General features: G+C 45.3%; 1 protein-coding gene across 8 annotated transcripts; it reads left to right on the top strand.

Annotated features, from left to right (window-relative positions):
• The first annotated feature begins 14,641 nt into the window (after positions 1 to 14,641).
• Positions 14,642 to 50,929, top strand: PDGFA (platelet derived growth factor subunit A). Of its 8 annotated transcripts, none has more exons than XR_005703178.1 (7): positions 14,642 to 15,123; positions 16,279 to 16,375; positions 23,648 to 23,752; positions 25,850 to 26,037; positions 32,973 to 33,099; positions 35,804 to 35,917; positions 36,030 to 39,259. XR_005703178.1 is itself a non-coding variant. In XM_040078724.1 (7 exons), the coding sequence occupies exons 1-6, from the start codon at positions 15,061 to 15,063 to the stop codon at positions 41,063 to 41,065; spliced, it is 714 nt and encodes a 237-aa protein (XP_039934658.1). In that variant the 5' UTR covers positions 14,642 to 15,060; the 3' UTR covers positions 41,066 to 41,105; positions 49,691 to 50,929. The 8 variants fall into 8 exon arrangements, 7 of the variants coding, with proteins under 7 accessions (XP_039934658.1, XP_039934656.1, XP_039934655.1 ...); XM_040078724.1 differs by lacking the exons at positions 35,804 to 35,917; positions 36,030 to 39,259 and adding exons at positions 40,932 to 41,105; positions 49,691 to 50,929; XM_040078722.1 differs by lacking the exons at positions 35,804 to 35,917; positions 36,030 to 39,259 and adding exons at positions 40,932 to 41,105; positions 49,653 to 50,929.
• The last annotated feature ends 20,305 nt before the right edge of the window (positions 50,930 to 71,234 follow it).

Genomic DNA, 71,234 nt, shown 5'->3' with positions numbered 1-71,234 from the left:
CATCAGACGGTTGTTTTCAAGATCTCACATAGCTCCAAGTCCTCCTCTCTGATGCTGCATGTGCTGATAACGAGCTGTGTTAGCTAATCCCCCATCAGGATTCATAATGTCAGGAGAAAAACCCGGTAGAAAAAAATGTTCATCACAGTTTGTTCTGCAGCACAAAAGGTCGTTCTGGCTGAATAGCTTGTCAGAAAATTTCCATTTGGTGTGAAAGTTTTTCAGGGGAAATTGAGAGCTTCTCCTCTGTGATAATCAGAATATTTCAGTTTTCAATAGCTACCAACTGTCCCCTGCACCAAAGTGTAAGGTGAGATGCCAACACAAAAGATCACTTCCTCCAAAAGTGCTCATGAAAAGTGTTTCCAGCAGCTCTTCTTGTGACCCTGAGCTATCTATTACCTGCTGAAACCCCTAGACCGCCTCTAGACCAGCATAGCACCCTTATGTCTCCAGCTCCCACAGGCAGCACACAGATTTCCATAGGGCACGGCCAGAGTGGTGTTAACTGAGGGAGGATTATCTGTATCTGGACTCCATACAGCGATGTACAAAATTAGATTGTTAAGGAGAAGAAAAGCAGAAATATAAACTGATGAGAGCTTGCCTTATGTTGCTGCCAAATATGATCCTTTTGCATTAGGAGATTAACCTAAAAAAGTTCTGGCCTCTGCTTTTTAATCCATTTTACATCTCATCCATCATTATAGGCGAGGCTGTTGGCAGACCGGGAGGTGTGTCTGAAGCAATGGGACCAGTGAATGTCCCCAGAAGGGGATGTGTGTCATGTGGGGTCCTGGAAAAACTCCATCACCTTTCCTCTGAGCAGGGTGTGATGGAGACAGGGTGCTGGGATGAGAGCGGATGGATCTGAGCTCTGATTTCAACCCAGGCAGCAGGTGTGGAAGGAAAAATAGTTGTTACAAGGCAGGAGGCTGCTGCACCACCAGGCCCAGAAAGAAATGTTTGATGTGCTTCAGCCTGAGTAAAGCCACAGGCTGCCCATCAGCCAGGATGTGTAGGAGCATCCCAGTGGAGTCCCAGGAGAGACCTGTCTGTCCACCGTGCAACACACCCCCCTGAACACAGCCTTGAAACAGCCTCTGGCAGCCAATATGCTTCCTTTTACCAACAGAAAAACACTCGCAACCTCAGTTCCCAGGAGGGCATGATTAAAGGAATGTCTTTTGGCCAAAGGGTGGATATGGATAAAACCTGCACATTTGCCAGGTCTGCTGGGTGCTGGGCAGGTGAGGGGAGGGAGGGCTCTTTGCAAAACAGGGTTTGCCTGGAGCTGCTGCTAAACTCATTTTTTAACAGACCATTTTCGATTATTTCCTATCCCCTTGATACACCACCAAAATAGATCCAGTTCTCCCCTGTTTTAGCCTCTGCTAAAACCCTCAGACCACATCTTCTCCTATAACAAAAAGTATGTGGAATTGGCTAAAAGAGAAACATTCCTGTTCTCACAAAACTTAAAAAAAAAAAAAAAAAGAATCCACTCCTTTCTTAAAGAAAAAAATAACACTTATAAGACTTTATAAAACTGCTTCTGTCCAGAAGGCTCCTGCGTCAGCTCAGCTTCGCCCCTTTAACCATTGCTGTTCCAAGCCTCCCTGTGAATTATTAATCACCCCAAAATAGCTGCTGAGGAAAGAGGCAAAAAGGGAAGGCTCGATAACAGCAGTACGTATGGCAAAATTTATTTTGATCTTACTGAAAGTCTTTAAGGAAATCTTTAAGAGGTCGGGGCAGGATGAGGCAATGATGAAGCTGGAGGGATGCCGGCAGGCAGGAGCCCGTGGCCTGGTGGGGGGGGATGTGGGATGCCTTTGCAGACTCGGGGGAGTAACCCTGAAAGGGAGAAGGAGAGAGAGAGGGGAATCCGAGCAGCGAGCTGAACTTGCAAATGTTTCTGGCATGAAATCATGAGGGCAAATGCAGAGCTACCCGCCCACCAGCACATGTGTGGAGCTGCCACTATATGGGGACAGTCCTATATATACATTCATAAGGAAGGGAGAGAATGGAGAGGGGCTGTCATGAGCTCCTTGCCCAGGGGAGGAGACTCCAGGCCCCACAATCCCAGAGCTCTGCAGTGGCAGAGGCTAAAGGGCATCAAGGCTCTTGGGATGAAAGCTGGGTAAAAGCACTGTTTTACAGCAATGCAGTGACTCTGGGAAGGTGCCCAGCCCCTGTGGATGGGAACTGTGTGTTGGTGTTTGTGCCCAGCCTGGGGTGTCCCTGTCCCTGCATTGTGGGTGTTTGTGCCCAGCTGTGGGGTGACCCTGTCCCTGCAGTGTGGGTGTTTGTGCCCAGCCTGGGGTGTCCCTGTCCCTGCAGTGTGGGTGTTTGTGCCCAGCTGTGGGGTGACCCTGTCCCTGCAGTGTGGGTGTTTGTGCCCAGCCTGGGGTGACCCTGTCCCTGAAGTGTGGGTGTTTGTGCCCAGCCTGGGGTGTCCCTGTCCCTGAAGTGTGGGTGTTTGTGCCCAGCCTGGGGTGTCCCTGTCCCTGCATTGTGGGTGTTTGTGCCCAGCTGTGGAGTGACCCTGTCCCTGCATTGTGGGTGTTTGTGCCCAGCTGTGGAGTGACCCTGTCCCTGCAGTGCCAGCGGGAGCAGAGCTGAACAGATTCCACGCCTCGGTTGAGGGGGAGTGTTGGGAAAACTGCACCCAAGCGGAGCTGCCGGAGAGAAAAGGACATTTTGTTGTGAAGGGTTTTTTCTTCTTCTCAGATTTATTTTTTTCCAAGCTGCATTACTTTGCGAGGCTTTGTGGACAGTGTGGGCAGAGCCATGTGGAAGGAATTTAAAGGGAGAAGCCAGTTCAGGGTCACGGCCCGATATGCGAATATAAACCAAACAGTTGTGGATGGTACGAAACAGTTCCCCGGGGCTGACACAGCTCTGTGGACATGTGGGATGGGACCAGCTCTCAGGGGTGCAGAAAGCAGCACTGGCAGGCTGCGGGCATCCCACAGCCAGGAACACTGGCAGATGCCTGCATAGCCAAAACAAGGACAACAGAATGAGAATGAGCTGCACAGGGTGTCAAGGCAGGAACAAGGAGTCCCTTTGGAGTACAGGTGTGAGGACAAGCATCTGAGGGAGCTGGAGAAAAAGAGGCTCAGTGGGGACCTTCTCACTCTATACAACTGCTAGAAAGGAGGTTGTAGCCAGGAGGGTCAGTTTTTTTCTCCAGCAAATAGTAGGACAAGAGGAAATGGCCTCAAGCTCAGCCAGGGGAGGTTTAGATTGGATATTAGGATACATTTCTTCACCAAAAGGGTTGTTAAGCATTAGAACAAGCTGTCCAGTGCAGTGGTGGAGTCATTGCCCCTGGGGAGATTTAAAAGACCTGTAGGTGTGGCCCCTGGGGACACCATCTAGCAGTGCTGCTAATAGTTAGACTTGACGATCTTAGAGGTATTTTCCAAACTTAATGACTATGATTCTAACAAGCCTGACTGAGCTGATTTGGTCTTGGCTCTTAAGCTGTGGAGGGAGTTCCTGGGCAGCCTTCCAGCGGGGGCAAGGGGAATCTGGGAGAGAGCAGCTGAGTGAACAGGGGCTGAGGACAAATGACATCCACACCAAGAAGCCTTGCAAGGAAAAGCAGTGGTTTGCTCTATTGCCTTCACATATACTTGAAGACTACCACTAAGGGGTGTGTTGCCCTACCAGATTATCATGGCTTTAGTACATGAAACCTGGGAGGCTGGATTGCTCTTCTGCTCTGTGTGTAATGACCTTAGTGTCATTTCAGAGTCACCTCTTCTCTGGCACCTGCTTCTTTCCAATTCCTGCACAGTGAGGTTAGAAAATAACCATCAGCAGGAAGGAAGGCTGTGCTGCAAGAAATTGTAGCTTAGTTTAGTAAGGCTTTTGGCTCCTGTGTGCATGGCCAGATTTTGTCCTCACACTGTTTTAATCTTAGGGATGCTCCAGACACAAATTCTTACTTGTTTCTTATTCTTTTATTGACACTTTGGCAATGTTCTTTCACCTCTGAGGAACCTTCTCACCACGTACATGTGGGATCAGTCAAACCACTGGGACTGCAGAGTTACAGTTTTCATGAGACTAAGGCACAGGACAATTTAAAAACTGGCTTGAAAGGTAATTTGGAAGAGAGGGAAATATCTCCCCTGTGGAAGCTGGTCAGGTGGGCAGTGCTGCAATTTGAATTTCCCTTGCAAGGGAAGCACAAGAACTGCTGGGGACTGCATCATCCATGTGTAGCAGGTGACATTTCCTCTGTTTTGAGGGACCCTCGCACACCTCTTCAGGCCTCCTAGCCAAAGCGGGGGTGTTTATAAGGGAGGTTTTTTCTGGCATGACCATACATACACTAGAAATTGGACTGAGCCCATGAAGTTCACTGTGGATCAGAGCTGCATTTCAGAGCAGTGATGTCGAGGTTACAGACTCCATTGGTGGTTCTCAATCTCTCGAGCCATCTGGCTCCTTATCAGTATTTTATTTTTCTCAACTGCTTCAAATGCAGAGACCCTGCTCTGGTGTGATGGCACTTTGAATTAAATTGACAGCCAATTTGGATTGCACAACCATGAAACGAAACAGAAGTCCCTCCCAGGAAAAGGTGTCTGATGACACTTATGGAGTAGGTGGCTCAGAGCCTTCAGGGGAAATTCCAGATGGATAGGAAAGTAGCAGCGATACAGCAAACCTTTAAAAAGGGTGGGATGGGGGCAGTGGTGAACCACCAGAGGAGCTGCGGTTATGAGATCAGATGGATGGCCTGGGGAAAGTCAGAGATGTGTGGAAAACCAGTGGGCAGCTCAAAGTGTGATAGGGAGATAAGCATGAGATGGGAGGGGTGTGGTGAGACAAACTCCAAAGGACTAAAGGCTTGCCAGGAAAAGAAGCAGGTCCATCCTAATGACGCTGAGAGAATACTCCATGCCCTGGGTTAGTCATGTTCCTAAGTGGTGAATCTGGGCTGTGTTTGACCCTCCTGCTCCATCCCTCAGGAAGCCAGGATTGAGCAAGACCACACATCACACTGCACACCTCCGGAGGGAAGTGATTAAGCCATGAATAAGAGATCCACCAGCTGTTGTGCTTTGTGTGTGTGCACACACCATGGAACTACTGCAAAAAGCTAAACGTAGGGCCAAGAGAGCCTGGGACCAAAGGTGAGACCTCCATGAAGGACCATGACAACAACTGCACGACTAAAAGCATGAGCAATGGAAACAGACACCATGCTGGCATGGATGTTTGAATTTGGCATCTTAATTTTAAACAAAGGAGGATAGAAGAGTATTTTTCAAATCTTTCTCATTAATTAATGCCCCAAACTCCCATTTCAGTGGAAGTTAAACACACACACATCTTTGGAGCCCTTGGAAATTTCAACCTAAGTTTTGTGTCAGCTCTACAAAGACAGGTTGGGGTTTCTGTAGAAGTCTATGATAGTTGGCTTCAGATTCAGCCCTGCCATGTTTCTGAACACCTTTTATGTCTGGCCACAACATGGTTTAAAATAATTGATAATTACAACAGAAGACTAATCCCCAAAGACTCCTACCACTGGCTTCTGTAAAAAGAGGCTTTTACACTAAGGGCACACACTTTCCCCAGTGGCTTTGGACTTGAACTTGCTGTCTACACTGAGAGTAGAAGTTGAGCAGGCCTGAGCTGGCCTTTTTCACTTCTACAGCAGCCACTACAAGCACCCAGGGTTGAAATGGTGGCATCCCCACCCAGCAGCCCCCATGGCGCAGCCCCCATGGCGCTGCCCTCAGATTCCAGACATATACTGGCTGGAGGAGTATCCGACCACTTTGGATCTGTTGGAGTGGGGTTGGCTGGCTGCAGCTCTCATCCTCTTTGGCATCCACAGAAACTGAAATGAGACAGGAAAGACACAGCAAAATATGGAGAAAATAAAGACACGGAGGGAATCTGAAAACCACAAACAGGGGAAAGGACAGGCAGGAACAAGGGAAAAATGCAGTCAGAGGAAGAAAGAAAGAAAGAAAGAAAGAAAGTAACAGAAGAAGAAAGAAAAGAAAGAAAGAAAGAAAGAGAGAAAGAAAGACAAGGAAAGAAAGAAGAAAGAAAGAAAGAGAAAAGGAAAAAAGTGGGACACTGGGGTTCCAAGAAGAGAGGTATCGGAGAGAGGTAGGAAGTAAGAAAAGAAAGAAAAAGTCACCATGAAAGAAGCACAGCAGAAACCCCTGTGATAGAAACAGAAGCAGTTTGAGGTTTGTATGCATTGTGGCTGGGCTCTTGCCCATGGTATTTAACTTCACAAACTAACCCAGCCATTATGCACCGAGGGATCGCTAATGCAGCAGATGCAGCCAGACATACGTAGGAGTGTGTTAATATAAGGCCTGATGTAAAAAACACCTGCTAGTTTGGCAGGGTGTCTCAGGAAAGATACTTGTGGCTCGTGTGAGGGTGCAGTATTTACAAGGGTATCTGCTGCTTTCCTGTCACATCATGTGCAATTCCTATTTGCCTTACTGGGAGCTTTGCACAGTGACAGTGTAAGAGACTCCAGGCTGAAGCTGGATGGAGCTGGTCCCATTTAAAATAGAAGGGAATCTGATGCCTTAATGTTCTTCTTATTTTTCTTTTTTCTTTTTTTTTCATCCAAAATATTTAGGACATGGAGAGGAATTCTCTCTCTACAATACCTAGGCTCCAGGGCTGCCTTGTTTACAAAGGCTTAAGCTTTTATAAGTCTGCAGGAATTGCACTGATGCCATGCAAGGGGAAGAGGCACTTTTGGAAGATTATAACAATGTGGCTGCATTATCTTCACCCCTGATGCTGCTGAAGTGGATGTGTGCCATTATTGAACTGTTAGAAGGGCTGGCACACTATCCTAGGATCAGATTCTCTTACAATCCAAAGATGGGGCTGGTACCAGGCAATTAGGCAGCAGTACAGGGCCTGGCTGCTTCCAGGAGCATCCCAGGGATGGAGGGCTCTGGCTCACATGCAGAGAGCAGACAGCTGCAGTGGTTTAAGATGTTCCCCACAGCTGTCTGTCCCGGCTCTCGGTGGGAGGCTGCCTGTGAGCAGGGCTGACGGAATGGGAGGGATGCCTGTGCCTCAGCTGTCCCAGCTCAGGGCCCAGGGGATGCACAGAGAGCACAGATGGAGAACTGGAGAGGCTGCAGCGTGGGCACCTCCAGCACAAACTGGGGAGGCACCTCTGGCATGGATGCAAAGTGTGATGAAGGCAATACACCATAACTGTCCCACGGAAAATAATTATTGCTCATTTGCTAGGACCCTCAGGAAACAGGCTTATTCTCTGCTTCCTCATTGTTCCATGAGATTTCTTTCCCGGGGTTTGCTCACTTTTGCCCCTCTCCTTGCCCAGCTATCCTTACTGGAGCTCTGTCATTTCCCACTTCCCACCTCTCCACAAGGTTCACACACAGGGAAGGCTCTGGCACAAGTAGGCACGCTGCAGGAGCTGGTGCTGGACAGACAGAACCACAGCCAGCCCCAGCAGTGAGCCCAGACGCAAAGCAAGGATGCAGGGAAAGCTGCTCTTTTATGTCTTGTCTCTTGCCTTACTTCTTGGCATTTTAAACCTTTTCTGCTCACCTTTCTCTTTCCAGATTTTCTTCCAGCCCCAAATAACTGCAGCAGCACAACCCACTGCCTCATGTTTCATCCTCAGTCTTGCAGTCGCCACTTTATTTTGCCTTTTCCCAGTTTCATGAAAGAACGCAGTCGCATGAATAACAGGATTATTTATCATCCTCTCCCTCCCCTTCCAGGATGACTTGCTGTTTATGGAAAGGCACTGGAGTGCAGGAGAGATCGTGCTACAGTTAAACAGACAATGCTTAAAGGGCCATTGCCTGCTCTCTGCTTTAATACTGTACTCCTCACCGACTTCCAAGAAAGAAGGAGCTCTGTATCCCAATCGATGGGAATGGCATCAAAAACCACCACTGAAAGGTAAACAAATGCTGCATTCAGTAGGATGGAGAGGATGGTTGGATTCAGTGATCTTAGAGGTTTTTTCCAAGTTAAATGTTTCTACAATTCTACGGTTCTGCACTTCACTTCTTGCAAGAACCAGGAAATTCCATTCTGGTGTAAATATGGGTGCGTGATCCCTTCCTAGCCCAGCAGTGTATCAGGAACACGCTCCCAGGGACTATGTAATGGTGGCTAGCACGTGACAGACCAAGTTAAGACATCTCCATGTGACACAGTGAAATGTTGTGACCAGAGGAGCTTCTCAGAGGTCTGCTGGACCTGGAATTTAGCAGGGCAATGATAAAACTTGTCCAGAGGTGGTGAGGAAAGGGCTTTGGAAACGGTTGCTCCCAGCTTCTCACCTGCAGTTTGGCTAGGGCCCCATGACAGGTTCTCTACATCCTCCCATCATCCTTTCTGATTACTGGTGTGCCTCGTGGCTAAGGAAGATCTTTATCAGCTCTCAGGAAGGAATCACCTAAGTACAAAGTGTTGAGAATAAACAGCTGGAAAGCACTGAATTCCCTGGGAATTTCTGCTGAGGAGCAGATGCCACCACATGGGTTGCCTGCTCTGGTTTGACACCACCATCAGTGGGTCTGTGGATACCAGTGTACCTTGAAAGGATGGAAGTGCTCGGGGAGGGTGAGTTTGGAGACTCAGCATGGGCTCCATGAAGCCTCCTGTAGAGATACTGCTCTGGGCTGGGGACTTCAGGCATGAACCTTGAACAATGTGCAGCCACTGGGACCATGTGAGGATCAGGCTGCTGTAGGTGTAAGAAAATTAAAAGAAAAATGCAAAAATCGCTACACTGGAGTTTCTGTAAAAAAAAAAAAAAAAAAAAAAAAAAAAAAAAGGCAGCAAACCAATCACCAATCCTTTACTTGCTCTTCTCTTTCCCTTATATTAACTAGGTTTCTGTGACAAAAAGGTCAGAAATTCAATTAGGAATGGCTTCACAGCCATTACAAACATGTGCAGTTCAAAGTTAGCAATTCAACTACAGCAGCCTCCCTATCTCCCGTGTCCTTTAGGTACTGCTGGATCCCGCAGTCTCTGGTGTGCTCGCAGTTGAAAATGTGTGTATCATTCTCGTGAGTTTTTATTGTAAGGGAGGGAATCTCACAGGACAAATGTGTAATGTTGTAAGAGCAACAAGGTTGCATGGATACAAGAACACAAACGGGGCGGCTCACACTTTGAGAATACAAATTCTTCAGGAAGAAGAACTATCTCACTGTGTTTGGATGGAGCTTAATAAAACTGACTGCTCCAAGCTAGGCCTCTACAGGCCTCCTAGCTACAAACAATGAGGAATAATATCACAATTTTATGGTACTTAGGAAGGCTGAGTTACACCCTGGATGGTCTCCACAGAATCACTGCAACTGGTGTTGATTTGAGTCAGAGGAGAAGAGCTTTACACCCCCATTGCTGAGGAGACATGAGCACACCACGCACAGGACCCCAGGGGCTGAGCCCTGTGTGCAGTGCTCTCATTTACAGCCTGTATCAGCATACCTTAGGCTGGGCTGGTACTTTTACAGTCATTCAGCTGGATGAACTACGTATTCCTGACTAAACACGGCCCATTTTTCATAGCTTTATCCACCAGGCAGAGGATATCCCGCACTCACAGCAGCTCCCTTGTCCCACAGGGGTGGGGAGCAGGGATCAGCTTCAATACCCACTAAAATAGCGGCCAGTGCTGGTATGCAAGTGCCCTAGTTTAATGCCTAAACATGGTATCTTGCTACCCAGGCTGGCAGGGCTGCCAGTTCGTGCTCCAGCCCTGAAGGTGAACTGTGTGTCACTCAGCAGTGGCTCTGGCAGCAGGGAAGGTCAAACAGTCCCTCACTTTCAGCCGTGCTGCTGAAGCTCCTGAGTAAGGAGTGGCTGGGCACTGAGGGAGAGAGGAGCACATCAACAAGAGCGTTACTTTCTCCCTCGGCTATTAAACCAAGTAATGTCTCCAGAGGCAATGGGGCATAACACCCACTGTAGTCAAAAGGGCAATTTTGGGTGGAGGATCAGCTCTACAGGGACCCTGTCTCATTCATAGGAGGGCAAAACATCTCCAGAAATATTGTAGCTTTAATATTGTAGCTTTTATGTCAACCCACATAAGTGGATGCTGGCCACGGCCACCCTCTGTGTTTTGGGCAGAGACATCATAAAACTTTTCCACGCCACTTCTGATCACTCCTCTTAGCTGAAACCTTGTAGCAGATTTGTACCTTATGACTATTTAAGAAAATTATCAACTCTGAAAGCATCTGGAAAACTGCACCAACAAAAGTTACAAAGACAAAAAAGCTTCGCCAGAAGGATGGAGCCAGTGCAAAGATCCAAAAGGAAGAGCTGGAAAAGAAAAAAATCATGTTTGTAGGTGCACCAACTGGAATAATAACAGCCTTGCTTGTTCTCCTTGCAGCTTTCCTTGCTGCTCTTTATGGGCTGAGATTCAGGGAAGGGAACAGTGTGTCTGCCATCAGTGCCTTCTGCATTTGCAATCCTGGCCTGCACTGCACCTGCATCTGTGCCAGCCTCGTGCCTTTCCACAGGCAGGCAGCAGCCAAGCTGCAGAGCAGGAAAATGACCTCTCCACACCATGGCCACACGCCTCTTTGAAGCTACAGGCCAAAAAATGTTCAAAACCAGAGAGGAGCCACCCAAAGTTGGTGATCTTCCTGTTCAGCTTTCTGGATTTTATGTTCTGCACTTTTATCCTTTGTTATACAGTGTGGGGCACTGACAGAATGGTGCAGGTCCAAACTGCTGAGAGTATTTCCTATGGTCCCTTCCCAGAGCCAGGACAGATGTGGTGGCAGGATGTATCCTGCAGAACACACTGAACAGCTTTGGCCAACCCCAAACACGCACTGCAATAAAAGCAGGCCACCCTTCCAACAAAAACCCTTACCCAAACCCATTGTTTTGTTAACTTTAACCGGATTATCTGTGAGGCAAAATCCCCACTAAAATCAAATCTAAAAAAACTCACTCCCTTAGCAGTAATATCATTGCAATGAAAAAAAAAATGATTCCTCTTGCAAACCTCGAGACTTGTCAGGAGGGTCAAACAAGCATTGTTCTAGCCTGAGCTCTGAAATAGATGCCCTGGGCTTCAGGTACCATTGCAGAGCCAGCCCTGGGACCCCCGTGGCTTCAGCCCCCTGTGAGCACCACAGTGCCCACCTTGCTGGCCATCCCTGACCACACCTCTCCCAGTGACCTTCCCCCAGCGCAGCACGCCTCCGTGCAACGTGAGTTGGTGCTGTTACATTGCCTGGCCTGTGTTTCTAGAGCTCAGCCAGCAGAGATTTAAACGAGCTCTGTCTGTAGTGGGTGCTGGAAGACTGATTTGGGGCACCCTGGCTTCAGGTGACTCCACCCGCAGAAAGCAGCACTGCTGACGCTGAAGTGGTCTCATTTCCTCTCAAAGAGCTTCAGCATCCCTTCCCCCATGCCAAGCGCTGTGCAAACCCTGGGAATCCTCCCTCTCAACACTCTTGTCATGGTGTAATTCTATTATAATTCCTGACATTTGAGAGACTTCTAACAGTGAGTGCTTTAAATTAGACAAGCAATATCTTGCTCGCTGCTCTCAGATAAATAAAAAAAGTGCAAAACCTAATTTTCTGACGCTCTGTTCTTGGTACTGATTTCCTTTTAAACCTGTAACTACCATCCTGTCACTCCTTCCTCATGTGTGGCTTGTGGATATTACATAAAAGGTGATATTTCATGTCTGGTGCACACATGTGCAATAAATGTGCAGACCACAGGAAGGTGCCATGCTGAAGCAAACATGCACTGGTGTTTTGTTTTTCACACAGCTGCATGTAGGGACTAAGAGGCAACAAATGCAATTTTAGATCAAACAATAGACAAGGATAAAATGTGTTTTGTAAGCAGACAGACAACCTAAGTATAAAGTTGTTTGCAGAATCCGTGTGAATTTTATTTATGTTTCCTGGTCTTTGCTCTCCTTTGGGATCTTACATATTTTTCATTATTATCAAATATTTGTAATGATCCCTATAAACAGTCTAATGTTAAAAGCTACTCCAAGTGTAACTTGACCCAGAGGAAAGATGCTTATCTAAGCTCCACAATGACAGATTAAAAAAAGATGCTGATGCAGTATGTCTCTTGTAAAATGAGGGAAATATAAGAAAAATCAAAATTGCATAATTTTTTTTTTTTTTTAACCATAAGATAAAGCAGGAGTTATCTCTGTTGGCTTTTGCAGTGAAATACCAATAGCAAGAGCTACAAATACACAGCACTTCTGATCCCAAATGCACTAGCCAACCAAGGAAGGAAGGAAGGAGAGGAGTAAATGCTCAGCCAGCCGGTACTGTCAGAATATATTTCACTGTTTAGTAATTATTTTTTTTATTACTATGACAACATGGACCATAAGAATTGCTTCTTAACCCCAGCAAATGATAAGTGCAGATGCTTTTTTTTTTTTTTTTTTTTTTTAAACTGAAGTAATCGCTTTTTACTTCTGCCATGTAAGAAAGTGATGGCACTACCAGAGTGTCCTGCCCTGCTTTGCCTCCTCCTGCCCTGCATGGATGGCTCTGCTGCAGTGTGGCACTCGGGTCATTTTTTTTTTATATCAGGAGGCATTTGAGAATGGCTCCACAATGGCTCAGCATAAAAAAAAAAAAAAAAAAAAAAAAAAAAAAAAAAAAAAAAAAAAAAGAAAAAAAAAAAGGCAGAAGAAGCATTCTCCTTTTTAAAGTGCTTCCAAATCTTTTACATTGCTTTTCCTTTTCTTTTTCTTTCTTTACAACCCCAACCTTTTTTTTTTTTTTTTTTTTTTTTTTTTCCCTTGTGGTCCTGGAGACCACCCTGTAAGCCTACATGACATCATGAGAGAGAATTAAACGTACTTGAAAGGCCACTTCTGTTTTGGTGGGAACTTCTATGCAATTGCAAAGTGCCCATTAAAGCACAGGTTGTTTCCTAGAAGCATGTCCAAGCCAGTAGCGTGCAAACCCCTTCAGGGCTTCTAGAAAGCATTCGCTTTTGAAATGCTGAAGGAAATTCAGAGATGAAAGGATAAGTCTCCCTGGCTGTGCATTTACAGTCTATTGTCTTCCATGAAGGATAGTATCACTCCTCAGTTGTGTTATTGCAGTTAATCCACTTAAATGCTATTGGATTTTCAGATGAGCTGAATTCTTTGCATCTGCTATTAAGAACCTTTGTTTAGATGAGAAAGGGCTGTTATTTAAATCACAATGAGTTCAGGGAGATGTCAGAGTGCAGCAGGCACCTTGTGCCAATCCGCGCCGGGGGAACGGGGGCAATTTCTCTCCGGGGCGGCGAGCAGGGAGGATGCGAAGGGAACGCGAGCTGCGCCCGCGGAGAGGAGCGGAGCGGCGGGGCCGGCTCGGGGCCGGCTGCGGGGTTCGGGACCGGCTGCGGGGGGCCCGGGCCGGCTGCGGAGTTCGGGTGCGGTTGCGGAGGGTCGGTGCGGGGTGCGGGGCCGGGGCAGTTGCGAAGGCTGGGTCCGGCCGCGGCGGAGCCCCGGGGCGCGGCGTCCCCGCGGCCGCGCATGCCGCAGCCGGGTGCCGCAGGGCGGAGGGCTCCGCTGCCCCCCGCTGCCTCTCGTGTAGTTTGGGGGTGCGTTTGTATTCCTTAAGGCTGTGCGCGCGTGTTGTCCTTCGCAATGAAGGCTGCGCTGCAACAGCAACCTTAAAACCCGCACACCACAACCCTCCGCCGCTCTGCCCCTCCCCTTCTGAAAAAGGCAAGGGGTTCCCCCCCCCCCCCCCCCCCCCCCCGCTAAAACAGAATAACAAGGATAAGAAAGCGCACACACACGCACACACGATCGCGCCGTGGCCATGGCGATCCGCTCTGCCTTATGTAAAGGCAGAGCACACGGCCGAGCCCGCCAGGTTACACGGCGGCTGCTGCGCAGCAGCGCCCGCCCCTCCGCCCGGTGCCGCAGAGGGCCGGCGGCGGGGGCTGCCCCGCTCCCCCCGGCCCCTGCCCGCCGCCGGCTCCTTGTTTTCCCCTCTCAGTGGGCAGAGCCCCTGGCCCCGGAGCAGGCGCCGCAACTGCCGGCACCCCCACGACTTGTTGTTGGTGGGTCTGGTGCCGGGAGTACCCGGGAGGAGGGGCGGGGGCGGCGCACGGCGGGGCGGGAGCGGTATATGCTGCTCCTCGCCGGGGCCACGCTCCAGACCGGCCACCGCTCCGGAGCGAGCCCCGAGCCTCCCTCTGCCTGGAGTTGCAGTTCGTCTCCGATCCCCTTGGGATTTAAACCTTCTTGCATATATATATATAGATATATATATTTTTCCCCCCCTTCCTCCTCCTCCTCCTGTCTTTTTCTCCCGTGCAAAGTGGAGCAGGAACTGCACCAAGGCAGCCCGCGAGATCCTGCAATACTGCTCCGATTTGTCCCTGCTATTATTCCTAATTAATTATTATTTTTGACCTCGCCCCAGCCGGGGAGGGAAGCGGGACCGTTCTCGGCAAGAGAAACGTTTCGCTCCGTACCAATAAAGATTTTTGATTTTTTCCCCTCTCCGAGGAGGGGCCGGGTGGAGGGCAGGCACGGCGGGGGGGGCCGGCCCTCGGCGGAGAGCGCAGCCCCGCGGTCCCGGCGCGGCGCGGAGCGGCGGCCGCGGCGGGGGGAGGCGGCCCCAGCGCCGCCCGCGCGAGGGGGGCAGCCGCCCCAGACAGGTGATGGGCGTTTCGGCTGCGCTCCGGATCGACTCCTTGGGTTTCACTTTGGTCTGATCTAAGCAAATATGCAGAAGTACCGGCTGGTCTAGTCCTAAGAGCCAAGAGGAGCGAGCGAGAGCGGCAGAAGGGAGAGCAGCCACGCTCCCGTAGCGAGGGGAACGTACAAACAGCGGCCGCGCCGTCATTAAGCCACCGCCGCCCCGGGCAGCCCCGACCCACCCTGGATGCGGAGGACCCCCGAGCCACCCCGCTGCCTTTCCCCTGAGGGATGGTACTGAATTCCTGCGCGGCAGGAGCCGGCCTGCAGCCCCTCTCCATCAGCGTTGCCTTCCCTCCGTGTCTAAAGTGCACTAGACCGCGATGAGGACCTGGGCTTGCGTTTTGCTGATAGGTTTTGGCTACCTGTCCTTTACCTTCTCCGAGGTAGGTGCGAGCGGCTTCCTGCGCTGCCGGTCCCCGGGGCACGCCGCGGCCGGGGGTCGGGGCGAGCCGCGGCGGAGGGCACCGGGGAGGGAGCGGGCTGCCCACCTGGGCTCCGCGGGCATCCCCGCGCCCCGGCCCCGCCAGGAGCGCTGCCCTGCCCCGGGCCCTGCGCGGCCGAGCCTGGGAGCAAGTTGCCATTTCATGCATGGCAGAAGCGGAGGGGAATGACCGTGCATTCCGCGCTCGGGCTGCTGGCTGCCCTTAAGAATTAATATGTATATAATATATATTATATATCTAATAAAAATACGATAAAATATCCACGCCCCGCGGGTGCCAGCGGGCTGCGGCTGTGCGGAAGCCGAGGGTGCGCGGAGAGCCGGGCCGCCCCCGCGGCGCCCAGTGCTGCACACGGCGGCCGCGGGCACCGCTAGTGCCTCGGGCAGAACTTGGGCGAATCCCCCTCGCCCCCAAACGCCCTTCCCCGGGTTGTGAAGCTCCCCCGGAGCAGTCGGGAGCTCTCCCGCCCGCCTGCCCGCAGGGGACGGAGGGGACGCGGAGCCGCGTCCCGGGGTTGCTACAGGTGGCCCCGGTCGGGGCGAGCGCGGTGCTCGGCGCTGCACAGCGGCTGTAACTTTTCCCGGGACCCGGTCTGCTTGGCACTGGGAGCCGCGACGTGGGCGCTGGTAGGATGGCGGCGCCCCGTGGGACGCGGTTCTCCTCCTCCTCCTGCTTCTGCTGCCCGGGTCGGGGGAGCCCGCGCCCGCGGGGGACTTGGCACCCTCCCCGGCGAACTTCGGCAGCCGCTGCCCGGGGTGGGCTCCAGCCGCTCCGGGGGCTCGGCGCTGCCGGGCTCACGCTGCCAGGCGGGGCCGTGCGGAGCTGCCGCCCCGCTGAGCCGTGGCGCAGTCGGGCGGGCGGCGCGCAGCCCCCGCGGGCGCGCAGGCGGGGGCGGCGGGAGCGCTCCGGCGCCCCGCGGAGCGCTCTGGGGGGTGTGTACCCGCGGATTTCTCCCCCCGCTTCATCCCCACATGTCCCGCAAACACCCGGCACCCTCCCCGGCAAGCCCGGAGGCGCGGCGCGCAGCACGCCCGGCGCTGCGGGCGCGCCCGGCGGGACTGCGCGGTGACCCGCGGTGTGTGTGTGTCTTTGAAGGAGGCCGAGATCCCGCAGGAGCTCATCGAGCGGCTGGCGCACAGCGAGATCCACAGCATCCGCGACTTGCAGCGCCTCCTGGAGATTGACTCCGTAGGTAAATTAGTCCCGTCCTCCTTCCTTCCGCGCCGTCGGCCGCCGCCGCCCCGGGGGGAGGCCCCGCACGCCCCGCGCTGCGCGCACGCCGCTCCGCACCTCGCCCGGGACACCCTTGCGGGGACCGGCCCCGAGAGCCAGGCGACCCTGGGGTGCGTGTCACAGGGAGGCGGCGGCCAAGGGGCCGATCGGGATTTAAAACTTCGTGGGGTTCAGGGTGGAGAGGGACCTTTGTGAACCCCGGTGTTTTCAGAGCTCTCTCCGTCTCGCAGCGGAGAAGAATTGCCGTAAGGTTTGTTGTTAGTCTTGCACTGCTCTGTTATCTTTAAACTACTGTCCTAGAGGTATTTAAAATATTTGAAACAATATTTATGAATGAAGTAATGTCTCTTCAAGCGCTGGGCTTTATTAAAAGGAAAATAAACCGTCCACGCTGATTTTAAACAGGAACCTGCATATGAAGCTCGCCGTCAAAAATACACTTTTTTTTTTTTAAAAAAAAAAGAAAATAGTGCAGGGTTATTTTCTGCATCATTAGGCATGCAAATGGGTGTAGTGAGAACGTGCAGTTTAACAGATCGCTGCAGCAGTAAATCAGATCGAGAAGCATGGTATTGCTGGGTTCCTTATCGTTTGGCTTCACTTGATGCACTTTGTTCCTGGTGATTTCTTCCCTCAGTTGAGAGAGAATAAACCCGGCACCTTTGACGTGCCCAGGGGAAGCCTGCATCTTGCTGAAGCACAAACATGGAGAAAAATGAATGACTTCTTGCTTGCATTGGTACTGGGCCATCTCCTTTTAAATCATATGCTGTGTATTTTTGTAAAGTCTGTGCCAGGTTCAATCACCTTCATTCAGAGTTGCAGGATCCTTCTAGAGTTTAACTCACTGCTTTTTGTACAGTGCTCTATTAACAAGCAGGAATGCACTAGGAACGTATTTTACGGTCATAGCTTTCAATTTTCACATGATTAGGGAGCAAACGTTTTCCCATTACACTGAAAGTGGGAGTATTTCTGTCTTGCACAACACTTTACCATAGAGGCTAATTACTAATTACCAGATTGGCATTGGTTTTATATTTTTGGAGAGCAGCGTGGATAAACATTGTTGTTGTTTATCACCACAACTAAAGAAACTTTCACAACAGGGATGGGGTATGCAGTTCATATTTCCCCACTTGAAGGTTGTTTTGGACCAGACAAGTGCACTACTGCTAAAATCCTTTTCCCAGTGAACTTGGTGGAGTTGGCTGCTGTTGTAGGAGGGCTGGATCTGAGTGCTAGCATTTTAAAATAGTTCATGCTGCTCCTGCTTTTGAGTCAGGGTTCTGTAGCTACCAGAATACATTATTTTTTCAAATACTTCAGCGTAACAAGCACATGCTTCATTTTTAAATACCACTTAGAAGGAGAGCAAAAGTTCACATGGCTCCATTGCGAGAGAATCAGGCAGACAAGTGGGACAATGGCAGGAGCTGAATAAATGGGTAGATGTAGCAGAGAAATTTATTTCAGAAAATAATTATTTACCTCGTGGCGAATATTAACTGGAGGATGCAAGACCAAAAATGGAAAAGGTCAGCCACAAGTTTACCCATTTCATTTTGCTGTTTTCTTGCGATTTGTCAGTTTAGAAACCATTGGAGAAACAAGAGACATAAATATTTTACTATCTCACTGTGAAACAGTAATTCCTTAAGACATGAACTCAAACAATATTAAAAAATAAAACCAAAATATTCAGCCTTTCGCCTGGTTCTTCTGCTTATGTGAGAGCTGCTTTTGCCTGTGTGCTAAGCTCTGCTCCGAGCTACTCAGGCATGGTTAGGTTTTCATGGAGTAACCCGTCTTTACTACCCACATTTGCTTTTCCTGGGCACAGTCCTGCAGGCTTTACTGTCGTGAGTAATTCTTAGTAAAGGCTTATCAGAGTGACTAATCGAGCATTGAAATTGCTGTGCTTTCCTCAGTAAACAGAATCGGACCTGCTTACTATATTTAGTATTTATATATATTTAGTAGCTTGAATTAGCAAACCAAATGTTTTCTCGTTGTCCCTGGTAAGATGATATTTCTGAAATGTATTTCCTTAGGGCTGCAATTGCCTTTAGGGAGCAGCCAGTTCAGTGAGGGCTTGTACAGTAGGTATATTTCTCTTATAGCACGTACTCATTTTCAACTGAGTCTCAGAACAAAATCACTCTAGTGACTATTCTCTCCCTCGTTTTAGTGCATGGTATTGCCAGTCCTTCTGCATGTGAGTAGCCCTGTTTAAACTCAGTGGGTGGACTTGAGAATTAAGAATGATCTTGTAGGCTAAGAGTTTGCAGGATCAGGCATGCATGAAGAAAATGTCTGATATTCCCGAGTAACAAGGCGGAATCTGTGGAAAATGAAGGAAGAACAGTCGTTTTCTCTCCTGCAATGCAAACCATATTTTTAATTGGAAAAGTAAGTTTTGTAAGTCAGAGTGGGCAGGTTTTTCTTCTATTCTGACAGATTTGGTCTCTATATTGTAGCACAGAGATGACTGATAACCCCCTTCATAAAATTAGAAACCACACCCCCAGACCATCTGGCATATTACTTAAAGAAAAACACTACCCAACATGGAGCTTATCATTGTATTCAAAAATGAAAATCCAGGCCAGTTTGTCAGAGCCCAGTGCTGCATGTCTGACTCGGAGGGTAAAGGCAGCATGAAAATTCTCTGTTTCTATCAGGAAACAGGGTCTTGTATGAATTTGCTGCGATTGGGATCCAGAGGCAGTGACGGAATTGCCTTGGCACAACAGAGAGCAGAGTCTGACCCTGTTTAAAGGAGAAGGCATGCACAGTCCCAGGAAGTAGGCAGCTCTAGTGTGCAGAGTACAGTTTTACTACGAGCAGACTAAACCCCCAGAACGGGGGCATTTCCTCTGCTCTGCCTGTGAAGTTCTCTGGCTCAGCAGCGTGGTTTTCTCCTCGTGCTTCACCTCTCCCATCTGTCCTGTGGGAGGTAGAGTTCATTTCATCACCTATTATGTTTGCCTCCCGCTGGGAACAGATTTTCCCCAAGTCATCTGCCTGCATGGGGAAAGGCAGGGCTGAGTGTGCCTCTTTGCACGGGTAAAGGGCATCCACCAGGGTCACCTTAGGCCATGTGAATTTAACGGCCTGTGATTAAGAACTAGCAGGGCAGCTTTTGTTAAGTGGAGAAACTGTTCTAAATTAACTGTATACTTTCATGGAAAAAGTGTTAGGCTGCTGCAGAGCTCAGTCTTTTGGAAAATGTGCTGTTGACTTTGCGAGTTTTGGTGTGGTGCTCAACGAAGGATGTTGCAGTGCAATGTTTTGACTTCCCCTGCAACTTACACATCATGAGAGGCATCTTCCATGTGTGGCCTGTGCTTTTCCTGAGACATATGAGGGAATACTCCTCCACAGTTGGTTGATCACACCTAGGCAGAGAAAAAAAAAACAAACCAAACCCAAAAACCTAAACAAAACAGGATCTTGCAAGCTGCTGCTTATATTTCCTTTAAGAGATCAAAGTTGAAAACGTAATGACATCTATCTCTGCTGTTGGATGTCAGAAGGGCAAATTTTGCATCAGCCAAAAAGAAGATCAAAAAAACAGACTGATGTTGCCGTGGGCTTTCTGGCTCTAGGACTGATTTGTAAGACAGACCATTTCAGTTTATTGTACCTTACACTGAATTCCTGAAAGAAACAAGATTATAAGAATTTCCTAAACTGCTGCTGTTGGTACTAGAAGTCTTGGATCTGTACTTTCTGGGTGCACATCAAAGTGAAATCTAGAAGGTTTTGCATATGTCGTACCTCACATAAAATAGGTTGGTAAGAAGATTGAAATGCAAAAGTATAAACTGATAAATAGAAAATAGCCATAAACTTAGGAAGCTTTCCACATGCTTCTTGAGTGAGAAGAGTAATCATGTATTGGCAGAATGTCACAGGAACTCTGATTTATATTCCATGACCCAGTGGAAAATTGCCAATCTGACAAAAAAGAACAATTTCAGCTACACTAATGGATTGACCAAGGCTAATTGCAAGAGTTTTTATGCCCATCATTGATATGTTGTCAGTACATAAAAGATTACAGAGAAATTTCTTGATCGGCTGCCATGAAAACATTTTTTGATTATTAAAATGTTAGAAGAAAGCTGCACTAATCTGGCTCTGTGCAGCATCCTCCATCTTCACTTGGTGAGGGCAGTGTTTGAGTTCTAAACTAAGAACCACCCGTCTCTAGGCTTTCTGCTCTAAGCTTCATTTTGTGAGGTGCTAAGCACCCATAAACCCACATTTCCTTTGCCGAGAGCTTATCCTCACCCTGCAACTAAATCGGTACATTGGGGGAAAAACTGATACAAATTAAGTGTCACCCTTCTTTAAAGTCAAACTAGAGAGTTTTCTTTGTAGCATCGTGGTTTTAATGAAATGAAAGGAAGTCTTTTGACCGCAGATTCAGAGCCAAGTGTGAGTTTCAAAGCTGACTTGGTGACTCTTCGCTCCAGCTTGGGCAGGACTCCTGTTGACTTTAATGTTGCATGGATTTTCCCATTGACTTGACTGGGAAATGGAATTCCTTACAAACGCCTGTGGGAATCAGGGAGGACTCTTAAGTGCCTTTAGCATTGTAGTGTCTTGTGTCTCCAGCCATGCCCCATGATTCTGTTTGTTAAACCAAACTTGGATGATGTGTTGATAGAAATAATACAGTTTGTGTTAGATAATGGCATTGAGGCTTGACAGGAGCTTGTCCTGCTGAGCTAGCTGTGTAGATCTCATTTTGTAACCCTGTCAGAGACGTGGACTTAGGAACTGCTCTACATGCTTAAGATATGTAGTGAGACAGTGAGGCAGAGTATGAGCCAGAGGCCTTCTTCACCTTAGAAATCATCTTATAAGCAATACACCTCCTCCAGGTGTCATTTTGCTTTACAAACATGGTGATGGAAATCGACTAATTGCAGCTGAGTCGAGCAGTTATGTGTAAGCACATGACTTAACGTACTGGTTAGCTGATGATACCAGTTCTTTGGTTCTTTAAAGAGGCAGCGAGGGATCCTTCATGCTAGGAGGGAGCTGTGCCAGCATTGCTGAGTGTGGGATTAGGAGCTGTGGCCCAGCCCGGCCGTAGCGTTGGCAGCCCTGCCGGCTTCCCTTTCCAGCCTGATGCCTGTGCCCACCAAGCAGTTGGGATTAGAGGCATTACTTTTGTGTTTAATCTCCTTTTAAACACTGTTTGCTTGTGCACGGAGATGCTTCTTGCTCTGAGCCTAGCTTGGATCTCAGACTGAGCAGAATTCACGCTGCTTTCCAGTATCACTTCATTGCCTCAAATTGAAGGAGAGGTTGTGACAACTTGAAGCTGCCAAAAAGGAGGTCAGTATTAAGGTGTTGGGTGGCTGAGTGCTAGGAAACAGAAGAGGGCTGGAGGCACATCAGAACGGATCCTCATTTTGCATAACACCATTTGGGATCAGGTGGATGGCCTGGTGCCATTGGAATGGGATGTGGGAGACCTGGCTCCACTCCCCAGCTCAGTTGCAAACTTCCTGTGGGATCTCTGGCAAGCCATTTTATTTATACCACTGATGAGTTTTCTGGAGTATGGGGTGCAATAAAAGCGGAAATAAAACCCTTTAGTCATCACTGTGTTACATGACAGGACTGGGACTGCAAATAAGTCCCAATACCAGCTAATTAGTCAGGTTCCAAAATTTCCCATTGAAATCTATGGGAAACAAGTACCATACATAGGAACTAGGAGCCAACTTATTTGCATAAACTGAGACTGTGGATTTCACGATGACTAGTTTCATACAAGGACCTGTTCAGCTGATATGGAGAATAGGCAGGACCAGTGGGTGATCCTGGCACTACCTCTTGGACCTCCGATTTTATCTTCTCTTAGCTACTTACAGCAGTATTTTCCAAGAAGTCATGATAAACCCTGAGATGCAGAACTCTTTCTAAGGTGCTGAAGATCTTGCTGTCTTCATGTCTCACCTGGCTGTACAGGTGATTTCACAAGCTCTGTGTTCCTTAGGGCACAGTTTCTTGGAGGGAGGAGAAAAGGAGTTGGTTGTTTTGTGGAGCAAAGCCTTATGATGTGTGCTACTAACAAAGCTGAGATTAAAACAAGTTCCAGAGACAGACAGCTGTGTGTACAGAACAAACTGGAAGCAGGGAGGGTGACAGTGCAGAAGATGGGAGCGTAGGGTGTTGTTAGCTTGCAGAGAGAGTAATTGAGTACTATGTAATACCCTTTTGCATTTTTTTAGAGCACGTCACAGTTTTCTTAGGAGCCAGCAATGAAACCTTGAAACTCTGCAGTGATGTTCCAGAGGACACTCCAAGCAGCAGAGTGCTAAACCCCTTAGTTTGGGTGTCCTGGGGTCTGTGTGCAGTTCTCTGCTGGGTGCCTTCTTCCTGATCCCCCATTTGCAGACTGTGCTTGTGGTTTTCAGACCCCACGGCATGGGACACGACCTGAACTGCTTCACTTAACAAACCCAAATAGTTGGAGCAGTTATTTTGTTGTTTTTTATGATAAATGAAATGCCAAGTTTTCCATCTTTGCTTTTTCTCATGGCCCTTTAACCCATGTGGTAGGCTTATTTAGGGAACAAGACAAGCCTGGATGCAGTCCCAGAGTTTGCAGTAGCTTCAGATGCCCCTCCAAAGGTTAGGATACTTCACAGGGGATTTGTTCTGCAACAGAGAGGCTAAAAGGAAACCCATGCTAGTTACTTTTTGCTTTTGATTCTGTCCTAGTACTGCCCTGAAAACCAAGCAACAGAAGATTTACAGAGGCAGCATTGTTGCTGTTGGGTCTAATACCATATTTTCTACTGTTGCCTCATACCAGAACTTCAAAATATTTGTAAGAAACATTTCACATGCAGGATTATTGTTCCTATTTCTACACCTTTCCAATAAGAAAAGTCATATTATGCCTTTCATATAAAAATGCAACTGTTTTAATTTAGATATGGTTCTCTGCCAGAGTGTGTGTTTTGGGGGGTTTTCAGTAAAATTGATATTGGAATTAAATTTTTCATGCTTATACATGACTTTCCATGTCTGTTTCTTTCCTCCCTGTCCTATGCCCTTGCAATTGCATTAACAGGGATTACATTTGACTAATTGTAGCAGGATTTGGTCTTGTGCCTATGTACAGCACAGATTTGTACCTGTGGAGCAGCACTGGTGCAAATAACATACCTGAGGTTTAATGTTTTGTTTCCTGTTCTAGGATATGATGATGTTTCAGAAACAAACTTGAGATCTTACAGTGTTCATTCTGCTAAACATGTACAAGAGAACCGTCCTGTGCCCATTCGCAGAAAAAGAAGCATTGGTAAGAAACAAGCTATTTGTACTTTGGGAGTGAAAGCAGAGGGGGTGCTTTTGGTCAGCCAAGCAGGACATTTCACTGGAAAAATGTGACATGCACAAAGGAAAAAAAGGGCCATTTCTAGCTTCTGCCTTTCTTTTTGCACAAAACGAGCCGTTGCCTGAGAAGCTGTCTTCTGGAGGATGTCCATAGGAGACAGACATGCACAAATTCTTTACATTCACTTTCTTGTTGCAGCATGTTGGAAAGCTAGACCTCGGTTAGAAAATGCTGTGATATTCAATGTATAATTCATAGTGTGGGGAACAACTACAGCAGTGTGCTTTAAAAAACATCAACAGTTGGTAGAGTTTTCAGTACAGAAGCTCCACAAAAGGAAACAGCTTGACTCTTTATTCACAAGAAAAATACAGTTTATCCCAAAAATTAAAAGCCATTGATGGAAACGCTGGGGCATTGATTTCCATCACTGTGTAGGGCACCAGGCATGTTTACAGGGGATTTCATCCTTATTATTAATGATGGTGATCCAACAAAGCCCAAATATAAGTTTAAAAAGGGGTGTACGAATAGGATTTACGTGCAGTGCTTGTCCATCTGATCCGGTGTGGGTGTTCCACCATTCCACTGGACTGTGGAGAGCATCCATGGTGTTATCCGTGGTGGGTAGTTCAGAGTGGTTGTACTTGGAGCTCTGGTGGTAGGCAGAGATAGCCCAGCTCACTGCCAGCAGGGATTTGCTGTGTGAGTTGGCAGGCGCATTGGCTGCCTCGGGAGAGCAGCGGTTCTGAAGCAGGCGGCGACGTTGGCACCTCACCCTGCAAGGTGCTGAATGCCTCCCCACCAGAGGCCCTGGGAACTGGGTGTGCTCAATAACTTGTAGGAGTTGCCAGCTATCTTGCAGTATTGCATCTGTTAATTTTCTTGAGTTCATGGCACTGAGGGCGGAGAATAAGGATATTCACTCTATTTAGTCTGTTGAGATGCATTTCTTTCTAAACTAAGCCTAGATTTCCATGTCGCAGGCACAGGCTAGGCCTGAGCTTCTTGTTCTTAAGAGCTAAGTGAAGAAGTGCAGGCAGTGTTCCAGTTCCCTGACACGTCTAACCCAAAGCTATCACAAGCTTCCACTGTAAGGCAAAAAAAGAAATAAAATCCCAGCTGTCTTTGGACAACTTATCAGCAAACAACTTGTCCCTGCAATTGCTATTTTTTTTCTGGACTGTTTTGAAATATCAGCTTGACTTCTTAAACAGTCCCTAGGTTGATGATGATCCATGGTTTGGATCGTGGCAGCATCACACACTAGTACTAGAGTACTAGAGTAGTAAAAAGTACTAGAGCTACTCTTTATAATCCTCCACAAGCTCACCTTACTTGAGCCTGCCAGGATATTGGTTTAGCTGCAGGTTTTTCGGTCATGCTGCTCTGGTGGTTTTGCATCATTCAAGAAATAACAAATTAAATAAAAGCCACCACGTACAAAGCTTTGATAACTTCAGAAAAAAATGGCAGTTGCCCTTCGGGATGGTGGATGAACCAGACCCCCGATGTGGAGATATTAATGTTCTGGAAGTGGAAACCCAAGTCTTGAAAGTTTCAAGCTGGTGCAGGTTGTTTCCCAGCCGTGCAAATTTAGTATGATACAGATAATCCTCACTTTAACTTGTGAGGTGGCATTTGGTGGGTGTTGCACGTTTGTGTGATGGTGTTTGTGTGCAGTGATGACCCCAGTGCTGGAAAACAGCAGCTGCTGTTGCACAGTCGCTCTGAGGCTGTACTGAGGGGTCATCGAATGTGGAGGAGCTCCTGGCTTGCTGTCACTTCCAGAGCCAGGATTGTCTTATCTCATGGTATGTGCTCCAAGCTGTGTTGGGAGCCAGGCCACTGGAAACCCTCGTTCTAGGGCTGGGCTTTGGCAGCCAGTCAAGCTTGTCCCCGGGGTAACGCCGCAGCTCAGCTGTAAGCAAACAGCGCTGCCTTGCCGGTGACCAGCGGGGACTGGGAGCACTGGTCCCACGTGTACCTCGTACGGGTGGCTGCTGTGGGGCGGGAGCAGCTGCTCGCTCACCTGGGGCTGTGACTGTCCTGTGCCCGCAGAGGAGGCCATCCCGGCGGTGTGCAAGACACGGACGGTGATCTACGAGATACCTCGGAGCCAGATCGACCCCACCTCGGCCAACTTCCTGATATGGCCGCCCTGCGTGGAGGTGAAGCGCTGCACCGGCTGCTGCAACACCAGCAGCGTCAAGTGCCAGCCCTCCCGGATACACCACAGGAGTGTCAAGGTGAGCAGGGGGCTGCAGGGCCCTGACTGGGTCCTCTTCAGCCTGGAAACTCCGCTTATCCCTGTGCCTGTGTGACCCAAATCTCTGCTGTCCATCCTCGGACGGAACGCCCCTCTCCATTTTGAGTGAGCAGATGGCATTTTCAAGTTATGTGGTCGTTGGAAAATCTTGGGTTTGGATTTGGTTTTCACAGGATTTCCTTTAGGTTTTCTCTCTCTCTTTTTTTTTTTTTTTTCAATGAAAATAAAGTCGATTGTGCCTTTCCCATGATCTCGCACAGTACAGATCTTAAAGTTAAAGAAGATAAAATGACTCAAGGGGCATTGGACTTTAAAAAATAAATAAATCACAGTATGGAATGCTGTTTTCTTAATTAAATATTATGCAGCCTAAATTGGGCTTTTATATTTGACAACATAACACTTTTGATCTGAAAAAATATGTTTCGAATTATCTTGCCCCAGGGATAGAAGACTCAACAGCTTCATGCTGTATTTCCTCATTAGACAAAATCCCTATTGCAACTTTCCTCTAAATATTATGTGAAATATTTATGTTCATTTGGCTTCACTGTGTTCTAATTTTTATCAGTATTTAAACAAGTACTGTTGATCTACATCTGTGTGTAGTAGATTAGACTTACACTTAGCATTCATATTGTGAAGACTCTGAGTTCTTATTGCTCTGAATTTCTTAAGAGCATTAAGAAATTAAGAATTAAAATAAACCCCACCACGTTCTTGAATGTAAAATTGCTCAGCACAACACACTGAATGCTGCACTTACAATGAATTTCTTGAGAAAAGTGCTGTTCACTTAGTGCTGTACATCCTAGAAAAAAATAAGACGCTTAAGCCGTTTCATTGTTTTTCATACACTGTTTTCATACATGCAGACATGTATCTGGGCAGAATTTCCTTTTCTTTTCTGTTTCTGAACATCTGAGAAACGTTTTTGCATCCAAATAAGCCGGAGAAATATCTGAGATTCCTTCAGTGTTCCCAAAAATAATCATACTTTACACTTGCTTGCTGCCTTGCCTTTGTGGGATATGCTTTGCAGAAACAATTTAAAATGAGGTAAAAATTTGGATCAATAATTACTTAAAGGCTGAGAACAAACTGGGGAGGATGAAGGAGTGCAATTGTTAACCTTTTTGAATAGGAGCTAGACAGCCAAGTGCCTCAGGGTTGTGATATTTAGTGCTGTTGCCTTTGGGTTTGATGCAGCATCCAGTTGATTTTGTGTAGCAGCAGTGAACATGTACAGAGCAGCTGGGTGTGCTCAGCAAAGAGCTGAGACGTGTGTGATGAACTTGCTGTTGGTACCTGTGTGTGATACTGCAACGCTGTGCTTCTCTCCTGCCCCCGAGGGATGGGGGAGATGACAGATGTGAGAGAGGCTGTCCCCCTGCTGCTGGGACCATGAGTGTTCCCTAAGAGCTGCAAACTCCTGGCAGCAGCTTTGCAGGATGTCACTGCTGGGGCTGCTTCCCCAGCACACCACCACGTTGAAGGAATTTTAGTCTCTCAGCCGGTTGTAGTGCTTTTAGATTTGCATTCATTTTAGTAGGGCACAAGCTAAAAGTAGGCTCAGCTGAGCAGCTGCTTTTCGTGGCTGTGTAAATATGTTGCCACCAGCAATATCAATATACATCAGCCAGCTTTGGAGGACAGTTTTTTGGGTTCTTTTGTTTTTTTTTTTTTTTCCAAGCTCCAAGACTGCTCCAAACAGTCGTTAAGTGGCAGGGGAAAAAAAGGACAAGAGGTCAAGCAGGAACAGGATGTTCATTGTAAAGGTTGTAGGCTGACCCCACTGTCACACCAGAACTCTTAGAACAGAATCCATATTTATGCCCTACAGAGTCAGATCCCCTTGTAGCTTTGATGTAATTGATGGTTTTCTGAGCCTTTTGCCAATCCTAAGTTTAGAGCTAAATGTCTGCTCATGCCATTAAGTAGCTGGCTCAGAGCGAGGGTCCCTGGAAAGGTGGGAGCGGTTTTGGAGAGCCTTCTCAGCTGCTCTGCAGTGCAGTTGGAAAGCCGGCTTGTGTTTTCCCCTGATGTCAGACTGCATAAAAGCTCTCTTTTGATGGAACATTGAAAAGGCTTTCCCCGCTTCCTCCTCATTGACAAGGTAGTGAGATCATAGCTGGCTCATTCACACTAGAAAAATGTTCATCCAGAAAGGTCAGCAAGTGGGTTTGCATCATCCAACAGGCGAAAGCAAAGGGTGTTTTCTTTGTCTCACTGAGGGCCACTGTAGTCAAGGTTAAGAGACGGCTGGGGCAGTGTGGGAGGAGCAGTGGAGGTGCTTGTGTTGGGGCATTTCATTCCTGGGACATGATTCAAACCCGGGAGGGTTCGAGGATGTCCTTCCATCATCTTCACTGAGCTCTCATCAGTGAAACACCATCAATGTCGAATGGAAGCTGTAGGGAGGCTCCAAGCCGGGGGGGTTGGTGGAACAGCTTCCCTGAAATGGGTCTTGTAAGGTTTCCCTTTCGTGGGGTAGGTTTTTTTAGTGAAAGGTGGGTTTGCCCTGCATGGTGCCAGTGAGCCCATGAGAGCACAGCCTCCTGGCCCTACAGACATCTCTGCTCAGCAAACTGCATCTGCACAGCCCTGCAGACCTCAGACTGAGATGAAGAGGCTGGTTGGGAACTACCCTTTGACAGGAAGGGAAGGAAAGGATTCTATTTCTCTCCTTATAGAGAGCAATGGTGACAAGGATGGGGGAGTTAGGGGTATTGGTGTCTGTTACAGAGAGATTTTTCTCCTCTGTGTGCAAAAGCATTTCAGTAACATCTGCAGATCCTGTTGCTTCTGTCCAGTGACTTTAAATATTTATCAAGTACCAGACCATAGTTTATTTCAGGGGTTCTGAACAGGAGTCTTCCCAAGAGGCTTTTTGAGCTTGGTGTTGTTCTTGGTGGGTTTGGTCACAGAGCAGAAAATAATTAATATTATAGAGTAAATCCTGCCTATACTACTAACTTTGAATAGCCAAGCTGAACAATATTATTGTTTGCAACAGTGCTTGCATGCAAATTAAGATACAAGAGCTAAATGACTCCATCTACCTCCGTTTGCCTCAGGCTGGCCTTGAGCAGTAGCCCTGCCAGCTTCAGCCATTTCTGCATATTCAGTGTTGAGCTGGTCTGGGGAATCGTAACCTGGTATATTCTTAGAGTTCATTAATATGAGGGTGAGGTGCAGAGAAAAGGAGCTGGACAGAAGGGAATGCAGGAGCAGCTCCTTAGCTGTCACTGGGGAGTTGTTCAGAGGTTGGAAAAAACTGCTGGAGTTCAGGAGGAGCTGTTCAGCAGAGCTACCCGGCCTCAGAGAGGGTTGAAAAGGCCTTGCAGAACACATGGGATGTGTAGGTGAAATGGCTGTATGTCACGTTTGCAGGTTTAAGAACCTTTTTCTTCTGCCACTGGGATAAGCAGCACTTGGATTGAGCTGTGCCTTAACTGCAATTGCAGCCAGCACTCGGTGGGATTGGCAGGCAGGACCAGGTATCAAAGGTCAGTTTAGGAATGGGAGAAGCAGAGGAAACCCAGGCAGAGGTGAAGGCGGAAAAGCAGCAAGGTGCCCTCGGAGCATGGCAGAGGGCAGGGTCTGGCTGTCTGCTCAGGGACACAGAGACCTCACCTTCCTGTCCTCCTGTCCCTGCAGCAGTGACTTGCCAGACCCTGCAGGATCCCTGGTGCTCCCCAGTCGTTTAGGCTCTCTTGACTCACATCTTCCTCACAGACAAGTTTTCCCTCCGTTGTATCAGCATGCGCTTACTTTAAAATGGAAGAAACAGATGATTCCAAGAAGTATTCTCATTCAGTTGCTTTTTGGGCATATTTCCATCCAGTATTTCGGTATCAGCCACATGAGTTCTGCTGTTATGAGGAACTTCCTGTGCTGACACTTCTCTTGCAAGCTCCTGCCCATGATAAATTTTAGCTTCATATTTGGAGGTGTTTTGGACATTTCTGCTTACAGTCTTGTTTCTTTTCCCCTGCTATTAATCCCTGCTGATTTCATCTCTCCTGGAGAATCTCTTAAAAAAAGTGTTGCCATAATGTTTCCATTAGACCACATATTTTTATCAGATTTTATTTTCACTTTTACTTAGCCACCACACTGCAGGATGTAGACCTAGAATCTACACTGATGCAAGTATAGTGCCACTGATTATATACCATTTGAGAAGCTAATCAGTTATTTCACTGTCTTGCTCTCAAAGAGTCTTTATATAACGGTATTTCCTGGATCTGGAGAGGGTTTGAGGATTTGAATTTTCATTAAATTAGAGACAAGTAAAAGGGGCTTGTTGATATGTTGAGGACTGACCACCTCAAAGTTCTGTACAATATAAACACCAGAGAGAAAAATACAAAGAGGAAAAAACCATTTGTACACAAGACCAAATCCCCTGCTGTTGGCACAGCTACCCCTGTTTATACCCACTGAAAATGTGATCTGCAGCCTTCATTGTTGTAGGTGAGCATTGTGTGTGGCAGGAGGTGTTAGCAGGTGACACAGACACAGCAGCCTATCTGGTTTGTGCTCCTTCACTTCCAGTATTTGCAACATCTACAAAATGACATTCCTTTAACTTGTGTAGCATGAAGTAGGGCAGTGGAACATGTGCTGGATTGTATTTTAACTACGATACTAAAAGCCAGCTTTAAATTGCTGCATAAATTTATTATGGTCCTCCACAAAGTATTACTGTTTCTGTTTTTTTAACTGTTGCTTAATAGCAAATAGCCACAGGAACTGCATATATCTTTCAGTTTGTAAAACCAAGTGAAACAAGAACAGGCTTTTAAAAGCTTGATTACAGTTTATTTTTGTTGCATGTAATTTTCAATGAGGCTGGTTTATTCTAACAGCTGTAATAAGCATGGCAGATCTAAGAGCTGTTTCATGATTGCTGGGTCCCTTTCTTTGTCTCTGATGATGGAGGTGCCTTAATTACTGTTTGTTTTCATAAATTTTAAGGATTAGTCATCCTTTGATACCAGATGACTCAGTTGTACCATACATTTTCAAATAATTGTGTTCAAAGGCTTGATGGAGTTGGGTTCTGATAGGAGATTTTGAAATATACTGCTTTGACCCATAGTTAGTCTCTCAGATAAAGTGTTCTGGTATGTCATGGCCAGCTCTTAATCTGTTTACATGGAGATCTGACAGTCTCAGAAGATACCTTTTAATGTGGATACTTTAGTTATTGCATCTGTCTTTGTAACTTTAGTTTGCTGGGTGAAATGAAAATCATCTCCAGATCTTGTTGACACAAGGGGTTGTGATTAAAATGTGGATCTGAACTCCTTGCTCTGTGAAAGCTCAGGGAGATCTCCCATCAGCTTTAGAAAGGCCAGGATTTTGCTCTAGCTTCTCTCACTGACGTTCAGAGGCCCTTGATAGTCATGACCCCAGAGCATTTCTGGGAACTGGGAATGGAATGGGTTTTTCTAGCCACCACTCTCATTTTGTGACGTTGTTCCAGTTTTGAAAGGGCAAAGGATTGATTTTTGCAGTGTGAAGATTGATTTGGGGCATGGAATCCCCACCAAACACTCAAGGAAATGGTGGCTGGGAGTGTCACTGTGGATGCTTTATTTGGTAGTGACTGGAGCTTTTGATTGGACTAGCCTTTATGGCTTTATGTAACTTCTGTAGAGACAACCAGCCTCCCCGTCCTTCTGCTCCCTCATCTCTTATTTAAACTGCATCCCTGTGATTTGTAGTCTTCTTGTTTGGTGGGACAGCCCTTTTGTCAGATGAGTAGGTCTGAGAAGCCATGATTTAATTTCAGTGATTTCCATTTCAAGCCAGTGATCACCACTGCAACATTCTGCAGTGTTCAACACAGTTGGGAACTAAACACTGGACCTCTTACAAGCTCCCTAGCACTCTCCTTGCCCACATTAGGCCATATTCTGTTGCATGGCCCTGACCATAATGCCCCCTACACTTAGCACAAGTCAGTGCCGAGCGTCCCACGAGCCATTTCAGCACCCCAGAACATCGGTGCTCTGCCCTCCCTGCCATTCCTCCTCTCCTGGCTGCCAACCTGTGGGTCAGAATATCCTCATGCTCACTAACCCCCCACCCCAACATCCTTCTGTTCTGCCTTGGTTTCCTTCAGATGACAGATCTGCATGTAGCCAGAGCTGCTCCAGCATGATCCCTCCTCCAATCTCAACTTGCCCTCCAGACTTGCTTATTTTAAGGATGCCATAAGTGGAGCAGTGCAGTTGTGAACAGTTGGAAGGAGTGGAGAGAAATATTCTGTCTGGCAGCTTTCCACAGTAAAGCCAAAGGCTGGACCCCGTTTAGGAGGGGTAGTTCCCTTGGACCTAAAAACTGTGCTTGAGAGCTCTTGTGACCAAGCCCCAGGTTATTGCAGCGAGTGAGTAGGAATGAAACTGCTTTCTAAGGTGATGTTCAGATCCTGGTTGTGTAGGGTTGAGCAGTTCCCTTTTGGAGGGCTCTGGAGACACCAATTTGTAAATAATAAAATGTATTACAAACCAATCTATTGCCTTTACTGTCAGCCTTTAACAACGCTTACAGAAGATTGTGCTAAAAGTGGCAGTTTACAAGAACAACCACTGATTTGAATCTGTATAGAAGTTTATTGTGATACATGTGGAAACTGAGTTGCTTAAAACATCAAACCAAAATGAATGGGAAATTGTTTTATCTCTTGGGGGAAAATAGTTTCAAACTACTGAACTTGAATAAACAAATAGTCTGTGCAATAAATAGTTACATGATGCACAATTAAGATAAAAGATGATTAGTATGCTAACATTTTATATGGGTTTGGCTACATTAAAAATAGAGGTATAGAGTTATCTGTCTTCAGTTCTGAACTGTAACCATGTTGATGTGTCTCAGTACATACCTCATCGTATTTTATAGGTGGCAAAAGTGGAGTATGTTAGAAAAAAGCCAAAATTAAAAGAAGTTCTGGTGAGATTAGAAGAGCATATGGAATGCACCTGTACATCATCAAATACTAATTCAGATTATAGAGAAGAAGAAACTGGTATGTTTTCCTTTTATTTTTGCATTAATGCTGATTTCATATGGACCTTATTTTTATATTAGTAAAGAACTTAAAGCAAACGTTGCTTACAGTGAGCTCAGTAGAGAAGCTCTCAGCTACTTCTTTGTGTTGAAGATGCTAAATGAGGGCCAGTTTGTGCTGTATACGGAGTTTGGATTTCAAATTTAAAGAGTATCACTTCTCATTAAGTTGGCCTTTAAATAAATGTAAATGCTCAGTAGTGTTCAGGTCTTGCTTCACTAAGTTAAAGGTTGTCATGTTGCAGCTCATGGGTGAACTCTGTTGCCTAATTTCTTTAGACTTTGTGGAGACAGGGCAACACCGAGATTTACTTGACCTTGGGGAAAATATGAATGAAATTAATGTAAAGCATTTGGGAATAAATTCAGGATTCAAGGCTAAGGAGTTAGTTTGGAAACAACATTGCTCATTCCTGTTGTTTTCTTACCTACGTATACTCAAGAATTTGTCAGTTGTCACATTAAACTTAAATTTGCCTTGTCAAGACAACCTTTCAGTTACAATGGGGAAAGATTGATGGGGAAAAATTGCTTTCAATCTGGCTTTCATAAAATCATTCTGAATTAATCTAAAATCATTGGCTCTGATCTACTTACTACAGTGCAATCAGTGCAGAGCTCGAGATATTTATTCAGGAAATCGACTATGGTGAAAAGAGCATTTTCCTTTCTCCCGATACTGGTTGATGGCAGCCTCAAAAGTTTGTTTTGCAGCTCTGCAGGGAATTTAAGGGTGCAGTTGAACCAGCCCAAAATTAAGAGTCAGTGAAGAGCAGGTAAACACAGGAGGAAGGCTGCCCAAAGGTGATAGATTTTGTAGGTGGCTGGGTGAAGAGGGGTTTTCTCCAGCATGGAGACATAAACCCAGTCCAAGCAAATGTAAACTTCAGTTGCTATGGACAGAGCAGAGGAATTGGAATTTCTATAAAAGCAAAGTTCGTCCTCTGCTGCAATTTTACTGGACATCAATTTATAAGCTGAGCTGAGTGTTTAGCTGAAACTAGGTGGGGTTATTAGACAAAAGCACATATAAAGTGGCTATTTTTAATGTGAGTATTGTTTGATACATTTTCTATGTCTCCCGTTTGGAAAAAAGTTTCATTAGATCAATTTCAGTTTTCCAAATTGTCTTTAATTGCCATAGACGAAGCAGCTATGATTTTAAGATGAAAATTCTTGGTTTTGATACGTGTAAAAAACGGGGCAGAATGATAATGGAAAAATGCATATTTCTAGGATTTAATTACTGATAGGAACAAAACTTACACCCAGCAAGTGGATGGTGAGCTGAAAATAGCTCAACTCCAGAGCTGAAGGCAAATGTTGGGTACTGCATGGTAACAGTAATTATAGATGGATCCTGGGAATGACGTGTGCAATGCCAACTTCGTTTATTATTTCTTTACTTTTGTGTAATTACTTTGTAAACTCAATGTCAAATCAGACGTTATGAAGTTATTACGTTAATGCAAGGGATAATGAGATTTCTTTGAAATGTAAACGGTTTGAGTATTTATGACTTCAGTGTTACACGAAATGCATTACCTTAGGGCTTTTCACCAGCCCTGCCCTTATGTTAACAGGAAGGCCTAGGGAATCAGGTAAAAAACGGAAACGAAAAAAGTTAAAACCAACATAAAACCTACTGGAACTATTTGATATTCAGGTAGGACCCTATATGCTGAACACCCTATTAGCACAAATACTGGAAAACTTAATCAAATATCATCACTTCAACTTAATCACTGTTCAAAATCTTGACACTTGCTACCTCAAGGCTGCAAAGAGATTAGATGTGATTGGCTTTGATAATTCTACCTGCTGGTATTTTCCCTTTAAGCTCCACATCACCATCAGCATCTTACATTCTTGAGCTACTTCCTTTTCTTGCCTTTTTTATTTCTTTTTTATTGGAGGGTGCTTATACTTCAGCTTCTGAAATCTCAAGTTCCATTGCCTCTGCTTGTGTTTCGTGGTTTTTGATTTCTGAGGTCAAAGCATCACGTGATAATGCATGAATGAATTGCCAGGTTACAGATCGTTGTGTTCCCAGTCCTTGGCTGTGAAAAATTGAGTGTACATACAGCAAATATTATTATTTGTGTGACCATCAAATCCATGTTCTGGCATGAACTGGGGTTGATTGCACATGCACCTGACACAATCTGATGATCTGCTTTCTTGACCAGAAAGATTATAAGAAATACCTTTTTATTTTGTGTTGCAGAGTCCTGTGTTACTTACACCAGAAAATTAAGATCTTTATTTTTGGTCTGTTCAGTCTCAGTAGGACGATGATAGTCAGTCATCAAAATTCATGAGGTTTTCAGTGTAGTGAAAAACTAACACCCTCTCAGTGCAAAAATGACTGAAATCCTTTGGCCAACATATTAGCAATGTATGATGATGGCGACACACATTCCAAATTAAATATGGAATTTCCATTTCTTAATGACTTGAAAGTATGTAAACTGCAGCACTTGCAATTGATTCTGGTATTTGGAGTGGGAATGATTTGGATTTTGCAGTGTCTATGCCTAACGCCTGGATGATGGTGAATTTAATTTCAAGCCCCTGTTTTTGCACATGAACTCCCAGTGGCAGTTTTCATTTATACCAATGTATCATTTCTAAAGAATGCTAAACTTGATATCCTGTTTCAGATTAACAGGTATTTATTGGGAGTAGTATGATAGAAGCAAAGATTTTCTAAAATTCAACTTTAAAAGTGAGCATGTAAACTCAATCAAAACAGCATTTAGAGCTTCTTGTCCCAGGTTAGTGACTCTTCATGCAGAACAGTTTTTTTTTTTTTTTAAGTCATCTACTTCAAGGACAGGACCTTTGATTCTAATCATAGAGTTATTGTATCTTTTTTCTCTCCTGCAGATGTAAGGTGAAAATAAGCTAGAAAAAAAACTTCTCTCTGGGACATGGATGTACATGGTTTGTTACATTCCTGAACCTACTATGTATGGTGCTTATTGACTGTATACTTTATTTGTTCTCCTGTGTGAAAAAACTGGCTCAAAAGAACACTTAATGAGAACAAAGAGACAATGTACATTTGTTTAATGTGACATCAAAGCAAGTATTGTAGCACTCTGTGAAACAATAGGAAGCTTCCCTGTCCAAAAAAGAAAAAAAAAACCGAAAGAAAGAAAAACAGAAAAGAAAAAAAGACAGTTGAATGAATGGAGGATACCAAAAGTACTCAAAAACATGACAAAAATCTAAGTGAATAGTGGATTTCTGTCAGAGCAGTCAACGGTGCTTTACGTCAAGAAATGTGCCTGCGTTCTTGATGAAGATGGATGGACACTGGTGGACTTCAGGCACAAAAAAAGCAGGAATGTATGAAATGATCAAATGCCACGCAAACACTATAGAACAATACATCCTTGCTTGGTGGTGTTTTAAAAGTCTATACAAAAAAACCTTCTGGGGAGCCTTAAGTGGATTTTTTTTTTTACACCATAAAGTGATTATTAAGTTTTCTTTTTACTCTTTGCCTAGCTTTTTATTATCTCTTGGACTACATTTGCCAATAACACATATAAAAGACTGGTATAACAATAAGCAGAACACAAAATGGTATTATGGTATTTCTCCTAGTGGGATGCAAACTAATGAGATGTATTAAAATAAAAATGGTATACCTATGCATAATTTTCTAGACGTTTCTTGGTTTATGTTCCCCAACCTCCCCCGTAATTTAAAGCGTAAAAGAAAAAAAAAAAAAGAAAAAAAAGAGAGATGTGCGTAAACAAATCATAGGATATCCATGCAAAAATCCTTTATTTTTTTTCTTTAAGACTTATGCCAGTTGCCTACTAGTGATATTGTGTTAGCAATTGTCATTCTTATCAGTATACAGATACTTTTATTTCACATGTTGGAGCTGTGTGAAATGTACAAATTCTTGTATCTGCATTGTATAATGTCATGGTGGCATGGGAACTACCTTGCTGCAAATATTTGAACAAAACCTAAAATTCTTTATTTTTGGTAAAATGTTATGCTTTATGTGTATTCAACAGAAATATGTGTTTTTGTAAAGGTGAAGTTTGTATTTTTATCTAAAAATTAACAGTTTTATATACCTGAGAAAGCCTGCTATGTTTTCTTGAACCAAAAAAAAGAAAAAAAAAAAAAGAAAAAAAAAAGAAAAAAAAAGCATTTTGTGGTCATATTTTTGTAGTAGAATAGCCCAAATAACATCAAAATCTATTTTAACTATAGCAGGGCAGATAAAATACTCTGGCACCAGCTCCTATATTTTCAAAGTGCCAAAGGATTAAATGTTCAATTCCCCACAGATTGCAGTGGGAGCCACATGGATAAATCCTTCTGTACTGCTTTGGAAACTTAGGGCTGTGCCAGATATGACATGGCTACTCACTTGGCCAAAATCACTGCCCCACCCCAGTAGTTTGGATTATGTAGCCTTTGTTTTATTTGGATTATTACATTGGATATGTAAAGTGAACTACTGGATTCTTTTATTTGTGAAACATCTACAAAGAGATGAAAGAGTTTTCTTAGTTTGGAATAACAAAAAAGCTTGTCTTGAAGACAGTGTTTCCACTCAAATAAAAATATCTTCAAATGTGAATGAACTGCAGAACCTTAAAACAACAAAAGAGAGTGAGATTTTTAACCTTTCCATTTCTCTAAATATAGTTCAAACATTCCCCTCCTGTTCCTGTAGCTATGTCCAAATTCAACCAAACAAAGCACTGTTAGCTAACAGGCATTATTGGCTTCAGATGCTAATGCAGAGATAGAGTTAGTCACCGTTCTATTTTGTGATCATTTTCCCAGTGTATTTGTTGAGCACCAAAACTGGAAATACATTTAACTAAGATTGTCTGTGCTTGTTTTCCACTAAGTGTACTGTTCACAATGTTATGCACATGAATGTATGTGTCTGCGTTTAAAAAAGTGTATAAAATGTAATTTATATATTTATGTTTCAGTGGGATGCCAATAATGTTGCTCCGTTCCTTTTTTTTTTTCTTTTTCCTAAAAGATATCTAATGAAAGAAAAACCCCAAACATATATCCATTAAAATCATGTAGATGAAAAGCATTATGTGACCCACTCAGACACTGTGCAGGTATGAAAGGATGTCGAAGTCACTTAAGTGGAATAGTTTGCAAAACAACTCTTGGAAAGAGTCCTGTGGTTGGACTGGCACGAGAAGGCTGTGTTTGAGTTTGTGGGCCAGCTCCTTGGGAGTGACTCCCCTGGGTATCCTGGAGCTCTGATTTACATCACGAGGGAGTTCTGGCCTTGTAGCAAGGTCTTGAAAACAAAGCAAACGGAGAGGTTTTGTTGGTGCCAGCAAATAAACGTGTTATGCCAAATTCAGCACACCAGGAGAGAGTGAAGACTGAATGGGGACTTTTCCAATAGCCATTTGCTTGAGACTGGTAGTCTTGAGTTAATTTTGTTACGAGGAATGAAATGCGCACGAGTCTTTGTTGTCAAGCACAGTGTTCATACAGCATGCGGAAGAAAACACAAAAATCTCAGGGCTATGTTCTCAGCTACTATAAATTGGCAAATGTTTCTGACTTCAGATGCCCCCAAGCTAATTTACATCAGATGAGGATGCAGTCCATGGCCGTTAAATTGCGAGGAGTAGTGTCACGATGTGAGCATCACTTCCTGTAGTCCAGCTGAGCTCTCACCCGCCAGCTTTGGGACTGTGGCGGGTTGTGGGATTAGTCCTCCTTCAAAGTGGCAGATACAACCAGAAGGAACAGTGACGCTAAAGGTTGTGACACGGGAGTCGTTAATTCAAAGTTAAGTTGGACATTTCAAGGGCCATATCCTCAGCTGGTGTAGATCACCATGGCTCTGTTGCCTGCAATGGAGCTGTACCAGCTTACACCACTTGAGGGGCTGGTCCCTCATTCTTGCTCATCCCTTCCACTCCTCGGTCCCGCAGGGATCTCAGATTGTCGTGTACGGTTAATGTAATCCTGTGTTCTCTAATACTTAAGCACAATAAGTGAATATAAGAATGGGTGTCAGACTTAACTTTGAATGTCCAAGCTCTGAAATGGTTTGTTTCACCATTGTGGCTGTAAATTAAACAGTTCTCTGTGCATTCGTGAATGCCGTGTCATATCTTCTTCTGCTGTCTGCTGGAGGTGGACTCCCTCTGGACTTCTAATGTGCTGCATTTGGAGTGTTACAGGGAAGGAGCCACAAGATAGCTGATGGACAGCTCTAATATTTTTGGGGTGGGGGGTGAGTAGGGGTCTTACTGGACCCGAGGATGGTGGTTTTCAAAAGTTGCACTTCCATGCAATACTTTAACACCTTGTTGGTTTTGTCCTTCCACACTGTAGGCAGCAGTTTGGGGATGAAATGTTTTTCTGTTTTACATTCTGCACTCATTTCCTCTGCCCAGGGATGCAGAACTTCTTGGTCTGATTATATCTTTTTCTGAGGTCTTGTCTGACCAGAAAAGACATACAGAGAGGATTGCCCAAACCCCATCTCAGCATTACAATATGGTGCATGGTCACTGATTTTTTAGTCAATTCATTACATTTAATTGAGTGCTTCGTCTTTCCAGACCAGTCCCGCAGTTGCTTTTGTTGAGTAGAACCAAGGATTGTGTGCCTGTTTGCTTTCCTTTTCTCCTGTCATCTGTCCTGCCTGGCATCTGCTTTCTTAAGCAGTGCATGGTGACTGCAGGCAGTTGCTCCTCTCCCAGGTTTCCAGGTAGCTCCAGCATTTTGGGTTTAGGCTTTATACTCTTGCCCCCTCCTTCCCATGGGCTTCAGCATTCCACTGATGAGGTGGACCACTCATGAGGTTTTCTTGCCTGTCCTCCTCAGGTCCACGTTGCCTTTTTGTGGCCTGTTTTTCCAGTTATTCTCTGCCTGACTTTCCCATCCCTCTTGTTTCTGTCTCTCAGAAATTATTTTCCTTTCCTAAGATGTGTCTCATATCTGTTTTCTCTCCTCCTGCTTGACAGAACAGCCTTTGATCTGTTGGTTTCCAAATCAGTTGGTTTATGTCAGCATGTGCCCTGGGATCCTCTCTCCCAGACCCACAGGCCCATAACTGACCCCTGACATGAAAGGCAAATGCTTTGGAGAAGAAGATTCATCTTTGCATTTGGAAAAATACTACTGAAGAGTCTTTGCTAAAGCGCTGTCCAATTCCAGCAGCAGTGTGATGCTGGAATAGTGGCATTGAAGCTGATCCAGGCATCTGACAGTTTAATTAGGATCAGTGGCCCCATTTATGTTTTAATTTGGAAGTTTCAGATTTTATTTTGAAGTTTCAAAACTACCTCAGATTTGCATGCTCATATTTTACTGTAAATCAAAGGAAATCATGCTTGTAGGCACCTCCTGTGGCTTTGAAAATGTTCTGGATAGTTATCTGACCCTCACTTGGGCTGGAAATCATGGTTGTTGTAAAAGAGACAACATGCAGAGGTTTTAAGTGAAGTAATTTCCTTGGTGTTTCTAGTACACAGTTTGTACTACTAGCAGATCTCAGATCAATTCATAGGAATCCCACTTAAATTTCCGTTAATGCCAGGTACAAAAGCCTATCAGTGTTGCATTCATCAGAAGTCAGCCTATGTTTTGTGTTTATTATTCAATTTAATTACTGTCTGTGTTCCCACATTCTATTAGCAAGGCATTATTCTGTGTCTGAGCTTTTCTGTGCTGCTCTTTGCTGTAGCATCTCTGTGGTACAGCCTTGAGCTGGTTTGTGTTCCTATGAAATAAAGAACTATTGTTATCCCATTTTAGGCGAGACCGAGGCATGGAGAAAAGCCTGTGCAAGGTCATACAGCAAGGCTGTGGCAGAACCAGGGAGAGGACTCAGATCTGAGTGCTCATCCAGTGCCCCAAATCACACGACCATCTTCCCTTTCCAAGAATGAATCCTTGCACCCTTAGAGCTAAATACTGAAAAGATTGAGGGTAAGTAGTTTTGCCTAATTACTGTGCATTGGATACATGATCAAAAGCCACTGCCATATTGTCAGAGAATGTAGTGATTGATGAAAATCCATCTTTCTGCCCATGCAATTATGCAGCCTTTTATCCTATCATGAGCCAGTCATTTCCTGCTTCTCTTAGGAATCAGCCTTTCATGACTTACAGTCAAAATTATGCACGTAGAACAAGACTCAGATTTTATGGGAATTTACAAAAATTCAGTAGACAATTTTCATTCTCCTTCTTTTTATGGTGTGGGTAACATTTCCATGGAGAACTGTTTCTATCGTGGGCCCAATCAGAATTTTTTTTCCCAGGCCCTAACATGGAAAAACACTTTAAGAGATGCTTGTGTTTGCTCTTCTTCAAACTGGTGCCTGAGCATGCTCTTAGGTTTGGACCAACATCCTATTGATCTCAGGCAAATGGAGCAGAGTTGATACTTTATTTTTTAATTAGAGTGAGCCTTCCTGACCCAGGATCCCAACTATGGGCTGAGGGGGTCTTTGTGCTCTCAGAGTGTTGAAATATTTTGTAAGCAACCCCAAAGATGAAGTAACAAGCCTTGTATGTACAGCTAGGAAAACAGCTGTGAGTGTGCCAATCCTGCTCACATGGAGGTTGCCATTTTGAATTACATATTCTTTCCGGGGAAAATATTTTTTTGGCATGGGTGGATTCAGGACCGCAGTTGCTAATGCCAGTGAGCCCATTTCAAATGATCTGTTTGGATACCTCAGGATATAGTTTGAAAACTCACTGTTGTATGATAACTGACAATTTTGAGATGGGGGAAATTAATGAGAGCAAACTTCATGTGAAATTTGGCAACCTTTGGTTTAGGGGGGGAAAAAAATTAGAAGGTAGGATAAGCAAGACCGAAGGCTTGCTCATTCTTTTTTTCAGTTATGTCATGCCACCTGGCATTTTAGTCATTCTAATTACTTGCTGCATCAGGCTAAAGTGTGCTGAAGTAGCTCAGAATCACTATAACATGTGAAAAGTTAGGACTGGTTCTTGTTGAACTGCTGCCTATTACCATGGCATATGACTGTGAGGTGGGGCCCACAATCACAGTTGTAAATCAAAGAACAAGTCATAGGTTAGGTTCTGTTTTCCTTAGATATTGTCTCTAGGTTTGTTTTCTGTATGCTGGTCTCGAGTGACGTTTGGTGAGCTTTCCAATTAGGTGGAAAGTCACGAACACCTCTTTCCCAACCCGAAGGTAAGGAGGTACTAGCTCTTAGTCTAGCTCATAATCAATGGATGAAATTCTGGGAGCATCCTGGTGATAGAATTTCTATCACTTGAAGATTTCATGTCGTATTTTTCCAGGGTTCCTTCTTCCCATAGAGAGGAATCGAATCTGTATGTCTGACTTTCTAGAAGGCCATCAAATCTGACTTGGTTTGAGTTTTGAGCAACTCAAGAACTTCTGTTTGGACTGACACTCATGCATGCGGGATGTCTCCTGAGTTCTTAGATAAAACACACAAAGAAAGGCTCACTTGAGTGCCTCAACAGAAAAGAAGTTCACATGTGAAGGCTGGAGTAGTCCCTCAACCCAGGAAATAAGGAGCCAAGTTTGTAACAAGTGTTACACACTCATCTTAAGATCAGACCTGGTGTTTTGGCCCCTATGTGCTATCTTTGATCTTGCACAATGAAGGCAACTGGGCTTACTGTCCAGCTTTGAAATTCAGAGTATTTGTTAAATCAGGTGTGCAAAAAAGCAGAAGTGCACAGAGATGCAGTTGAGCCCATAGTGCTTGAAATCCCCATGGATTTTGAAAACATCTTCATTCTTGAAAGCAATCACAAATAAGTAGGAGAAAAACATTTTAAACACTTCTGAAAATCCCACCCTGGTTTCTTTGGCATATGTAAAAAGGATCCAGAAGAGATACTACTTATAAAGATCACTCAGTGAGAAAGTATATGTTCATAGAGAATGCTCATGCTTAAATCTTTCAGCAGTTAACTATCATCTTTGCAGACCATAATTCTGGAATACTTCACTTATCAATGCATCAGGGCTTGGATGAACTTTGAGACGCATGAAAACAAGACACTCCTTAGGCCTGTGGTAGCTCTGTTTTCTGGTAACTGATCAACCAATTACATAATTGGTCAGGTCTCTACCTTGCATGAACAGATACAACTGCATTGACTTCTTTGGAGGTGACAGTTACCTGAGAACTGACCCGAAACTCTTGCCATGAAGCAGATAATGGTTTCATATTTTGCTGTTCAGTGTTGTTGTAAAAATAGGCTCATTTCCTGGAGCACTTAGAACAAGAAAATAGGGAAAAGCAATTTCCCACAGAGACTCATCCGCGCTGGAATTCACCGAGGACCCCGGATGTGAACATGTGCTGATAGAAAACATAAAACAGCAACTTTGTTTAGGGAAGCCTCTGACCTGACAAAAATGCAGAGCATTTCTTACCAGACTTTTCCTTGGCAATTAGTGGGTAGAATTACTCATAGAAATTGTTTTGTATGCTCACAAGGGGAGAAGTAAGGCATAAATTCAAGATAGCCCCTCTCTGACCACAAGAAAGACTCTGTTCACAGAGGGCCTATGGGTGAAATGCTGGGTGGCCTCAGCTCCCTTTGGGGATGAGCTCAAACTTTTAGAGCCCAGTGAAGTATGAAGATGACTTACTGGACATCCCTAGCTGGAATTTTTTCAGCAGTCTAAGGGATTTGAACATCCACTTTTAATTCATTTTTACGTGACTTTCAACAAACTTCAACAAACTTGGCTTCAGAAGGTCTCTGCCTTTGTTCTGAAGAGAGACTAATTTTGACCCAAGGATGTCGCTGTGACTTCTGCCTTCCATCTCTAGCCAGCAGCACTAAAACCTTGGCTTTTAGACATTTCAGATGGGAAGTTCCCTTCACTCCAGCCATGCTTCACCTTCCCTTAGCACTTTGGCTTTTCACGCTTTTTCTGTATAAAGGTGATGCTGGTTTAATCTGAAGACCAGGGAAGTTTCAAGAGGCCAGATTTCACCTCTGGGGCCTGCTCAGCTGCTTTTGGAGTCTGCGTGGAGCCAGAGGAGGAGGGAGGGATGCTCCAGCACTTCCAGTGTGGGTGAGGGCTGAGGGCTCTGTGCTTACACACTTGGAAGTGAGGACGTTTCTCGGCCCAAACTCACCCACTGGAAAGTATTCTGCTCAGAGGTCTTCTTGGAGCCAGGAAACTTCTCAAAAACCTGCCCGAGATCTGAATTCCCCTTGACTCCAGGGGGTTTCCACAGCAAATATGACAGAAGCAATTTATCCCAGATAGAGTGGTTTCTTCAACAGGCCGCATGGGAGCCAGGCAGGTTAATTCTCTGCTTGTGTACAGCCCCAAATACTGCTTTTACATCAAAGTTTAACAGTTCTGGGATATGTTTCTTCTAGAGGTGCTTCAGAAGAGCTTGCCTAACAGCTTTCATCCATTTGTTGTGAAGAGCCTGCTGGCCCATCCGGGATGTTTGGGCTGCCTACGTAGCTAACGGGTTTTGGGACCTTGCAGCTGGGGTTAGGGAGTGCAAATGTTTCCCTTTAGCTCCCTACACACCCTAAGTTGTGATTCATCAAGGGAGACAGTGTAAAGCTGAACTTGAGGTGTGTGAGATGTTTCTTTGAAGTTACGTGTGCTTAAAGGCGTGATCTGAGTTGACTCGCTGAGCTGAGGCCCTGAAGAGCCAGTGGATGCTAACACAGTGCAATTTAGTTTTCTCCTCTTAAGCATTGTCCAGAGGGATGGGAGTTTCAGAAGGGTCTGAAACCTTTCAATGAACCATTCCTTAGGGATGAGGGAAAGCTTTACTATTCAGTGGTTTTCTACCAGCAAGCTCAGCTACACTGGAGAACCCAGAGCTAAGCTTGCCCTCTCTGGGTCTTCCCCTTCCTTAGTTTCTCCAGCATGTTTCTTTCAAAAGGCAAGTGGGGAAAAAGAAAAGAATCTTAAAATGGTACCTTAAAAAGGTGGGAAATGAAGCAGATCATATCATCTTGATTCCTTTATCTCACTTAATTAAGGAGAGGTTTGCCAATAGTGATCTGGTATTTCCTAAAACAAGCATATATGAAGAACACTTTGAGGAACTTCAAAAGAATTTTCAGGCTAGATCAGGAAAAGATAAAAACAGAAGTGGAAACTTCTAATACACTTTATATTTCAGTACTTACAGGAAGTACATTGTTGCATAGAATACTAATGAATTCTGCATGAGGAGGTTTCCAAAAGAAAAATGGAATGGCACCTTCTCTGTCTTAGAGAAAAAGTCTGAGGGCTTTTGCAATTATGACAGATATACAGTGGAAATGTATGGTCATATCACCTGGAGAGAGTCTATCTCTAGCAAAAGCCCATTTGGAGTTTCAAGTGTGTACACTATTGAACTTCTGTAGCAACTTCCTGGTCTAGCTGTGAAAAGTGATAAAGGAAATGGTAAAAGCCTATCTTGCTTTCAGTTGGCCTGTTCTACACCCCAGAGGGCAGAAATGCTGCCCTGTGTGTAGTTGGCTGCAGGAAGCATGGCAGGAACACACTGGAGTGGCTAAGGATGAACACATAAAATTGATGCTGATGTTCCCAACCAGGTAGTGAGGCCAGCAAAGTGAAAACAGCAACATGGATACCCCGATACACCACTGACACTTGTCTGGAAAAATTATTATTTGACAGAGTCTTAATTAACTCAAGTGAATAAGTAATTCTAAAATCCTGATTTTGGAATCCCAGAGAGTTAATGCTCTCAGAAACTATGTGATACAGGATTGGTTCACATTGTAAAGCGCACAGAAATCCCAGGTAACAGTTTTGTACTGTTTGAAGAATTCTCTGGTGTCAGCACAGCCCTCTGTGGTGCCTTGAGAGTAGAGGGTTTGTGCCCCAGGCTTGGCTCAAGGGTTCAAGCCTGGGTATGAACATATTTTAGTCATCAAGGCATTTTCATCAGGACTATAGCGCACATTTTTTTCTAGTGTACAGGCAAGATATTTAAATGTGGTTTAGTTGCTCTTTGTATCCTCAGGGCCCCAGATCCTTCTAAGCCTGTGGTCACTGGAAGGCTGTCTGACTGTAAATCCAGAGGCCTTTGCCCTTGTTAAAGTTTCTACTCTTGCTAGGAAGTGAGATTTGGACGCCTGAGTTACAAAGATGCTTTTGCAATTGTTATATCTGTCTTTCTGCTTCGTTATAAGTCAACCTGCTTGGCCTGAACTGAATGTTTAAATAATAAACAGCTAAAAGACAGTCTGATGGCTTCTTTCTGAGTGTTTCCCTTAGGGAGCCCTTGGGATCACATGGCATCTGCCCTGACCTTAAGGACCTGCTTTCTGGAGGCTTTTTTACAATGCTAACAAACTTCACATTTTAACTAGCTGTTAAATAAGCCAGTCAGTGGTAACTATTCAGGACAGGGATTAGGAGAGTATTCTTGCTGGCATACAAGATGGCTCTGTCCATGTGCTGGCCAGGGATGAAGGGCTGGAAAACTGTGTGGTGGAAGAGACTATTAATGTGATTTTCCACAACTTTCTTTGCAGCTGCAATTTTGAGAGGAGAGAGAGAGATGGCTAGGCTTGCAGTAACATGTTGTGCCGTCATAAATGCTACAGCCACCATCTGTTTCCAGCCCACGACTTGAAAGAAAACTGAGCAGTAATCTCATAATTCACATGAGCGTTTTACACTTGTGAACCCTTCCCAACCTTTGTCTAATAATGAGGGGAGTGCATGGTGCTAAGTTTTGTATTTTTCCTGTGCGTATCAGTGTTTATTTGTATGTCTTTTCCTGTTTAGTTGTTTTGTGGGGGGTTTTTTTCCACCAAAAAAAAAAAAAAATCATCACTGGGAGGAAAATCAGATCAGTTCCAAGGTCAAAAGAAATATAATAAAGGCAAAATCCCAATTCCATTGATCCTGCTGGCAAAATTCTCCAGGAGGAGGTGCCTTTAACATTCCTCAGTGTATCTGTCTTAGTTACTTGTTGATTAAATGAAAGAGACATTAGAAAGTGAAGAGGCAGGTTGCTGAACCGCCCTTTCTCTGCAGAAACAGAGCTGCTACACGAGCTGGACATGCGCATTTTAAACCATCAGAGAGGATGGTAATGGTAGGTTGGATTTTAATGAAAACAGATTCTTCTGCTAATCTTCGCTTGGGGCTGGCCCTCAGCAGGATTAAGGATCCCACCTGCTGTGCCAAAGACATGCTCAGGTTTGGGGCTGCTGGTGGGTGGGAAGAACACAAACATCTGAGAGTGACTCTGGTGAGCGATCCCAGTCTGTCCTGGTGCAGTGCCCTCAGGGAAGCCAAGGAGTTGAGATCATTTAGTTGATGGAAATACTGCTCCCCTCCAGCCTGCAAAGCACGGCTGAGCATCATTAAGGATTTCTTTCTGGCTGCTCTTCGAAACCAAGGGCTGCTATGTCTCCAGGCCTCCTCTCACCTTTGGACCCAATTTGCACACAGCCTCCTACCACAGCTGAATGAACTCCTGCTCTCCTCTGGCCTTAGGAACAATGGCTTTCATCATCCCCACCAGACTGCAGAGCAGTTTAAGGATGAAAGGGCTTCTCATTTCATATAACCCACTGCTGCTAGAGCTATAAATCATCGATGGACTGAATTTATAGCCAACTGCTACTGCAAGCAAGTGAAATTTATTTTGTGTTGTCATATGTATGGTCAAACTGTCCAAGAAGTTGCCAAACTAAGAACTGAGCTGCTGCTGAGCAACCATTCAATCTATACTCATTTTATTTAAAAATAATAAATAACTGTCAATCAGAGGAACTTATTTTGACATGTGCTACCTGCTGGGTCATCCGCAGTATCTCCAGGATGTGTCTCTAAGCGGAAGATAGCTGCTAGCTGTTGCCAGGTCCAGTAGATACAACATGAAATTCCACCAAAGAAAGGTTTGTGGGCTCACTAGGGTTGGGGACATGTTGTGGGTCACCTCCTTTTTTGGCATTACTTGCTCTTCTGAGAGTGTTTGGTTACGTAGCCCAGGGGTGGCAGTGACTCCTGTTTGAATCAGTGACAAATCTAAATTGACCTGTACAGAGCAGGGGCCCTTCTCCTGTCTCACAGTTTGCTGACAGGTGGATTGTTGGTGGGTCTCTGGGGGTCTGGGAAGCTGGCCTGTGCCTATTTTGGTGCCTTGTGATGGCGATGAGCTAAAAATGAGAGTAAAAACTCTTTGAGCTGCTGGGGTCTGAATCACATATTTCTGTACGATTTACTTAGAGAGCCAACAAGCCTGACAGGTTATTTTTGTATTTTGCCCAGGCTCATTAATTAGCTGGGGGTGTTGGGAGCTGTCATATTGAGCAGCCTTTCCCTGCTCACTCCTGTTGTCCTGCTCGATTCAATCTTTGCAGCCTCCCACCCCCTTGTCTGCAGTTTATGGCCACATCTGGAGTGTCTCCCTGCACATGGGCTGGTATGGGCCCTGCTGGCACACACGTCATGGCTTTTGGGGTCTGTGGAGTTACAGTCATCCCTCCCAACACTTGTTTTTCCATGAGAGGGAAAGAGAGAAGGGGTACGGGAAGGGCAGTGGCAGGGAAGACCTCTGACACCAAATTCCCAGGAACAGGATTTGCACATTTTATGACCGTTCAGATGGAAATGCAATGGAGCTGAATTATTCCCCTTAATCCTGCTTTCTCACTTTGCTCCCAGCAGCCTCTTCCCCTGCAGTTTAGGTAATACAGAAGCTTATAAACAAATCCCACCGCTTGAAAAAATAGCAAAGGGGGGACAAAAAAGGGACCTGGGTTAGGTCTGTGATGGATAGACAGGTGGAAGGCAGGCACCAGAAGGGAGGATGAATGGTAAAAGCCTTTGATGGAAACACTAAAGAGCTATTGAAAATCCAAGGGGTGGGGGGAGGGAGGAGAAAGAATAGCAGGAGGAGGGAAAGCAAGGGAGTCGTGCCCCCGTCCCCCCGCCCTCTTTCTCAGGATGTTGAAAGTATTTGTCCTTCGTTACAAAATGATTGAACTGCCGCCAGGCCAGGCCACCCTTCCAGCCATTGCACTGGGAAACTGGCGCTTCTGAAAGCCTCGTCGCCTCTCAAATTTTATAGCTTTCCCTTTTTGTGGGAGTTTTTGTGTTGTGCTATTTGCAGGATTGTTTTCAGATTTGCTGCGTATCAAAGAAACTATGTTTTGTTTTTCTTGCTCTGACAAACACAGAATCCAGGTAATGAAAAATTAAAAAATAAAGGCACATTTTTATCAGAAAACACAGCTGTCTGCCTTTTATTGAGTCAGAAATTCATATATTTGGTATTCACGGTGTGAATTTGGCTTACCTCTAGTGCTTTTTGAAGGAGGAACTTCATCCTACAAATAGAGCTTCTGCTTTACTAATGTCACTGTGTGCACAAAAGTGGTGCCTGCTCTTCATTGTCACAAGTAGTGAGGATGACCCTGTTGTATCATAATTAAAATGGATTTTGCCTCGTGTACATGTAGACGACAGTGGGAAAAAATAATCTTTCCCCTTTTCAGAATGGTTCCTGAAGCTCTGCAATGTCTTTGACCTGCAGAATCTACAGATGGAAAGAGCTGTTGAAGATCTGAGTACGAGACTGTTCCTGCTGCCAGAGGCTGTATTTGTGCCGTGTATTTATATGTGTATGTATTTATATAAGCCTGATGCTCAGAAAGGACTGGAGCTGTGTGTGTTCTTAATTAGATTTGGAAGTCTGTAAATGCAGCATCCACCCAGATTCTTGTTAACCAGGGGAGGACCCAGGGCCATGGGGTCTGCCCAGTGCCACTCACATGTCAGAGAGGTCAAGGAGCTGGTGCAGCCCTGGCCAGGACGTGACCAGGGCTGTGCCTGGGCAGATGTCTGCTCTGTGTTTGGGGCAAGTGCTTGTCCTCCTGCCCCATCGTCTGCATCACCCTCACGGCAGCCCCAAGGGCACTTCTCTGAGTTCACTGGGCAGACAGGCAGCTGTCTGTTGCCTCCAGGATTAGATCCTGGGATTAGGTCTCTGATGGGCCATGACATATAATCAAAATAGTCCTGGAAGAGCAGAGAGGCAATGTGCCACCCATACACAGCTGAATACTGGGGGGTGTGCTTGCTCACAGACCCACTGCAGCTGAAAGCAAATCTCTCAATTAACATAATTTACAATAGCAATTTCCACCTAAACATCTCCAGTCCCTGGTTATTATATTCGTGAGTTTGCAGTGTCCTGAGAGGTAACACTGGCTTTGCCCCAATTCCAAAAGAGCAGAAATGGTAAGTGGTTCACTCGGGGTTAGACAGGAGTCACTGGAGATGGTGCTCACTCTCCTGCCTTCAAAGGAATTTGCTGTGGTGACCAAAGCAAACAGCCCCTGCTGTTACCACGCCGGGCTGTGGCGTGTCATTCGCACTTTGTATCTGAGATGCTGTGTCTGGGTAGGTATCACTGTCCTTGTGAACCAACTTTTAGTTCTGGAACGTGGGTGAACACTTGTCATCATGCCAGGATGACACAAAGTCTAGAAATTATGATGGCAATTCAGGTCATGGGATAAAGGGGGAAAAAGTGCTGTCTCAGAAGTGTCCCCATCTGGTGTCACTGCTGGCGATTATTTAAGATGCAGGACATGACTGTGGCAAAGATCAGGTTGTAGCTCATATGAATCATGTCTTGGAATAACACTTTCCTTCTTACATTGTGAAAATTATAGCAGTATGGGAAGTGAGGGAAAATGGGATTTCCCTGGGGGTTAAAGATTTTCCTTTAATCAGCTTTCATAATGTTAATTAAACGTTTGGAACAATGGCTGAGTCCTGGGATCCGCCCGCTCTTGCATAACTATCTCACAATGCCGATTTCACTTTCATGTTTATTTGCCAGCATGATTCCAAGTGAGAGCTGAGCAAGATCTCCGCACCGAGGAGCTCCTTGGGGGTTTGGGAGAACTCACGTCCCTCTCTTACCTCTCCTGGGGGGAGAAGGCTCCGACTCTCCCCTCCCAAGGAGGAGCAGCCTAGAGAGATCAAAGCACTTTGTCTGTCATCATCACCCCATCTGCAAATGGGGCTAATAAAAACTTACTGGTATTTTGAGGCTGGTGCATATAAATATATACCCACCCATATGGAGAAAAGGGTGTGTTTATAGAGATCAGTACATGGATACATCTATTCCGGGTAGGTAAGATGGATTACAGTGCCACTTGTTCCCTGAATTTTTCACTCGTTCTCTAGCATAGTTGCTATGTGCCCATGGGAGCCGTCGTCCCTGGTCCTTTCAGCAATGGGCTTAATATAACCTGGTCTCACATCTCACTCACACAGAGCTCTGGGGAAGAGAAAATTTGGGGAATGGTTCACAGGCAGGGCATGACACTGCTCACCCCAGGGACCACACACCATGGGAATGGGAGCTGCGCTGGGCGCATTTCCTGGGCCTCTTGATGCCAGACTGGGATGTCTCTCCTGGTGGTCTGAGATTGTTGGTGAGCCCCAGAGCTGGACTAGTGATGTCTCAGAGAAGCCACAGAGGTGCAGGGGGTGCACACGCATCCAGAGCCACAGCCTGACCACTTTGTTCTTCAAGTTAGAAAGGACTTGCTTCAAAAATAAGGTATGAAAACATACAAATGTTGGACACTATCAGGAAAAAAAAAAAAAAAAAAAAGAACCTATTATATTTTAGGTCAAAGAGTTATCTAGCTCAAGATTTTTAAATATGTGCAAAATGCAATTTGTGCAGAAGGGCCATTAATCAGCCTCTGGAAGAACTGCCTTTTTTGCCTTTTTTTAAGCTGCAAAGATGAAAATAAAAAGCGGGGAGTGCAGGGGCAGCTCCATTTTCCCACCGTACAGAGCAGGAGGGCACCTCTATCCGTGCGGGCTCCTGCTTCCCTGGCAACATGTTCACATCTCCGCAAAAGCTGTTTAAATACGCCGAGCCACGCAAACGACACGGCACTTTCCCTGTTGACACACGCCTTTGTCTGCTCAGAGGAGGTGCTCTGTAAACACCAGCGCTGGACGGGTTTTATGTGACTTATTCCTGATTCATTGGTTCTAAATTAGTAGCCCCAAGGCACATGCCTTTCGTACAGGCAGGGAAGGGATTGCCCCTTCTCCCCACCTTTGGAAACTTTGACCTGCTGGGATCACAAACTGTAGGAAATCTTAGAGGCGAGGTCCCAGGTACCGCCAGCAGTAAAACCTGGGAGTAAACAGATTAGATGTGTTTGAAAGACATTTCAAGGGAGCTTGGGCTATCTGGCTCAGCTTCCCTACACCACAAGCAAGATTATTTCAAGACTGATTTAGATGGCATGAAGGCTTCTTCCTTAATACAGGAATTGGCTGTGTAATTTCTATATATATATATTTATCTTATTTTCCTCTTTGGCAGTCAGGAATTGAAACTTCTTCTCCACACCCCTTTGATTAGCACAGGAGTGGCAGGAGGGATTTTTCCTCTCTTAGTCATTCTGGGTAACCTTTGAGCCCAGGTTTTCCACCCTGTTCCCATTAGGAAGCTGCAGAGGCCACGCGAGTGAGTTCCTGGCCAGCTGGGAGCCGTCAGCCGCCTTCAAAGCCCTGGCCAGCCCTTCTGTGATAAATCCATGGTGAGGTGTGTAATGCACATGGTATCAGCCCCGTATCCCACACAGTTCCTGTCCCAACAGGGATAAAAGATTTTTTAAAAACTGGAGTACAGAAGGAGAAAACCTATTTCTTGGATTTTTGAGTCAGTTTATGGAGCAGTCAAGAGTATTAGGATTGGGTCTTACTTGGTTTTAACCAAGGGCTGCTGGTTGTAGGTTTTACCAGCCTCTCACAGCAGTGAGGTGAGAAAACCCTAAAAGCTGAGCTGGTCCGTCCCAAATCCTCCCTTGCAGATGGCAAAGTACATTGTTGATTTTCACAAAAGAGAAATGCAGAATCTTCTCTAGACATTTTGGGCTGAGACAAATGAAAATTTTGTTTTTGTTTTGTGATCCTGGCTTTGGCATCACCTTTCCAATTCTCTTTTGTTTGGTCTCTCAGTGATTCATCTCTCCATTTCATTTCTCTTTTGTTTGTTCCATAATTGCTGGCTTAACCTGGAGGCATGAAGCTTCCTTGTGGAAACATCACCAGGCTGTCAGTCAGCCATGGAGAGGTGGTACAGCTGGTACAGTCCTTCCTCCCTCTCAGGAGTGAGTGAATCATCCCTTGAATATGCAATATCATCCAGGACAGGAGCCAGGATTCTCAACAGGCACATGAATTCCAGCATCTCTGGAAACATTATTTCCACATTTTGGGCAGACTAAGAGACCGTAAGTCAATAAGCAAGCTGTGGCATTTGCAATCTCGTGTAGTTTTATTTAAAGTGACTGCCTGTGCTCGAAATGCTTGTGTGGGTATTAAAAACACAAAGAGAAAATGTGTATCTTGATCTGATACTGCCCAAGGCAGCTTCAGGGTATGGCCCATTTAATGCCATTGAGCAGTCCATTGAACAGTTAAGAACCCACCAGAAACAGTAACTGCTGCTTTCCTCCTGAACACTCACATGAACCAACACATCCCAAACCCTCTCTGTTGCTGGCCTCTGGAGTTCTCCTTTGGAACTGTGTCCATTCTGGCTCTCGGTCCTGCAGGGAGTTGTTTCCCACTGCCCTCACACAGGAGCAGTGAAAGGCACATGGGCTCCTTCCCTCAGGTGGGATCTTCTTCAAAAGTGTCTCCCCTCCAAGGAAAAGACCAATTTCCCATGTTTTCCTGGGCTGTATGTGGGGTGTAGCCAGAGAATCAGGGAGTATCCACTGCACCAGCAGGTAGTCCATGACACAGCATTTCACAACATCAACTGGTCTTCCTGAGCTCTCGTGAAATCATGAATCCAATGTGCTCATTGTGCTCATGAATCCAATAAAACTGCCCTGGAGTCAACATACAATGAGATTTCACTGCTGAATGTGTGACAGATGCAGTGGGAAAAGAACACTGCTCTGGCTGAGCTGGGAAACACTGGCCAGGAGAGCTGTGATATCGTTTTCTCTACTCTTATTAATACCAGAAGCCAAGACTTCTGCTTCGCTTTTGTGCTGAGGTCATAGCTACGTGTTAACCTTCATCAGTCCTTCTGATTATAACAGTGAAAGCAAAATACCATTGAAATTATCTTCCTATATGTTTAAGCCACTCTGGCACTTTTCCAGGCAGTGTTTGTGCCCCTGTTTATGCCGCAGACCCTGGTGACCCTGGAATACTTTTATTTACGACAGCATAAGCATCATTTCCATGGCAACATGCTTTTCAAGCTGCAGATTGAGGATTGCAATTTCCTGAGCAATAGAAGAAGCAATGGTGGATTTTTTTCCCCTCTAATCAGCTAGTAGCAACTTTCATGTGCAAAACAACCAGCCACGACAAATCAGTTAAAAGCTACATTATCATCAAGGCAATTTGAAAGCTCAGCATGGTTAGCCTAAAAATAAAAGAGAGTTAGATCCAGTTGTTTAATGGAAATAGAGATGGTGAGATGATATCCTCACTGCTGCTCTGGTAAATTGGCTTCAACGTGCTCTGCAATGCTGCCTAATGAGGAGCAGAGCAGTTCCCTTCACTGCAGTGACACATTATTTACAGGAAGACTGGGACAGTTATAATCCTGTATGGCTTCAGACAATGCTTTCCCATATTGGAGGAGATGACAAAGCCTGTTTGAAAACAGTCCAAGCTATCGACAAAGGAATGTTACTAACAGGGATGTTGGTTAGCAGCTCACGTGAAACTGCACTTGGTGCTCTCTGCCTTCAGGGAGCACCGGGGTGGAGCTGCTCCCCGGGGTGGAACAGCCTCCTGTGCACAGAGGTGCCAGCACAGCCCTGGAGACAGAAACGCAGAATTGAGATGGGGAAACATCACTCGGCAATGCCACAGCACTGCTTCCCTCCCCAAAATAAGTCTTCAACAGCAGTCAAGTGTTGTCACTCCACAAATAGGATCACTGAGGGGCAGAAAGACGCAATGAAGTGCCCAAGGTTGCTGTGGCTGACAGTCAGAGGTGCTCCCTGGAGTTCAGGACACCATCATGTCTACCAGGGGCCACAACCCATCTAGCAGAGAACGGTGTTTGAAGGCTGGATCTGTCCCCTGCTCAGCCAGTTTGGTGCCCAGCACCACTGGGACCATCAGTGCTCACTGGAGATCGGCACTTTTCACAGCTGCTCTTCTCACCATCTCTCACTGACAGAAAATTTGCGCTAAATATACTGCCTTAAGGAATTCAGAAAAAGGTGAGGACATTTTTCCTGCTAGATTGCCCTTGAGAGCAAAGAAATCCCCCTTCTTACCCAGGCAGGATTTGATGCTGACCAGGCCAAGCCCAGGGAACTGCTATGTATCAGGATGGGTGTGCTGAGCAGCACAGCTTCACTCCCTGTATTACCAGTTACTCACGTCTCTGAGTTCCACGTTAGACCTTCATGATGACACTACAGAGTTATCAGAGACAAATTCCTAAGTCATAGTGGAAATCATTTCAGAGAAAATAAGTGTTGCTGCTGGTCCCCCCCACCAGAATTATTTGGGATGACAAGTAAATAAATATTAAACTACATTCCGTGATGGTAAAAGTAGACTCTACTTGCTAAAAACCACGTTCACACTGATTTGTTTTGGGCTTCCAATAGTTTTGGGGCAAAACCTTCTCTGGTTTTGAAAGCAGTAGAACAGCAGAGGTGTCCCCAGGGTTCAGGGGATCCCCACATGTTGTGAGGTACAGCTGTCCATTAATTCTCCTGGTGGAAGCTGAGGAGATGGTGATTTCAAACACCAGCTTTTCCAAGGCAGGACCTGGTGAAGTGTTCTGGGGTGTGAGCTATTGGACCAGCCTGCTGCAGAGCTCAATGTCAAAACTTCCAGGGCATCAGGAGCTGCAAGGAGCTGTGGACTAGGTGACATTTAAAGGTTCCTTTCGACCCAAGCCATTCTGTGATTCTGTGACTAAAGCCACTGCATATTGATGTGCTAGGCCAGCCCCAGCATCCCAGCACCCTCCTCCCTTTGAAGTCAGACCTGATTTGGAGTCTAGGCACCTGGGATAGGAACTCAGGCAGCCACTAAGCACGTTCTGCCCCGGGGAGAGCGCTCACCCTCATGCTGGCTGGCGATGGGAGAGCAGGAAGGGTTTTCAGCCTGCTCTCATGGTTTAGACTTGAACTTGGAACTGTTTGTTTTTGCTACGCCTCCCCTTCCGCCCTAGTTAATAGTCAACTTTGAAACCCAGCTTTATGTCCCATGTTTGATTTACATTTCAAATGCAGGGCTAGCAGGGCAGGCTGTCTAAATCACTTGTCAGCACAAGGGAAGGAGGTGACACAGCGGGAGGAAAAAGTGAGACGCGGCTATGGCCCAGTGTGAACGTTCAGGCAGCTGGGCAAAGCTGTTACTGGGAGAGTCCCCAGCAAGCGACAAATGCTCACCTTGCCCAAAGGTTGGGGTCTAACCCGGGCACCACACAGGGACCAGCTTGTCTCCTTTGATTTATGCTCCATTCCTCCAGCTCTACAACCCTGCATCCTGTTTTCCTTCTCCTCTGCAGCTGTACGTGGAGGTGAGGGCTCAAAAAGACCCAGCCAGAGGAGTTTCTTTTGAAACCAAAAATAGCCTGTCATGATTTTACTGTTTTGTTGGTGGTTTTTTTGTTGTTTTTTTTTTTTTTTTGGTCAGCATGTTGCAATCCTAAATTTATCACTGAATTGGCATACAGGAAGCCTTTCTAATTGCCAGTTGGAGGGCACAGGGCAGAGCGAGTTCACCGGCCACTCTCAGAAACCGTCTGGCTGGAAATATCATTTTCAGCTGCTCTTTGATGAGGTAACATCAAGGAGCAGAGTGACTGCACACACCGCCCGGGCCACTGCCAAATGCTTCGCAGGGCCAGTCAATGCCGCATTGAGGAAAGGGGAAACATTTGCAAAATCGGTCAAAAATGAATTCAATGTGTTTTAAAGTAATTCCTGTGCAGGCTGTTTACTTGGAATGGCACAAATATGATCAGCTTGTCCTCTGAGGCTTGACCTGATGGATGTGGTGATGCCTAATCCTGCCCTGATGCTGCTGCCTGGAGTTGTGCTGTGCGTGTCTCGACAGCTCATCAGCAGAGTCCTGCTGGCTGGCCACACACTGCCCTGATGTGTTTGTGCAACAGGACAAGCTCTTCCTTTCATCTTTTTACATTAAACACAAGATCCTTGGGCTGCAGGAGGAACAGCCAGCCCCTCGTGCAGATGGCAGGTGGAGGAGCCAGTGTGGAGGCACAGCCCAGCTCCATCAGAGGCTGGTGGGAGCATCGTGCCTCTCCAGTGAGCCCACAATCGCCCCAGCTTCCCAAGATTTTGCTGGAAATAGCTACCTCTGCTTCTTGCAAGCATGTTTAAAACTACCTGCCAGGTTCAGCTGATGTAAATCCTCATAAGTTCGTTCACCAGCCTTATTCCCAGAGAACTGCTGCTTAGTGCTCTGTTTCTTCATAGCTACAATTTCCCTCAGTTTATTTTAACGTGGTGACTTGCTCTCAGTTTCACCACACACATCCTCTATATTGCCAAAAAGGCACTGATGAACATGAGCTGTGTTACCAGAAATCACATTCCTGTTCCTGTTCCTTGGCTCATTTCTCCCTCATTTCCCTTTGCCTTCCTATTTTAAGACTGCATGCATGACATACCTGTCAGCTAGATCCACTCAAATATTTATCCAGTAATTTAATCGGTGAATTTTATGGTACATTGCTAACTACATTGATGATTTTCTCCTCATTCTCGTAGCTTGGGTTGCGGTGTGTTAGGGAGCTGGAAGGCAGCAGGTTCATAGGGCTCTGTGAAGTCAGAGAAGTTTATAAACCATGAAAAATGTCTCCATTTTTCTTGCAGCCCTGACGCCTGTGTGCTGTGCTGAGGGGAAGGGGGAAGCTCCAGCGCCTCGCTGGGACTTGGGCATCGACGTGACCCCACATCAGCCTCAGCTGGAGCCAACTGCCGGCACATGCCGAGGGAAAAGCAAACAGAAAAGAGGCAGAGTCCACTGAAACTGGGAGTGAGGGATTTTACCTTTAAATTTCAGAGCACACCCCCTTTTTTTCCACTCCCTCCTAATCCCCACTCATTCAGAAGACAGAAACGAGTCTTTCATAGTGAGCTGTTCCCCCCAAAGGATGTTCTAAAGCCAATCACAGGTTCCAGGCTAGAGCAGGAGGTGCACCAGACCTGCAGGCTGTGCTCTTGAAGCCTGCCATGAGCCCAGGCTGGAGCTCCCTGGAGCCAGAGCCCGTGGCTGAGCCCCCCAAAGCCCCTCTGCTCTGTGCCCCAGGGCTGGTTAACCCTGGGCTCTGGTAGTTGGGCCACTCAGCCCTTTCCCCACCTCCAAACGGGGCCTCAAAGAAAGGGAGGAGGGAGAGCTAGCACCCTTTTATAGTGTGAGTAATGGCTCAGCAATACATTCCCCCGGGGCAAGGTATGCTCCACACCGCGATTTCAAAAGAGGTTTTAAAAAAAAAGCCAAGAAGGAATGAGGAACTAACTCAACACACCCTCTAGGCAGGTTCTGGCTTCCCAGGGAGAATTAGAGTACAAACTTCCAAACTGTGCTTAACGTGTTATAAACAGCTTTTTCTTTTGCCCCTTCCCCAACCTGAACCCCTGCTTTTTTTACAAGGCAATGCTCTACCTTGACAGGATGAGAGAGATCTTGTATATGTGTGGATAGAGATACTTTATCACCCATTTCCATTAATAGCTATTAAGAATAGGGATAGAAATTATAATCTCCCTCTGTTGCATCCTGTGCCCAGTCTCCAGGAATCCTGTTACTTAATGTTTGAAACATCCTTTGGAGGATGGATGGACAAAGTCGCCCCCCACTCATTCCTGGCTCTGGGAGCAGCAGCACACCCGAGCTCTGCTCACCACAAGCCCTGGATTTGGCTACAGAGCTCCAGGCATTTGCTGAAGGGCTTTGCTGGGCTGGTGTGCTTGATATCCTGCAGGATAGGGTAGGAAGGCAGCGGGAGATTAAGGATTTTATCGTGTTCCCAGGAAAGTTCAGTGCAGAGTTTCATTGATATGTGTGGAAAAGAAGCCGACCCTCATAGTTTGCACAGCTGGGAAAGAAGCCTGGGAGATCCTGGTGTCCTGTCCTTTCCTCTCACCATTAGGCTGCACATGGAGAAATATGGGACATGGGGGAATTGACACTGTCTTCCAACCATGAAGGTTGCTCCAAAAAGAAGCAATATTCTTATATAATAACAAGCATAAATCTATAATAATGACATAATAATGTATATTATCAATGCATCAGAGTAAGTGCCAGGCTGGTCACGGTGTCTTTCAGAATACCTTGGCAGCTTTACTAAAGCAGCAGATAAGTGGAGATTGATACAACCTAGTCAGAAGTGTGGGTACTTTTCCCCCCTGTAATACCTGCACTTAGCTGAAATTCCATAAGTGATTCCATTTTACTTGGGTATATCGCCTACAGCAGTGGCATGAGGCCTATTAGGAAATAAATTCCAGCTTACTGAAATTCAAAGCATGTTCAGTACATCAGTAGCTCAAACAGTTCTGGCTAATTGCTGAAGTTACAGTGCCTTCACATCTTAAACAGCATTAGCTGATTTTAGCTAGAATATCAGAAGATGAAAAAATTTTAGGCTGGAACATCTCTTGTTAAGACTCTTGCAGATGCAGTCAGACTCGGTAGCTCAGCATGCCCTGGTTTTCTCAAAACTCTTTGATAAAATTATAATAATAATTGTAGTATATTAGTTAGTCCTCAGGGATAGCTCCATTTTCCATGCATGTAACCTTTACTGCTTTGGGATGCAAGTTATTTGTCTTGGCAGCCTGAAACAGCCCATAACTTCACCATGATAACCATTTTTAGTTTGGCCCGTAGACTTTTTTTTTTTCTTTTCCCCTTTTTCAAATACATCTGTCCTGAGAAGTCAAATTCCTGATTTTATCTCGAACCACCCACCCTCTTCATGTACAAAGGAGACATTGGAACAAACCCTCATCCTCTTCCCTTGCTTTTTGGTTTTCCCTTGCCTCATTCTCAAAGAGATTCATGTTTCTGTTTCGCTGTGTCTGGGTTAAATACTTCTGTCACTGGAATTTCTGTACTCTGAGGTTCTGTATTTATTACCTCGCAATAGCAGCAATAACAGCCAAAACACTTACGTTGAATTTACAAGTTCTAAGAACAAGAAAAACAATCCAGAAATCATTTTCCTGCCTTAGCAAAGCTGTTGATGATGGGTGCATGCATGGGAAAAGAAAGAAGCTCTTCCCCCATCCTTTTCTATTTTTTTCAGAGAAAAAACCAGCAAAAACATCTCTGCTAGAAAAATCATTCAGACGCCTTGGCAGTGGTTTGCCATTCAGCAGGTTCATTCAGGCTGTTTTCATGGGTGATTCTTTTTTCAGATGTCCAGCATCCAAATATAGCAGATTAGATTTTTGGATGTTTTCTGTCTTTGAAAAGAGAAAAAACAGTCATTTTGATGAAGACTGTGGGACTGTTGCAAAACAGAGTGAGACCCAGTGCCCAGTGAGAGCCTTTAGCTGATTTTCATCTTCACATCACCATGGGGGCAGCTGTGAGGAGCCCATTTAACTAATTTATAGCAGAGCACGGGGCTATTCCATGTTGCCATAGGTTCAAGTTCAGCCCAGGATTTTCACAGGTTGGAGGGACATAGGTTTGTCTTTGCCCTGTTCATTCTGAGCATGAGCCACACAGCCTTTGTACCACATGCTCTCATCAGCTGCCCAAGAGAAATTAGACCTGAGCAAACTCAGAGATGGGGGAAAGAATGATGCTGAAGAATTGTCTTGGGAGTGCTGTGAAAGTGGCAGCAATTTGAGACACACTGGAAAAAACGCCTCTGGTAAAACATGTACTTCTTCACCAGTATTTTAGGCGTAGGCACAAAATGATGTTGAGCGTTTCTCCCTTCCCACAAAGTGCAAAGCTGTTCCTTTAGGTTCATCCCAAATCCTCTGAGTGACTAATTCCCTCTCAGAGTTAGCAGGGAGAGACACTGGTCTGTTACACAGACTTAGCAAGGATTATTTGGTTTATCACCATCAGTTTTCCTACACTCTAGAGCCACTCTTATTCCCAGCCAGATGTTCAGAGGTGGGCCCAGCATCTGGGCGGTGCCTCATCAGACCCTCTGGGTCCTTGCTGACAAATACCTGCAAAAATGCTTTTAATCTGTTTGGTTTGGCTTGTCACAAAGCCACAGGAAATAGCCTCACAGGCTGGACTCTGTTACTTGGGATCCCACCTGGCCATCCCTGCTGGGCAGTCAGAGACTTTTTTGGAGTTTGACTCTCTGTCTCCTTGAAGTACTCATGCAGTCACCCATTTTGCTGACAATCAAGATTGTTCAGCAAACTCTGCTTCCTCTTTGGAACCAATGTGTAAATATTCCTCAATAACATTCAGTGTTTTACCTCTGATTAGGAACAGCTGAATATTAAAATATTTAATGTTAATATATTAAAATTACTAGATGTTATATTTTATTATCTCAAGATATGCATATTAATGAGTTAATGGTAATTTCTTGCTAATTAACATCAAGTTACTTTGGTTATGTTCTTCGCTCCATTGACCACTGTGCAGCTTCTGTCAGTTAGGTGTGATAAAAGACTTACAGGATCAAAACTTCCTAATTTTTTTTTAAAATTGTAATTACTAATGTTTTCAACATCCCAATCTGGTGAGTATTGGACTGATCTCTCCTGGGAGGATTGGAAGGTGTCTTGTGTCACTTGAAGGAAGGTTACTGGGTGAGTACAAACATGCCACATTTATTTAAAACTGTCATTTCCTTTCCCCATGGTTACTCCTAATTCAACACCATAAAGGCTTTGCCTCCTTGATGATGTCAAGAAAAAGTCTTTGTTTCAGCCTGCTCTGCCAACCCAGTGACATAGCCCAAGCTGTCAGATATCTCTTTCCTCATGCACAGGTGTCATTCCTCTGGACCTTTCCAGTTCTGCTGCTGAAGTGAATTCCATTTATTCTGGTTATCTAGAAATCCTCCCTTCCCCTCCAGCCCAGTCCACCTTTCATCCCAGCCATCTGGAAGACTGCTCCTAGCCAGTGCTATCTTGGTTTAATTTGCAAGAAATAATTGATTTATTACTGCTACATACCTTCCCTGATTTTCCTGGACATGGCAGAAATAACAGGCTGTCCTGGTCTTAAAGAACTTCATATAAATTGCATTCACACACAACATATCTCTGCGATAAGGGGACCTGAGCTCAAAGGAAGCCGCATCATATCTCAACCCTCTGGAGTTTGGAGAGGTTTATTTTAATAATATCCTGACTTTAGCATATACAATCCACGGTATTTGCTGGGCTTAAACCTACAGCCACAGGAGGATCCTGTCGTACGTTTTGCAACCGGTTCTCACATCAGCAGAGTGCTGATCCTGCATGGAATTCACTCCACATTTTATTCATTATCTGAATGAGTTATCAAGACAGCTCTCTGCCTGGCTGGAGGTACCAACACAGTGCAGACAGATTTTTTCCCACAGAACTCTCCGAAGCGATACTGTCAGCATGGCTATATTTAATGGGCTGAGCCCATGCAGTCAATCTCTCAGTGCAGAAGAAATAGTTTACAATCTCTGAAACCCTACACTCCTCTCTGCCACGGAGCAGGAAAAAGTAACATCTACCGTCATTCCTTTTGCATGTCGCTGGGTCCAGGGGGAAGGGAAGGCTAATAAGACAATGAGGACATTGAAAACAATATTTTGAGAGGCAGAGCGAGACAAAAAAAAAAAAAAAGAAAAAGAAAATCAGTAGTCAGCATCTGCAAGCACTCTAAACAGAGCTAAAGACTGCCTTTAAATACACATATGTCATGCCCTTCTTACCTTTGCTTTAGGCTTAGTTTACAAATAACCTGTGATCTTCTTTCTATCATTGCTATTGCTGAGTGAAGAGTTAGGACAAAGACTGCTGCATGCAAAGAGGTTTCCCCCAAGTTAAATGCCACCAGGCAGAAAATAACTGACATTTTGGGAAGATAACACAGGGCATCACTATGTGCTTCAGAGTTCTGTGCTGTAGCCCTGCAGAATGCCTGACACAGGCATTCAGGTAAAGGTCATTTGTCCAAAAGTGACTTCTGTGAAATAAAATTGACCTGTTTTAAAAAGAGGTTTGGTTCATGAATATGGCAGAGAAATGTCACTACATGCTGATCAGGGGACTGGGGTAAGTGGCAGGGTAATGGTGTGACCTTCCCTTCACATCTGAAATAAATCTGCTGGGGTGTGGAAGAGGGGCTGGCGAGTGATGTCTGTGAAACCTGGGCCGGGGAATGGGAGGGCTCCACACTACACACGGCATGAGCACCATGGAGGGGAACAGTCACTTTAGTGAGCTTTGGCAGGATTTACCTTCAGAGCAATGACACTGCTGAAAAATAAAATGACCAGATGAGAAAACACAGCTGGATGGCAGTGACAAGAGGGATGGAGAGCACTCTGCCTGGGAATGAGCAGTGGCACAGCCGTGTTGGGCAGATTATCATGGCTGAAAATGTAACTCAGCCGTGGCAGGAGAAGGGCCAGGAGCTTATATGAGACATCTATCCCTGTAACTCCAAAACCTTATTTCCTGGGTCTTTATTATTAGAAGCCTTACAGGGCTGGGAAGTACAGAGGTTTTGAAATACAAACACTTAAAGGCTACCTTATAGCTCAAAGCTTTAGGATTGATCTTCATCACTTTTACCCATGCTGTATGTGCTATGTGTGTAGATCCCTTTCTAAAATCATAAACTACATCAATTGTAATTATCTTGGTCAAAATTTGCCCCTCTACAAGACACAGACATGATGTTGACTGCTCTTATGACACAGTTTAATTCCTAATTCTTCAGTCAGACAGGAAAAGATCCACAGCCTTCTTGCCCACTATGTCCTCCTCCTCCCCCTTTATGAAAAAAAAATACTAAATGTGCAAGTTATAAATAACACAAGTTATCTAACATTTTACCATATAAGGAATGAGCAGAAGTGGAAATGCTGATTTCTTTTTTGCCTTTAGCATTCAAATGAAATGGACAATATAGCAAACTGAATATTCCCAGCTAAAATGGTTTGTGAGTAGTTCTGCTGTTCTTGTGTTCTGCTCTGAGCTTTGTCGGCCCCTTTGCTGATGATTCAGCAGCCAGGAATCAGAAGTTTGACACTCTATTCCTAAAGCATAATTGTCTCTGACCAGTTTGAAAGGGAGGGACGTGGGGCTCCCCTACTCTTGTGTTACATCCCCTGTACAGGTAGGAGCACACAGGAAAGGGCTGTTTGTAAAAGCTCATGGGACGTGTATGTACTCGCCAGAGAGACTGCCATGAGCTCAGTAACACCATCTTCACTGCTGTCTTTAGCCAGAGAAGGGATCTTCTGAGGGCAAGTACAGGCAGTTAGATCTGTTGTCATATGGATTAATCTTGGGGTAAAGTTTGAAGTTAATCTGGAGCTAAAATTGGAGTCTGTAGGAACTGGTTGGTTTAAACCATCTTTCCCATTATTAAGTACTGGGTGTCCTTCCAGACCCCCTTTTCCCCATGAGTAGGAGCTGATTTGGTTCTGGGAAGAAGATTCCTTCCCTCTGTGCTTCTTCTCTGGAGCCTAAACTGGCCTCCAGTTAATTCATTATGGAATTGAAAAAGGGATGAAGGTATGAAGCTGTTCTGAGCCCCTCTCTCTCTCATACAGGGAGATATCAGCTACTGAAAGGCAGTTTTGTATCCCCTGGTAACACCAGGCTCAAGGAACATTACACAAATAAGGAATCTGGCTACCTGGTTATTAACAGCCCAGTGCTTACTTACAGTTATCTTCCTACTCTGTTTGCTCACAACCAGGTGTGAAAACATTCATGCTAAAAAACCAAAAAGAATGGGAATATTCACTGATTTGGGAAACAAAGTGAGTTAAAGCAATGAACCACAGTACATGTTTTTTTATGCACATACAGCAGCATAAGGAAACTGTGGGAAGCTAATTTGCAAGCCTGTTTACTGAATACCTGGAACAACTCCCATTTCCCATTTAAATTAGCTACAGGAAGCCAAGTGTCTAATTTGCTTCTCCAGTACCTGCTTGTTCCACTCATTTATGTTCTTACCCTCATGAATTTAGTAGACCATCTCTCCTGGCATTTCAGATGTTTATTGCTGCATCTATAGTCTGTGGAAGCCTTTCCAGGGAGAAATAAATGCAGCCTGCTAGCAGACGGGGCTGGCTCTGTACCTGCCTTGCACTTCACGGGCACAAACAGCTATTTGGAATGTAGAGAACAGCAGGTCAGGGTTATAACATCCAAAATCCCCGGGCCAAAAACAGTATGCAGCTCTTGCAAAGGCAGGGACTGAGGAGCAGCCTCCTATTTGTGGTCAGTGCTAAACCTGTTCTGCATCCGGAGAGCTCTGGCTGCCCAGTGTTAAAGCAAAAGATACCCAGGCAGGGTAATGGGATTTAAAGTACTCCCTTCCACTCACAGCAGCACCTCAAAGCTGCTTTCCTGCCTCACCTGCTCAGGGCTAACCCAGACTGTGAAAAAAGCCTCTTGTGCCATCAAATTTGTTGTCTCCTTGGGAAAGGAGGGGACATGTGAGAGATGCTGTTGGAAAATGGTCCTGGGTTTAGTCCTTGTGCTCTGCTCCCCAGAGCCTGTCTGTGAGCTCGAAGGCTCAGCTGTGCGTCTCTAACCAATTATGGGCTGTGCTAGCATTGCAGCTTGCTTTTCCAGAGGCAGGTTTCTCAGTGGAAAAATGTGAGAAGTGTCAATAAATAGTGACAGTTTTGAGAGCACTGGGCCAAGGTTTTGTCTTGCCTATGGACACAGTTATATAATGGCCCTTCACCATCTGTGGGCTTTTGTTAACCAAAAGTTGACCTGGAACATGCAGGTAATACAGACAGTGGAAAGGAAATGCCTCTGGTTTAGCAGTTGAAAACGTGTTTACTTTCAGTAAGATTGAACTAGATGATCTTTAAGGTCCTTTCCAACCCAAACCATTTAACGATTCTGTGATTAGCAATGGCATAAAGCACATGGAGCAGCATTTGAAATGTTGCCTTCAACTGCTGATCAGTTCTGTCATCAGCCAGCCTGCCCCTCTGATTAGAGGGTGACTTTTCAATAGTAAATGACAGTTCACCCTCATATATTTTATGCATTTGTTTGTTTGCTACTGACAAAAGAAGAAAATTCCTTTATTCTTTTCCTTCTTCTCTCAGCAGAGAGGTCAGGATTTATCCCAGAATGATTACATGATCTTTTTCTTGCTAATTAAATAGAAAGAAAGAAAGAACTGTCGTTTATGGAGTCCTTAAGCCCAGAGGTCTTATTTTACATTTCAGAAGGAAATTGAAAACATTATTCCTTGGAGAACCGAGATGTAAAAACACTGGGAAATATTCATGCAAGAGAAGCACACAGAAATATCCTTCATTTATGTTCCCATTTGTTAAAACAAAACGGTACTTTTTTAAGCAAATGATGAAAATTGAATACTTTCTTCACAGTAGGAATATCACTGGTCTTATAGCCAGAATGACCATCTACTCCCTGGCCCTAGAAGACATCCTTTACTATACAGTGGGGTCAGACTTTGTCCCAGTAGGTGACTGCTTTGCTAAAGCTGTTGCAATTTGCACAGTGTTCTTCTTTAAAATAATCATTTAAAGTAGAGGCGGAAAAAAGAACTGTCATTCTTCCAGTATCAATGTTTGATTCACTGTTTTGATTCCTTTAAGCACATATCATTATATCCTTCTCAGATGCCATACATAGTGAGTGAAATACCTAACCTGTACTTAAGAACAGCGTATTTTTAAATGAATGCTGAACTGTAAGTAGTTCAACGGAGGTCTAATAAAAAACCAAACCTCAAAACAAAACCCCCAACATCTAGCAACCTACAACCTGCAGCTGCTTCTTTTGCTTCCTCAGTGATTTAAGTTTAATTTTACAGGCTTTATTACATTACATGATCTCACCCTTTTCCTTCTCCAGGTGGATGAAAACATGGTAATTGAAATTATATTTCTGTGAAGCTGCAGAGCTCAGTTTGGTGGAGGAAGAACGGGGCATAGGTGGTAAATGTTTCTAGGGCTGAATCACCTGAATTAAATTACAGCTCCTACCGAACCTGTCTGGAAAGAACCATTTTAAAACAAGGCTTATTGTAAGGAAGGTACTCAGCAGAAGGAAACCTGGTGATCAATCAAAGTAGTGCAGTAGAAGATGAATTATTTTGTCTGTAATTGGCTTTGGGCAGAGTTATAGGTAAAATCTCCCTCTTACCTAAGGCTTAATGGACATATATAAACAAGTGGCTCTGGGGATGGTGGGTGGGGAAGGCAGCAGTCCCCCAGGAAAGCCGCACAAAAGAGCCAAAGCCATTTATCTTCGTGATGGTCGTTAAGGAAGGCTGGAAAGTTCCTTTCTCCCTGGATGCTCTCTAAGCTTTGGGATGTCAGTGACCCATATCAGCTGCTGCAGAGCAAACTGAGGGTGTTTTCAGCAGGGAAGCACAGGAAAATGAAGCCATTACTGCAATATTCCACAGAGTTTGGAGAACCTGACTGTGTGAATGTCCTTCCTGCAAATGTGGGAAATGCTCAGCCATACTATCCTCCACGGCACCTTCTTTAAGGATTGGGAATGTACCTATCAAAATCCCTCCAATTTCATGGGTTTTCACTGGCTACTGATACCAATGAAGTGCTTCAGGAATCCTTCCATGCCCAAAGCAGCTGTTTTGCACCTGGTTTTATGGGAAACTGTGAAATGAGATTTTCTCAAGATTTTTGGGGGGGTTGAGTGTGGGACCTAAAGAATTTAAAACAACTATATGAAGCTTTATTACTTAGTGAAAATCATACATTCTGAAAGAATTCATTACTAGAAATCTAGTGAAGTATTAGGACCACACATTCCATGTTTTAATAATTTACTGATTTCTGATAAATATTTTCAATCAGAAAGGCTGGAAATGATGACTAATCTTGAAAAAATCTTTCATAGCAAGAGAAATCCACAAAAGATTTTCTTTTTGCACATAAATAACCCTCACAGAATAAGCATAATACTTGTTAAGTTATAGAAAATACTATGCTAAGGCTGCTGGAAATTCTTCCATCGAGATGGAAACTGTACTGTGAGTTGAACATTTTTATTAGTATCTGCTTTAGTTACATTTCCATTTTCAAGTAGAAAACTGATATTTTTTTGGCCGAAGGTTCTTCCCTCCTTCGGCTCCCAGTGCAAAAATGTCCAACCATTTTCTACTAAACAGGTTTTTGGCTTTCAGGTTTCCAAGAAACAAGGCAAATATATCCACCGTATCCCCTGTCTAAGCCACTTGATTTTACTACAGCACTGGGGAGGTTCACAGCTCAGCAGAACAACAGTGTGCAGTGTATGCCAGCAGATAGTCAGGAAAACCTTGTGTCTGCCCCCCCAGCTTGCAGTGTGCAGGGAAGAGAGGGAGAGGAAAGGGAAAGATGTGCCTAAGCCGAGATTTTGCTCTGTTTTATGAGCCCAGTCATTCTTTCCTGCAGAAGAGTTCCAGGGAGACAAAATGCCTTGGGGTGAGGTTTGGAAGGGGATGTGACTGGTGAGGCAGGAGGGAATAATGGTGGAAAAATAACAGTGGAAAGGAGAGAAGGAAATGTGTGAAGGGTGAGAAAACTGATATAGAGAGGGAAGAGATCAGAAAAGGGGAAAAAAAACTCCCAAGGGAGGAGAGTGATGGTTGGTGGGGGGCTTGGATAGAGAGGAAGGAGCAGGAGAGAGGGGACCCAGCATCCAGGGTTGCTGCAAATGAGGAGAGCAAAGCCTGGAGTTTCAGGGCTGAGAGAGGGCAGGGGCCCAGAGCCATGTGTCCACCCAAGGCTGCTGCTTTTCTTTGGGGGGAGTCACCCAGTTCTGTGTTCTGGCCAGATTTCTCCAGGAAAGAAGGGAAGGTAGGAACCAGAAGGCTGCACAAAGAGTAATGGCTTTAAACTTAGAGAGGGCAGATTAGATGTCAGGAAGAAATTCTCCCCTGTGAGGGTGTTGAGGACACAGGTTGTCCAAAGAGGTGGTGGATGTCTGGAGGTGTCCAAGGCCAGGTTGGATGGGGCTTTCAGCAACCTGGTCTAGTGGAAGGGGTTCCTGCCCATGGCAGGGGGTTGGAATGGGGTGAGCTTTAAGGTCTTTTCCAACCCAAACCATCCTGTGATTCCATGGCTTTTCACCCTTCCCATCTGCTGCTGGGGCGGTGTTGATCCCAGGGCTTTTGTCGCGGTGACAGATCAGCCATGGGGTTGTTGGGAGCTCTCAGTGGGGAGCAGAGCCTGGTGCGTGGTGTGATTAAGCTGGTAGCTGCAGAAAAAGCATTTACCCCACTGGAAATAGATCCACACAGATGCATCACATTCTTCTGCTATTAAATGTGTAACAGGCAGCGTGGCTGAGCCAGCCGGGCGATCCTATTACATCTCAAAAGGTAGCTCTAAGAATTCATCTTCCCCACACCCTGCAGACCCATATGTTGTGTGAAGGAGATGGCTTTCCTGCAGCCACTATCTCCTATTGGCAGGATGGGTATATTCCAGGAAAGCTATTAAGTGAAACAGCTAAGTCTGGTGCTGATGGTATTTTTCCTCCCCCTGAGCAAACTTTCTTCCTCATCTCTGGCTGTCTCATGTATTAGCACACATGAACATTTTACTGATACGAATTATATAAATGCACTGGAGAGGCTGCTCTGCAGCACAGTACAGAACAGGGAGGCTCTATTGTAACACCACAAAAGCACCTCATGGATGAATGAATATAAGAGAACAGCAGAAAGTCATTAACAGTTCACAGGCCAGCTAAGAGTGCTGACCATAATTTATTCATATTTGCTCAGATTTCTCTTCTGATTCTGACGAGACATAAATTAGAAAACCTGGTCAGCCATATCATGATCTCAGGGGAAATTGCAGCTTAAAAGTTGATGGCAGAAGTGCCTTCTTTTCATCAATGCTCACTGTGTTCGGGAGGGTCACAGGCATCTTTTGGTGAATCATATCCCAGTGGTGTAGGCTGGTACCACCTCTGTGGTAGCAGAAGGTAAAAGCTAGGATCAGGTAGTTCCCAAACCTCCGGTGGCATCCTTCATCAGCTCGTTCTTCCTGGTATGGCTTGGGCACAGTGGAACTGTGGAGTGAGGAAGAAAAGATGGAGAGGGGAAGATCTTCACATAGCATGCCCTGGACTGCTTCAAGCCAGACCTTCATCATCCCCTGGCAACACAGGGCAGCCTGGGAAGACTGGGAGAGCAGTGGTGGAGTGAGGCCTCCTCCCAGGCAGGTGTTTGGACTGGGTACAGCAGGTGCTTCATGCATACCCAGCCTGCAGGAGGAAGCAGAAATGCCAGGAATGTTCCTTGGAGAGTGATGAGCCAAGTAACAGAAACACCTGGTTTCTGCTATCTGCCTGAAACAGTTCATGGAGAAGGCGGCAGCCCTGGGTCTCACCAACAATACCTGGAAAGTTGTTGAATCTCCCCCCAGCTGTTCCTAAGTCAGGTTCAGTCAAACACCATATAGAGACACCATTTAGTTCTGTTCCTCAATAAACATTTCCCTTTTTGGGAGGAGACAGAGCCCACCCAAGTCTGGCCAGACAGTGAAAATTTGCTCTGTGTTCGGCCATCTGAGTCAGAGACAAGAAAAAAATCATTGTGTGCATGAAAGTCCTTTTTGTCTTGTCTGTGCTTGTATGGGAACCTTCCTGACATTTCAATGATCTTTTCTGTTTTCTTGCTGAAGTTCTCATTTCTGTGCCACACCCTACTGATAAACTGGGACACTTCTGAGAAGCCTCCCATGGAGACAGTCACATTCACTTTCTGCAGCATGGCCAGGCACAAGGAAAATCTTTGCAGGAGATCTCTTGCTAACAAGGGATTTGGTTCCCAGTCTGGCTAAAACCACCAACACCTCTTCCAAAAAACCCCCAAACCAAACAACAACAACAACAACA

The sequence above is a fragment of the Hirundo rustica genome, chromosome 15, assembly GCF_015227805.2.
Source record: "Hirundo rustica isolate bHirRus1 chromosome 15, bHirRus1.pri.v3, whole genome shotgun sequence".
Taxonomy (NCBI): Eukaryota; Metazoa; Chordata; class Aves; order Passeriformes; family Hirundinidae; genus Hirundo; species Hirundo rustica.
This window is presented reverse-complemented; position numbering and strand designations above follow the sequence as displayed.

Coding starts and splice junctions, on each gene's coding strand:
- PDGFA (XM_040078724.1), top strand. CDS start 15,061: ATGAGGACCTGGGCTTGCGTTTTGCTGATAGGTTTTGGCTACCTGTCC. Junction 16,376..23,647: donor CCTGGAGATTGACTCCGTAG/GTAAATTAGTCC, acceptor TTCCTGTTCTAG/GATATGATGATGTTTCAGAA. Junction 33,100..40,931: donor TTATAGAGAAGAAGAAACTG/GTATGTTTTCCT, acceptor ATCCCATTTTAG/GCGAGACCGAGGCATGGAGA.